General features: G+C 32.1%; 7 protein-coding genes and 1 long non-coding RNA gene across 12 annotated transcripts; 4 read left to right on the forward strand and 4 right to left on the reverse strand.

Annotated features, from left to right (window-relative positions):
• Nucleotides 1-7960: 7960 nt before the first annotated feature.
• Nucleotides 7961-10082, forward strand: LOC105791820 (protein OCTOPUS). Its single transcript, XM_012620064.2, has one exon. The coding sequence runs from the start codon at nt 8090-8092 to the stop codon at nt 9827-9829; it is 1740 nt and encodes a 579-aa protein (XP_012475518.1). The 5' UTR covers nt 7961-8089; the 3' UTR covers nt 9830-10082.
• Nucleotides 10083-10667: 585 nt separating this feature from the next.
• On the forward strand, nt 10668-14404 carry LOC105791828 (calmodulin-binding receptor-like cytoplasmic kinase 1). 3 transcript variants are annotated; one of them, XM_012620086.2, is made up of 6 exons: nt 10668-10971; nt 11082-11332; nt 11472-11640; nt 11764-11853; nt 12160-12407; nt 13912-14404. In XM_012620086.2, exons 1-6 carry the CDS (start codon nt 10764-10766, stop codon nt 14233-14235), a joined length of 1290 nt encoding a protein of 429 aa, XP_012475540.1. In that variant the 5' UTR covers nt 10668-10763; the 3' UTR covers nt 14236-14404. The 3 variants fall into 3 exon arrangements, with proteins under 3 accessions (XP_012475540.1, XP_012475533.1, XP_012475526.1); XM_012620079.2 differs by having other exon boundaries at nt 10669-10971; nt 11097-11332; nt 12109-12407; XM_012620072.2 differs by having other exon boundaries at nt 10671-10971; nt 12109-12407.
• A 4119-nt stretch (nt 14405-18523) lies between these two features.
• On the reverse strand, nt 18524-21107 carry LOC105791813 (probable ribonuclease P/MRP protein subunit POP5). The gene is made up of 3 exons (XM_012620053.2): nt 20304-21107; nt 20044-20181; nt 18524-19266 (listed from the first exon to the last, which is right to left on the reverse strand). The coding sequence occupies exons 1-3, from the start codon at nt 20479-20481 to the stop codon at nt 19118-19120; spliced, it is 465 nt and encodes a 154-aa protein (XP_012475507.1). The 5' UTR covers nt 20482-21107; the 3' UTR covers nt 18524-19117.
• Nucleotides 21108-23590: 2483 nt separating this feature from the next.
• On the reverse strand, nt 23591-28184 carry LOC105791796 (mitochondrial uncoupling protein 2). Of its 3 annotated transcripts, none has more exons than XR_001133103.2 (10): nt 27815-28169; nt 26873-27088; nt 26709-26787; nt 26398-26531; nt 26217-26315; nt 25994-26098; nt 25419-25493; nt 24977-25063; nt 24273-24399; nt 23591-23752 (listed from the first exon to the last, which is right to left on the reverse strand). XR_001133103.2 is itself a non-coding variant. In XM_012620032.2 (10 exons), exons 2-10 carry the CDS (start codon nt 27881-27883, stop codon nt 24361-24363), a joined length of 903 nt encoding a protein of 300 aa, XP_012475486.1. In that variant the 5' UTR covers nt 27884-27917; nt 28045-28184; the 3' UTR covers nt 24050-24360. The 3 variants fall into 3 exon arrangements, 2 of the variants coding, with proteins under 2 accessions (XP_012475486.1, XP_012475494.1); XM_012620032.2 differs by lacking the exon at nt 23591-23752 and having other exon boundaries at nt 24050-24399; nt 27815-27917; nt 28045-28184; XM_012620040.2 differs by lacking the exon at nt 23591-23752 and having other exon boundaries at nt 24050-24399; nt 27798-28169.
• Nucleotides 28185-39738: 11554 nt separating this feature from the next.
• On the forward strand, nt 39739-40547 carry LOC105791789 (uncharacterized). Its single transcript, XR_001133101.2, has 2 exons — nt 39739-39839; nt 40101-40547. It is a non-coding gene; the product is annotated as an uncharacterized LOC105791789 (long non-coding RNA).
• A 3241-nt stretch (nt 40548-43788) lies between these two features.
• Nucleotides 43789-46037, forward strand: LOC105791783 (uncharacterized). The gene is made up of 3 exons (XM_012620017.2): nt 43789-44151; nt 44461-44503; nt 45624-46037. The coding sequence occupies exons 1-3, from the start codon at nt 43882-43884 to the stop codon at nt 45773-45775; spliced, it is 465 nt and encodes a 154-aa protein (XP_012475471.1). The 5' UTR covers nt 43789-43881; the 3' UTR covers nt 45776-46037.
• A 352-nt stretch (nt 46038-46389) lies between these two features.
• On the reverse strand, nt 46390-49772 carry LOC105791772 (serine/threonine-protein kinase BSK5). Its single transcript, XM_052633794.1, is given in 10 exon segments — nt 46390-46820; nt 46929-47042; nt 47371-47532; nt 47871-48059; nt 48193-48278; nt 48460-48565; nt 48650-48783; nt 48907-49042; nt 49139-49350; nt 49450-49772. Coding segments are annotated over 10 exon segments (1458 nt in total). The 5' UTR covers nt 49532-49772; the 3' UTR covers nt 46390-46583.
• Nucleotides 49773-63076: 13304 nt separating this feature from the next.
• On the reverse strand, nt 63077-63571 carry LOC128042551 (uncharacterized). The gene has a single exon (XM_052633932.1). The coding sequence runs from the start codon at nt 63569-63571 to the stop codon at nt 63077-63079; it is 495 nt and encodes a 164-aa protein (XP_052489892.1).
• Nucleotides 63572-72089: the final 8518 nt, after the last annotated feature.

Below are 72089 nucleotides of genomic sequence, written 5' to 3' on the forward strand. Positions count from 1 at the left end.
TCTCAAAGTATCCCATGTAATACAACAAAGGTCATGCAATTTTCTATAAATTTAGAATTTATTATTTTATTTTTATTTTAAGAATTTAATCTTATATTTTAGATTTTAAAATTCAAGTCCAATTGTAAGTATGAAATTTTAAAATAAAAAAATACTCACTTGACAACAATGTACCTAAAAAATAACGTTGTAATGAAACTCAATTTAATAAAATAATTTGAAAAGTATTAAAAGTTAGACCTGAATTTTGAAATCTAAAAATAAAGAGACTAAATTCTTAAAAATAAAAAAATACAAAAACTAAATTTTATTTTACAAAAATGCAAGAAGTTACAGCATAGAACAAATCTCCTATGTTCCTCCAATAAAATTAATAATTAATACACTAAATTATTGCACACTCCAATTACTAGGTTATTCACTCAATTTTAAAAATTTTCGAGTTAACCACTTCTATGTTAAATTATTAAAAGAATGTTAAAAGTGAATTCTTTTTATTAACATAATAATAAAATTGACCCACTATTGTTTATAGGTTCTATTATTTAGTCCTAATTTTCTTTTAAAATTTAATAAATTTAACCTCAACTTTACACATTCTGTCTATTCTAAAAAAAAATTAAAATGAAAAAATACATAAAAAAATTATAAGAAATAAGAAATATATATAATTTAAAATTTGCGCAAATCATCAAACAGGCCAAAAATATTTGTTATTTTATTAAGAAGAAAGAAAAAGCAACCAAATTACATAAAAACTGGCCTAGCTGAAGCTAAATCATCAAATCATCATCATGTAGGAAACCAAAACACGGAGGAGTAAAGTCAGTGGCAATAGTTTCCAATCTATCACCATCTCTATTTCAACCTCCCAACATGGGCATAACAATTTCCAAAGAGCTCCAAGGACAGTGTTGGCTGGCATCAAGACGGTCTAAGCTCAAGGATTATTTGTCGGCCACCCACCTTCGAAGCTTGATCCAATCCATTACAAAACCCAATATTTCTTGCAAAATCCCATTCGAGTCCCTAATGACACCAGCTGAAGTTGTTGTTGCAATTCCAACAGTCATTTTCCATGTTTTCAAAAACACCTTAGTTTCTCATTATTAGTTATCAAATTTGTTTGTGAGATCTAATAAGTTTTTGCAATTGGGTTTTCCAAGGTACGGAAAACCCCCATTAAGGAATCAGGGTTTAAATAGAGAAGGAATAGAATGGCAAGTAATACTAATAGCCATAATGTAGTTTAGTTGGTAGAAATGTAATAAATTAGTAATTGATTGGAATATGTTAAAGAACAAATAAGGAATAATTGAAAATGTCAAATTTACCCTTGTTTTATAAAATAACAATTTAATTTATAAATTATTAAAACTTTATACTAATTCTAAAATATTATTAAAATGTTATTTTAAATAATAATATATTAAAATTATATTAAAATTTCATATTAAAATGATATAATAATAACATATAATATATTTAATAGTATAGTAAAGTATAATAATATTTATGGGTTAGAAATAGGCTATGGATAATTTTAGGCATTAAATTAAAAGAACAAATATAATCAAAATCTATATTGAGATTGTTTAAAAAAAGAAGCCAAGCAATTAATAAAAAAGAAACATAATTTAATTTTTTTATAAAGGTATTAACAAAAATCATGTAAGAGTGTTATAGAAAATTTCATAACCCGAAATTCAACTGGCCTTGTGACCCAGAATTCGACCCATAACTGACATTCTTGCAATCTCACAAGGTGAACACAATGAAATACCTCGCGAGGTAGACATGCAAGTACTCCTCACAATGGAATGCTTCGCAAGGGAGACATGTGAATACTCTTCGCAACTTTGTGAGGCGAGACACACAAACACTTATGATGATAATTTGGTGTGAATCTTGTCAGAAAGACACATATAGGATATGTGTCGAACATAAAGGAGGGTCGTGTCGTCTTGAATTATATGCATGACATCTAATTATCCCTTAACATGTCACAGAAAGAAAATCGTGCCTTATAAATAAAGAAGAACCGCTTCCTAAAGGAGGTAGAAAAACAAACCTTAACCAGAGTAAAAGACATCTCATCCTTCTACTACTAATGAGACCAATCATTTTAATTTCCTTCTTTTTCTTGGTGTCCTCCATTGCCCCAACTTCTGGCCATCTCCAAAAACTCTTTTTTTTTTTTTTTTCTGTTTCAGTTCTATTTTTGCTTTAGGTTTTGGTTACAGTTGAATAATGCTGAACATTTGTTCGGAAATTAGTGAAATCTTGAAGGGTATTTTAAGAATATATCATCTTTGTCTATTCTTTGATAGCATTGAATGGCTATTCTTTGAGTGGGGGTCGAAATAAAAATGGTTGAGTAGAGCCTGGATTCTATTCAATTGAATAGCAGATCCCATGAACCAAATGGAGGAATAAGGAATACTGCCAAATCATGTACTATTCGGCTCGCAACCAAACACACCGGAAGTCAATTGGCCAAGATAAGCAATCTATGCTTCTCAGTGTTTGTGTTCTCGATGCTTATATTTACATCATTGCCATCACTTACCAACCCTCAAATCCTAGTTTAGAGCCAGTTCCATCGTTAACCAAGCTCTTCACTCAAACTTAAAATGCCACTTTCAAAATCGACTGTAACACCTTACACTTGGTGTAAAAGACAAGTAGATGCAAAGCGCCTCACTCATTGCTAAAACAATGCAAACAAACCATCATACAAACATAACTCAAGAAATTTCAAATTTAAAATTTGGTAAAGGATGTTTCATATGCATAAAGGTCAGTATGGATGAAAATCGAACTCAAAATGATCTAAACATGATGTTTCAAGGTCAAAGATAGTTGATAGGAGACCAAGTTGCAAATTATGGGCTAAAATATTAAAATGTAATGTCATGGATATATCCCCTCTTTTCAAATTTATCTTTGAAGTTTTAGGTCTCGAGATTTTAAAACCATGTCGCGAGATATGAGAATGCATGTTCAGACAACTTTTGTTCTTCTTATCTTGAGACTTATTCGTCTTGTCTCAAGACATCAACTCAAAAATACCAAAAAAAAAACCAATTTAAGTCATGCAATCATGCTTCAATAATCCCTAAACAATGTAGACATAAAACCAAAAATATACTAGCAAATTTGACATATAAAAACAAGTCCAAAGCATACAAATCCTTCACCATCGGCGTACTAAATCAAAACTTGACTATATAAGTAAATTCATTAAAAACTAAGCATCCAAATCAAGATCATAAGAGCATCATAGGTGCCAAAAGTACCAAATAAACTGCAATTAAGGCAACATGTCCCAAAACAACAAAAAGAATCATATGACAGTACATGCCCAAAACCCAAAGAGTAGTCCAAAACGACATTACAAAAGAAAAAATTGGCTGAGAGTTTAGAGAGTGATATTGCTCAACTCCGGGAAAATGTTCACAAACCTCTTGAACTTGTATAAAGAACACAAATCCGACTTAGTGGTGCATAACAAATTTCCCATATACCAAATGTTTAAGCTAAAATAAAAGTATGCTAAACAAGGAACATTATATAATCTCATAGCATTATTAAGCAAGAGCTTAAGGTACACTTATAACATAATAACACATATTGCATTAATTAAGATCACTACTTTCCACATTCCATTTCATAGCACCATCGTGTACATAATTGTATTACAATATTGAATCAAGCATCAACATTAAGAACACTTTTCATATCAAGAAGTTCACTAACATTCTTATCAAAGCATTGCTTCAAATAACCGAATTTAAAATTATAAATGAATATACAAATATACAATCAAATCCTCGAGAAATGGTGCATAAGTACTGTAATAAGGTATACTATAACGAAATCTTTGATGCATGTATAATACAACTTATCGAACTTAATCTCCAAGAATGCATAAAGCACTACAAAACAAATCTCTTAAGTGCATTAAATTATAATTAAAATCACTCCTAAATCCATTGAAATGATGCAATTTGATAATGCGAAAAACTATTTTCGCTTCTCATAAACCACACAAAAGCACTCAACCTTTTAATCCAAACTTTCCAACTCTGAAATCTAATGTTTCACCTAAGATTTAAAAAGTTAAAAACATCTTAAATCTCTCTTAAAAACAACTAATTTAGATATAAAACTTCTTAACTCTAGAAATCACTCTAACATCATCAACTTAAATATTAACCAAAAATATTAAACGCAAATTTTAATATTTTATGTTGAACCTAATAAAAAATCCAATATTCAAAATAAATAAATACAAGCTTAAATAATAAGTTAATAAAATTTACTATATCCCCGACTATTAAAGCAATATGATTCTCTTCCTCAAGTTCAAAAACAAATGAAGACACCCATAAGATTTGAGTTCATATATGGGTGTTAGACTTTCATGAAAAGCATATATTAAGATTAGGTTTTCCATATGATTCAAATTTTATTTAAAAGAATTTGGCATTCATGGATGTTGACGTCTTTCTGTATTTATAGAATTAAATTCTTTATGATTCCACTTTATTACTTTTCACTCATTAATATTCCATACTTGTTTAATCATCATTCACAAGTTGATTTTTACATTTAATAGATGGATCTTATATGAGTCATATACATTTAAATGATGATAATTATATATAAATATTAATAAATAAATAAAAAGTAACGAAGCGAATCTTAACCCAACCTTTTTGGTCAAATTTTAATGCATTAAACTAAGAGTTACTTAACACCCATATTTAGTAGGTTAAACTCCTGGTAGATACATTTGTTTCTTTTACAAAGAACTTGAGACCCTAAATTTGAACTCAATGCATTTTTTTTTGTACTTATCAGTAATCTAGGGCTTAAAAAAATGGCAATTGAACTTTGGGAAACATTTTTGAAGATACACATTTTCATAATATCTATATAATTATATATCAGATGCTGCCACGTATCAATGTTTTCTTTCATTCTTTTACATTGTAAAAATGGTTAAATTGTAGTTTAGATCCCTCTATAATGTTTAAATTTATCATTTAATTTCTAACATAAATTTGGTCTCTATATTTTTATAATGTTACTAATTCATCCAAATTAATGGTTAACATTTCGATTAAAATATTACCTGGGCATGTATAATTTGAATGTTTTTGAGAGCCTTAGAAATTGACATGTGGCTTTCCTTCTTGTTTAAGTTTGCGTTGCATTTTTTACATTATAAAGCAATGATCAAATTTCAATTTTAGCTCTTAAACTTTGCTCAACTTGAGATTTAATTTATACAAATTAGTTTCTAACATAGTTTGGTCCCTCTACATATATAATATCATTACTTAGTCTAAATAGTTAATATTGATAGCTATTTCAATCAAAATGTTGACGCTTATTTTTTCTTAAAAGCACTATTTCAAGTTCGAATGGTGTTTTTAAGGAAAAGAATCTAATAAGTATTTACAACGTTTTTTATATTGTTACGTGATTGTCGGTGATTTTTTTTTGTAAATTTCAAAATGTCACACCATATAATTTAATAGAAGAATTTTAATGATGATAACAATTGGATCCGAATTTTAAATCCAAGAAATAGATAGACTAATTTTTAAAAATACAAGTAGGTAACTATATTTTAAATGTACGAGATGTATAGAGACTTAAACATATTTATTTAGATACAAAATAAAAATTAGAAAATTTTAAGTACTAACAATAAATATTGAATATATCGTATTCTCGAAGAAATAACGTGAATTTAAATCTTAAAATTATTTAAGTATAATAAAAACTTAAAAATATATTTAAATAAAATAATAATGCTATTTAAAAAATTAATGTAGCCAATCTATTTAATAAGCTATTTTAGGGTATTAAACACTTTATTGTGAAAAGAGGAGAAAGGTCCCTAGTGAGGGGTTGGGTTTAGATGACTTATAAAAATTTAATGTTATCTTTTGCATTATTTGTTTGATTTCTTTACAATAGATCCATTATTTTGTCCCTGAATTTTGATTTTATGTGATTATTCAGCACATAAATTTAGTGTACTAAAACAAATTGCCATCATTTCATTAGATTACAACTAATATTTTAAGGCCCATTCTTGATTTTTTTTTTATGTATAATCCCAACATCATCATATGATTCCGTCGATAAAAATAAAAAATTTACAATTATTTCATAATTTATATAAAAGAAAAAGAATTGATATAATTTAATCAAATAATTTTATAAAAAACAATTTAACCAAATAATAATCTATGTATAACAAAATAATTTGATATAATTGAATCAAGTAAAAGCTTCTTTATATATAGGGTGGGTTGCATTTCGATAATTTGGTCACCTAATTATATTTTTCGTTTTATTTTAATCGATTAATTTTTTGATTTAATTACTAAACTTTGTAAAATTAAATATTTTAGTCACTCTAAGTGATGTGAATTTTTTTATTAGTTTAGTAACAAAATTCGACTCTAATATTTACATATTCTATCAATTTGATTCTAAATATAAAAATTCAACAAATTTAGCCTTCAATATTTACAAAATTTGTCATTTTAATTTTAATTTAAATAAATAAATAAACTTGGCTCTCAATATTTACAAAATCATCAATTTAATCCGACTCTAAAAATATTTACAAAATTATTTTTTTTAAATCGTCAAATTTGGAACTTATCCGAACTAATTGGTTGCATTACTACCCAAACATATAACGTTTTTAATGTTTTTATTTTCTTTTGGATCTTAATTTTTTTTTAGTGTGTTTTATCCCAACTTTTTAGAGTTATTTTGCAAGTGACTTAAAAGAGGGTACTATTTTTCTTATTTTAATATCTCACTTGGGTTAGTTATAAGAATGGAAAAAAAAACTCAAATTTGGTGGGTTTCGAGCTGATTCGACCCTATAGTGTTGGGTTTTTTTATTGAATTTGGGGGTTGGGACAGGTTATTTTTAAAAATAGTTGAGTTGGGGTCGAATTTAGAATGAAACCACCCCGCCCCATCCCAATATATTTATGAAATTACCTTTACTACATATTTAATATTAATTAAATTAAAAAATCCTCAAAATTTATCACTATTAGTCTCATTCTACCGCCTCCATACTAATCCCCTTTCACCCATACAAGGTTATTTCTCTCATTTTCTATTTTCTTAATTTAATAATTTATTAAAAGAACCTTTGTTCCTTCTTTTTTCTTCTGTGCAGCATGTATGTAAATATGCATTAGTACACAACTCCATAGATAAATCATTAGACAAATCTAATAAGAAATCGTGCTAAACTTTTCATCTTTTAAAAGAAATTAATTAATAATAATTTTACAAGAAAATTAAAAATAAAAAATAAACGGGTTGGAATGTATTGGAGCCAGGTATACTATTAATTTTTGGGTCAAAGTTCGGGTTCAGAGCAGGTCAAATTTTTTTAAAGTCAAGATTGAGTCGGAGTGGGCAAAAACCACCCCACCCGTTACCATCACTAGTTAGTCGATAGGTTATAAAGGGCTAAAAATATTTTTTAAAAAATTTTAGAATTAGGACTAAATTGACAGAATGTGTAAATGTAGAGAGTCTGAATTTATTGAATTTTTTAGAATTAGAACTAAAATGACAAAATTTGAAAACATTGAGGGCTAAATTTGTTGAATTTTTATATTTAAGATCAACTTGATAGAATGTATAAACATTAGAGGCTAATTTTGTTACTAGACCAATAAAAAACCCACATCAACTTGGAGTGACTAAAATGTTTAAATTTGAAAAGTTTAGTGACTAAATTGAAAAATCAATAATTGGATGACCATTCATAAAAATAATTTCCAGCATATAAGAGAAAAATTTAACAATAGAGGGACCGAAATGCAAATTTAATCAACTTGGTAATTAATAATAGTAATTAGAAAATAATGGAAGGCAAAATAGAAGGGCTTAACCAGGGCTTTTCATTTTTCTTCTGAAACTCGTATGTTTTTTTAGTATACTTTCTCTCACATATTAATAATATTGAGTGTAGTAATATTTCGTTTTTGGTGTCTGAGCATCATCAGGCTCATTTGCCTCTCGTCTACCCATGACTTCCCAGCCCCACCCTCATCGGCGTCAGAGCCGCCGTCTGTCTTCCTGTCACCGCCACCCTGCCACCGCGCCCGTCACGGGCTTCTGCGCAGCATGTCTCCGGGAACGCCTCGCGGGAATCCAAAACGACTCTCCTACCAGAACCCCAACTTCCTCAACCACCTCCTCCACCTCCCAGTTCCGCCGCTCTAAATCCTGCTCCGGCGGCCCTGACCCATCCTCCTCTGCCGCCTCCGAACCCCGCCGTAAATCTTGCGACGTTAGGGCTCACAGTACTCTGCACGATCTTTTCGCCGTCGACGACAAAATGAAAACCCTCAATGTCGACCTCGCTTGTTCGAAAGTTGAAGTTTTTCAAAGCTTTGAAGGAGGAGAAGAAGAAGAAGAGGAAGGGGAGTTAAAAACGATGAAGGAATTCATAGATCTTGAATGTGGAAGCAAAAAAACTTCGGGGAAATCTTTATGGGAAGCGGCTTCGGTTTTTAGCAAGAAATTGAGGAAATGGAGAAAAAAACAGAGCAAAAAGGAGAAAAGCGAGGGTTTGGTTCTTGAGAAGGCAAACAGAAGGGGATTAAGAGATACCCAATCGGAGATCGGGGAATATGGGTTGTTTGGAAGAAGATCCTGTGATACTGATCCTAGATTATCAGTTGATTTTGGCCGTTTATCCGTCGATGAGCCAAGGTTTTCCATGGATGAGCCAAGGGCTTCTTGGGATAGTTATTTGATTGGAAAACAGAACCCTAGGGTCAACGAGGAACCAAGTGTTGGGGAAGAAAGATTGAGTGTTGTAAAAGAGGAAGAAAGGATTAGCCCTGGTGGGTCAGCTCAAACGAGAGACTATTACGCGGATTCTTTGACTAGAAGGAGAAGAAGTTTTGACCGTTCTTCTTCCAACAGGAGGATAAGTTTCGGGGAAGCTGAGGAATTTAAGTCTTCCATTTCTAATGCTAAAGTGTCACCCGAGACTGTTGGGCTGTTTCATGGGGCGAAACTGTTGGTTACTGAGAAGGAATTGAGGGATTCCAATTGGTATTCTAATATGGAATCTGCTTCTAAGGATGTTGAGCTTGTCGCTAATGGAGGGGTTGCTCAAAAAGTGTTTAACATGAAGAAGGCAAGGGGCTGGAAAAATGTGTGGAGTATGTGGGGTTTGATATATAGGCGAAAACAAAGTGATTTCGGAGATGAGGATAGGAGTATTGGACGAGATGTGGGTAATGGGAGGCTAACTGAGTCGTTGCACAAGCTTAGAAGGGTGACTAATGGAGATGAATGTAAAGGTGTTAGAGGAAATGTGGGTGAAGGAACACTTGCAGACTCTTTGGAAAAGCTGACTAGGTTTGCCAATGGAGATGAAAGTAAAGCTATACGAGGAAATGTGGCCGCTGGGACATTGGCAGAGTCCTTGCACAAGTTAAGAAGGGTGGCTGACAGAGTCGAAAATGGGAATGCTGTAAGGGAGAAGCTTCTGCGGAGCTATAGTGTTAGTGCTCGCCATTCGGTTGACGGATCATCTTTCTATGGAGGGAGTGTGATCGATCCTAAAGGCGATGGTCCAAAGAGAAGGGATAATCATATGTTGCACAAGAATAGGAGTGTCAGGTATTCTCCTAACAACCTTGACAATGGTCTATTGCGGTTCTACTTGACGCCATTGAGGAGTTATCGGAGAAGCAAATCTGGAAGAAGTAGGCTAAGAAACTCAAACTCTGTAGGTGGTAGTATACTGTAATGGAGCTTACCAATAAGATAACTACGTTGTAAAAACATTTATGAATGTGTTTCTCCATGTTCTATAGATATATAACAAAAAAAAAAAAAAGCACCGCATCATATGGTTTTCTTTGTTGTGCTAGGCATATGTTCTAATAACGCAGCAATGGAAAAAAATGGTACAATATCTTGATATTGTTAATATAGCAAAAATTGTTGCAGAATTGTAGCTTAGCACTCACAAGAAATGAAATCGCTTTGTTTTTCTCTTATTTGATCATTGCACGTCTTCTGCTTGTAATTATACAAGTTTATGCATCTTGACTTCTTCATGCTTCATTGGACCTATATTGGAACTGGTTTGTCTTAGTGGAGCTGTCATATTCAACAGTTGCAATAAGTGGAGTTACTGTAGGATATTCAACATGTTGTTACGGCTTTTGCTAATAGTGTCTTGCATGTATAATTTGTGATCACTAGTTTCATGAACAAGTTTAATAGATCCCGTAAAAAGAAATAATTATCTTGTTAATTGTATCACTCAAATCCTATACTTATTTTTAGATATTAGTCAACATTGCCCATTAATGATGTTATTACAGTTATAAGGACTGGTGACCTTTCATTACAATAAAAGCAACATCTGTACCAGCTAAGCCGACATCACCATCCAATTGGGCTTGGGTTGTTTTTCAAACAGAGCATTGTATTTAAGCCATGGTCTTTGTAGACTATAGCTATTAATTTATTAGTGTCAAGATATTTATATTAAAGTTAATCGATTTGCTGGCCGGTTCAACAAGAAACCGAGTTTTTTATCTGCTTGAATTGGTCCCCGTTGGCATTAAACAAGGTCAATATCCTGTAGAGAACAGGAAGGCCGAAAAGGATCCTTTATAGCTGTTCCTTTTTGGCAACTGACAAAATTAAACTGAGGCATATAAGCTCCCCAAATGAAGAAAGCATTGCATCCAACTATGATCCGACAAGATTCCAGTTCTCTCCATGATCAGCATAAACCTCGTGCTAAGAACTACTTCAAAGTTGTATCAAGGAAACTAGCTGGAGTTTTCACAGCATTATTGTCTGGGAAAAGAAAAAAGGGTAGAATTGATGTCAACAAGATGCAAAAAAATAACACCCGAGTCGAAAGAATTTCCTGTAAGTTTTTTTATTCTTTTTCCTGGTTTGGTTTGTCGTGAGTAACCAATGAGCTCTCTCAGCTGTTAATTCAATGGCTGTATCCTAAGTTTTCTAATGAAAATTTGCAGTCTCTACTTCAACAGATCAATCGACAGCGAGCGATGTAAGGAGCTCAGCTGGATTCAAGTCTTTTGGTTCTTATGGTTCTTCCAGTTCTATGAGTGGACGTATCACAACACCCAGTTTCTCCTTCGAAGATATCTGTAAGGCAACTGCAAATTTTTCTCCCGAAAATAAAATTGGGGAAGGTGGGTTTGGAACAGTTTATAAAGGGAGGCTCAAGGATGGATCTCTTGTTGCTGTAAAGCGTGCGAAAAAGGTACACAAATATGCATATGTAGGCATTAATCTTAAGAATATGCGGGGATCCCTTCAAAAACTAGATGCTAATAGCATTGGAAAAGTAGATGCTCAATTATATAGTACATATGCACTTTAATTATTTCAGTTTGTGACAGGACAAGTATGACCAGGGCTTACCACAACAGTTCAAGAATGAAATACTTACATTATCGAAGATCGAACATCTGAATTTAGTAAGGTTATTTGGATATCTGGAGCACAAAGACGAGCAAATTATCGTGGTTGAATATGTTGGAAATGGGAATCTCCGAGAACATCTTGATGGTAAGGAACAAGTTTCAAACTCTGAAAGAAAGTATGACTGCTTTTAGATTAAAAACTTCAATAGCTCAGATAACAGCAGATAGTGGAGGTGCTCAATATAGCTTTAATATTCTCTTAATGCAGCTGTAAGGGGAAATGGGCTTGAAATTGCCGAACGTCTGGACATTGCGATCGATGTCGCCCATGCAATTACCTATCTTCATACGTACACAGGTATTACTTATATATATGCCTTTCCAACTCATCTTATTTATAGGCATTTTCTTGTCTGTGAAATGATTGAAAGAGACCTGCTGCTTAACTCGAATTGCATCAATGTGAAAATGTTATGGATCCCTCTTGTTATAATCTGGAAATAGTTTATTGTTGTTGCTAGGTTAGGTAACTAGTTTCAACACTTTTGCACCTCAAATAAAGATTTGATTACATAACTTTTTGTGACGATGTATCTGGATGATAAAATGACAGATCCTCCTATAATACATAGAGACATAAAAGCATCAAATATCCTTATCACAGAGAAACTCCGGGCGAAAGTGGCGGACTTTGGATTCGCACGACTTGCTACAGAGGATCCCACTGCAACCCACATCTCGACTCAAGTCAAAGGAACTGCAGGCTATGTGGATCCTGAATACACCAGAACTTATCAGCTCACTGACAAAAGCGATGTATACTCCTTTGGTGTATTGCTCGTGGAGTTGATGACCGGAAGATATCCAATTGAATCAAAGAAACCGGTCAAGGAGCGAGTAACCGTACGATGGGTGAGTATTTCTTCCTCCTATTAAATACAAGCAAAAATATCGGTTATTCAGAGAGATGCTCTAGGTTGGCAGTTTATCGAGTTATATTTTCTATCACAATATAGGCTTGAACATCAAAAACATCAACCATGCATTTTAATAAGCTAGCCAATACAGCAATTTAACTTCTCATTTGAATATCACATATTATGAAAATTGATTCCATGATGCATAATCTAGGATAGCAGTTTTTCCATTACACCCATAAAGGTCCTATTGATTGTTCTACCTCCTGTATTTAGCACTTGCTCAGATATGGGTATGGAGATATCACTCTAAGAACCTTTAAATGTTAAAGACACATACTCGTATCCAACATTTTCAATCGAGTTCGGGGGAGTAACATGGCTGCCTCCCATGGATGATTGTAAAAAATAAAAGAAATTTATGTAAAAATATTATATAATTGGTGAATTGACACCATAAAATTTTGAAAATAACCATCGAAATATTTTTAAAAAAAATTATTTTATATAAAAATAAATGAATCTCTAATGCTTTTATTTTCTTTTAACACTCGTTCCTTTTCTCTTAAATTTATCTTATTCTCTCATACACTCTCTAGTATTTTTATAAGAAAGGTGATAAATCTTTCAATACTTTTAAGTGGATCTCTCTAATTGGTAACAATTCTTCTTTTCTTTTCAAGCTTTATTGATTAATCTATAGAAAATTAGGATTGTTGCTTTTCTAGTGATAGATTAAGATTTAGTTTTTTATTGATTGAATGATTTTGGGATATTGATTTTGTACGAGATTCTTAACATTTTGATTGGGTAATAATTTTAGAGGTTAACTAATACAAAACCTTAAATAAATTAAGATTGATTGTATTTATAAGCTTGAATTTTTTTAATATTAATTAGAAATTTTATAATTATTAGTGTGATTATTGTGAATCTTGAATGTTAGCTTCGTGATAAATTTTGTGTTTAAGGTTTAAATTTATTTTTCTAAAGACTACTAGTGAAGTAGAAGAAGAACAACAAGAAAGAGTGAATAGCCAAAATAAAATACAGATCAATATGAAAAAAAAAATGTCAAACAAGTCAAGTTTAACCTTTAAAGCCTTCTGGCCGTTCAAATATTGAGAACTAAAATTACAAACTATCATCCAAATAATAGAGATAATATAAGAAGAGTATTTGCAAAAAGTAACTTGTCAACCTCACAACCACAACTTCCTTCAAAAAATTGTGAGTGTGGATTGAAAATTTCCAACTTCTTTGTATATACAAAGGCTATGTAAAAGTCTTACGTCTAATCATATTATACATTGTTTTATCAAGGATTAATATTTTACATTAATTTCTATGATTTTTATAAACATTTTAATTTTTCAAAATTTCCTGGCTACGCCCTGCCTCCTATCTTACTCCTGGAATTAGGTTTAAAGTAGCATATGCATAGTAAATGCTTGCCAACGCCCGATAAATGCTGACGGAGAATTGTGTTGCTGCTGCAGGCAATGAAGAGATTAAAGGAAGGAGAATTTGTGATAGCGATGGACCCAAAGCTAAGGAGAAGTCCAGCATCAAACATGGTGGTTGAGAATGTCCTGAAACTGGCACACCAATGCCTTGCACCAGTGAGACAATCCAGGCCAACCATGAAGAAATGTGTGGAGGTCTTGTGGGGAATTCGTAAAGATTACAAAGATAGAGTGTCTTCTACTACTGCTGCTTCTACCTCTCACTGTTCTGCAAATTTTCCTTATAGAAATGCTAAGTCTGACAGGCACTTGTTTGGAATACAAGAGGGTGACAGCTATGGTTTTATTTCTGCATAAAAATAGTGACTAGTGAGTGATTTTTTACTTTCTTTTTTGGAATGGTCAGTCAATTATTTCCCATTCTTTTCCCTTTTGTGAACCTCATCAAATTCCCAACGTCGAATGAAATTGAAATATGATGCAAAAATGTAAACAAAAGATTAGTGAATGATTTTATGTTCGTACATAGCTTTGCTCTATTTCCCTGTTGATGGAGGAATCTAACAAGGGTGGTGATGAGGCGCTGATCAGTGATTCACCTGACTTAAGGTGAAGAGCTGCTGCAAGTGGTGGTCGGAGAGGAGAGGATATTGTGAAGGAGGTGAATGTAAGGTGGAGAGTGAGGAAGTAGAGAGAGAGGGACTCAGTCCCATATTATGGGATCCGACGTGGGCTTATATATGAGAGGTTATAATGTTGAGGTGTCACGTGTCATCTAGTCATTGGTGATCGGGGGTGATTATGTCAACTGTCTTGTCACAATAGGCCTAAATGTGGCTATTAGGGCAATGATTGGACAGACTGTCAATCATGTTAAACGGGATTGGTATTTGGTGACTGGTGTCATAAATGGCGGTTAAATGAGATCCTTTCATGGTTTATGTATGAATGTGTCCGATTCAAGGAATTCTTATGAAGTATTCCAATGAGGAGTTTTGGCGAAGAATTTGTGTATTTAATGTTTCGAAGGGTGATGTCTTAGGGGTCCTCTCGAGATATGTTGTCCCTCCGAGAGGTGGGTCCCAATTCTTGAGGAATGGTATTCGAGGGGCTTTATCGAGGTGTTGGTCTTGATTCTTGAGAGGTTATGTCTAAAGGGTGAAGGGTATAACAATTCTGAATATTTTTAGCTTAAGTCCTATGTCCCTAATGAAGTAATGCACTTACATTTTCCAAAAATCCATTTTATTAGTAGTTAGATTATGATAAGCCATGATGTGGATGAAAGACTTAATTATGTAATAAATATTTATAAAAATTAATATAAATAATAAATAAGGTTTTGATTGAACAAATTTTAAAAATTACAAAGGCATAAGTTAAAATTCTATTAGAGTATTTATATTTTTATTTTATTATATAAAAAACATAAAATGACAAAAATATTCTCAAAATATTATAATTTATTTTGTAAAATAAAAATATTTTCGTTATTACCCAACTAAATTAGTCCCAGCTAACATTTATCTCGTAAAAGAGTTAATATTAGTAGAGATTTGCATGTAATAATCTCAAATGATATGCTACTAATGGCAAAGCCTTTTTTTCTCTGCGCCTTCTCACTCGGACAATCAATGGCCAAATTTGAGAGACATTTAGTAGAGTGAAGAATAAACCATGAACTGTCAAGAGCCGTGAATGTGATTCACATATCAATTGTATGTTAGAGTTGTGTTTATATTATAACTTATGGGGTGTCTTTCATGACAATGTATTAAAATAATTAATGTGAAATGTAATGATTCGATTTTTGTTAGTGTCAGTTTGAGGTTGAATTTATTAAGTCGAATTGCTTGGAAAGTTCACACGCCGAATAGAGAATTGAGAAATAGAATTAATCAAGCATTTAAATAAATAGTGTGAAAGTGAACCAAATTAGGGAGAATTGATTGAGATGTTGAGCAAGCCCTTGGTGTGTAATTATACCAAGGACTTGTGATTAATTTTTCCCTTAATTAAGATTGTATTAGTGACGTTTGTTAATGGGAGAGAGAAAGAGTATGACAATTTTACTTAGCTTCTTCTCCAACGATTTCTTAAAGAAAGAAAGGAGAGAAAAATTGTAGGCATCCAAGCCAATTACGCAAGTTTTCTTTTAAATTTTTGTTAAGCCAAGAGCACTTGATGGAAATTGGAATGGTTAAGTGAGTTGAAGAGAGAGAAAAGATGAGAACCATGCTTAGATTATCTAATATGCTTAGTGGGAGGTGTTGATTAATTTTATGTCATTATGAACTAGATTGAATTGAATGAAAGTAGTTGGAAATTTATGTTATAAATTGATAGTTTGAGATCTCTAGAGTGTAAATACGAAGTTAAATTTTAATTTGATTGAGTAAATAGCGAGATATGAACATTTCGGATATTAAGGTTGAAAAATAACTTATTTATAAAGTATGCAATTATATTTGATTGTTGGCTATACCTTTATTGAATGTAAACTAATACTATTCTGTAATCATATTATCAAATGTAGCTAACTATGATGTCAAGACAGCGGGGGACAAAGGCAAAACAGGCGACGAATAACGATTTCGATTTATGTTAGCATGATTTACTTTCTTTACATATATTTATTAAGTAATTAAGTTATAAGATTATTAATAATAAAAATAGTTACGTTTTGATGAATTTAAACATGAAGGATGGAGTAGTAATGATTGAATTAATAATAGATTGATGAGGAAACTATAGTTATTTTCATGTGATCATACTTGGGAAATTAATAATTAAGTGTCTTTGTTGATATATATATATATATATAAAAGGTAAGTTGGTGATTAAGCTTAGATAAATTTATATCATATTAATTTAATTGATTACGGTAACATTTGTTATAAAGTAAAAGAAAAAGTTAATGTCAAAATCATAATACTTGATTTTATGGAAAGTAAAATAATTTTGGTGAATTAAAATATCTATATATTTACTTGTGACTTGGTGACTTATTGAGTTAAAATGTACATGTATATTTCTCATAATTTGATTTCAACGCTAAAAATAATAAAATAATAATAATGTTAGATATAATTTTGGCTACTTGATTTCGGTTGAAATATGTCAAAATGTGTATATTGTGAAAATCTTATATTATCTGATTTATAATATGTTATGAAAATCGTATTATAATATGCTTTGGTTATAAAGTTTCTTTTGTTGAGCTTTAATACTTGAGTTATGAATGAGTATGCATGGTTATAAGTATTAAGCCACTTAATCAACTACACAGTTGACTTGATTGCTAAGTTGTTCGGATATTTGATTATATAATTGTTTGTTAAATTGATGCATATGAAATTAGTATAAAGTTTGCTTAAATTAGGTATAAATTGGCTGGTGTTTGAATGCACTTAAATGTTCATTTTAGTTCATATCACATTAGTGTCTCAAGACATAATGATTATGTCTCGAGATCTCAAGAACAAAAATGATCAAATCGTGCATTTCAGGGTACAAGTCTCAAGACTTACCAAACAAGTCTTGAGACACAATGGTTTATGTCTCAAGACGGTAAAACATCGAAAGTAAAATTATTTTTGCCATGTTTTATATTTTAGTTATTGAGACATCTAAGCATTGAAACTAGAGGTTTGAAATAGGGGAGTTGTGTCTCGAGATACTAGGGCCCAAGTCTTGAGACATATGTCCTTAATTATCTAGACACATCACGTCTCAAGATTCCTATGTAGAATTTGGATTTGAAGCCTAACTTCGTTTTTAATTCCACACAACTCCTGAATATGTTAAACGAGATCAATTAGCATTCATTGAGTACGTACATGTTATTTAATTGAAATTATACCAGATTATTTGTTTAAATGTATCTTTCTTAGTAAATGATATCGATTTAATTTGATGTATTCCAACAATGTAATGTAATGTTACGCATTCGAACCCAATGATTGAATCGGTTGTGAATGGGTCAAGTGAAATGTGACATTTAGTATCAAAGTTGACTAAGAAAATCTTCTTAACGAAGTTTTGTTGAAATAATGTTTATAGATAAAATTAAATCATTTCAAATTTCTTTAACTTTAGAGTTTCAAATATATATATTTTAATAAATAAAGGATTAAAATGCATAAAAAGATTAAATGGGTGGAAAGTATAATAATGAGACATTTCAATGAAATTGAGTAGAAAATCTTTCTTTTTTTTTTTGTTTTAGTAAAATTACTAGACAGTTTTCGGACAATGCACATTTAAAAATAACAAAATGAAAAATACAATATTAATAACCATAAAGAATACCAAAATGATTTACTAAATCATCGTTACAAAGGCTAAAATAACAATATATGTCAATTTTATATTCAAAATTAATCTATTTTTCTAAATTTGACAATATTTTTCCCTCTTCTTCTCTTTCAGCACAAAATTTCTCTAATATATCTTCATCCTTACCATTTATCTAATATATTTTGTATATAATTACAAAAAAGTCATATATTGTATAATATAAATTACATTAATATGATTATATAATTTCTTAAGACATAATATTTATTATCTATTACGTAACAAGAATTACAAATTACAATACATATTACCACCTATATATTAATATATCTTATAATACCAAAAATTCTCCTAAGGTTTTAGGCTTATTACAAAAATCATAAATCATTACAGCTGTGTAACACAAATCCTAATATCTTTAATGTATTACGAATTACAAAATATCTTAAAACTCTTTTCATGTTTAAAAAAAAAAAAGAAAACCAACTTAAGGTAAGATACAGGAGATTAGTGTAAGATAGTAAGATTACATTTTTACTTGCAAACTACTCTAGTTTTGTTCAAAAAAGTAATATATGCCAGTCATTGTCTCAAGCAAGACAAATTTGAGCATCCTAATTGAGTGGCTACTAAACTTGTTCAAGTATTGAAATTGAGCTCGAAAATAAAAGTAATCATGGAAATTGGACTCAGGTTTTACTTAATAAAAGCTTAATGAGGCCTAAGCTTTAAAGGTAAAAGTCAATTGAGCTCAAGGTCGAGCTTTTTACAACTTAAGCTCAACTCGGTTCCAACCCTAGGTAAGATGATACTCCAAATATTGTGAAAAATGAATGCCTAATTTGCCTATCCAAAATTTGAACAATTTGATCTCAGTTCATAAGTGCATAGTGGCATACCAGCATCCCAGGGCAATCAGCTACTGCCTGTGGATCACTTTTTAGTGTTCTAAAATTCTGATCTTCTCAAGACAGTTCTGCATGTGCTGGGTAACATCAGCCAAGAGCCGTGCTCCAACCATAAGCTTGTACTGCTCGAATTTTAATTCATCACACTTCAAGGCAGCAGTTTTACATGCCTTTATATTACCTAGAAGAAAGAAAGAAGCTAGAGGTTAACAAATCTGAACTTTTTTAAACATTTCAATTTTATACCAAACCATGCAGTTGTTCAAGTCTTAAGCTTTGCTTAGAATTACACAAAGTTTCAACATCCAAATCATGTAAAAAGATGAGTTGCAAACTGTTAATGAGAACAGGGCAGAGTTTGTGCCCATCTCGCCTTCAAAACATTTTCACCTTATACCTGCCCTAAATCCGGACTTGAGTTCTAGCAGACAAACTCGACCACTTAACCCAAACACTTACACTTGAGCTCCATTTCCAAATATCTACCAACTATCCAAATACATCTAATAAAGTCTAGTAAAACCTAAAATACATGAAAAAGTAGTTATAAAATTTGAAGAGAGGAATTTTAGAAAAAGTTCCCAGATTGGGGTAGGTTAAAATCCATCCTAACCCAACCATGAAACTTTCCAATAAAAATGACCAACCTCTGAACCCAATTAGCATAAGAAAAAGGCCCTATAGGGTCAGGTTGAGTCCGAACATGATGGGTTTTGGTTATTTTGCCAATCCTAAGTTACATCACAGGCTAAGAGGTAGAATTGATGTTTAATCATTCTTAATATTCCAAAGCTAGTGCTCAGTAAAAAACTTGTCATGCTAAAATATTCTTCAGATTTCTTAAACACCAGCCCTATAATTTAGTAAAAATGATTCTTCAAGCTTGAATTCTATTGACAAATGAACCAACTAAAATATTACCAACATGCCGATTTGGCTTCATATTTAAAGAACTTACCACTAAGATCCAGCAAATTAAATAGCACAGGACAATTCCCAATTCTCCTAACCATGCTTATTGAAGTCCAAATTTTTTGGTATTCATCTCTTGAAACTCTGATAACACACAGCTTTGTAATCGGATTGACGTATTTAACTGCATGTGAAATTTTAAAAAATGAGTCTAAAGAAAATTCGAAAAAAAAAAATCATTCAAACAGCAATCAATGGAAAAGAAAAACAAACGAACAAGAACAAGCACCATTGTTTATATTATACCTTGGAAAGATCCGAGCGAAGAAGCTAGACCACATTCACCGAAGTTGACAAGAATGCTATCTTTGATTGCTTTTGAGATGTTAAATTGGGTAACTACAATGGGGTCATCCCCTGAAATTTCTTTATTTGGATCCAACAATACCTCCATAACCATGTATCTGTTCTTAAATCCTACCATTGTATTGTTAGGGTTTCAAAAGTAAAAATAAAAAGAGAGAGAACGTGTATGAGATGAGACAATAAGAAGCAGTAGGATCTAAAATAGCCCTTGCATAGTTTACGAATTCTGCTTAGTAGGGACCTAAACACAGGAATGGTTTTTCTCAGAGTCAGACCACGCCTTATGACGAAAGGGGGAGAAAGGACGGGTCACCTGCCGATCTATGATCAAACAAAACTATACCTGAAGAATGGGATACAGATTGACCAGCACAAAAGCCATCTCTATCAATCTACGCTCATTGATGAGACGGCGACATAGAGAAGAAAGTATACCGTTCCCCCCTTGTCACTTAAAAGTAAAGAAGAGATACAAACTTTGGAATAATAATTTTGTGGGATCGAGGATGGAATCGAATAGCGAATGCACTTGCGGTTAAGCCAAAAAATAGAAACAGAAAATCAAATATAACTCCAAATCAATCTTCGAAAACTAAAAACCCAATATAGGAGAGAGAAGATAAGACAAGCCGAACCCTAACTCAGAATCTCATGACTCAATTAGAAACCAATATTTAAGTTAAGTTTAGGGTTTCAAAAGTTTGTCCTATCAGACACTGTTGGAGGAGGCAGATAAAGATGACGCTTCTTTGACAGGTTAACTGATTAATTAGTTTTAGTGTTATATATAAGGTATACTAACAAATTTAGTCTTTAACCTTTACGTTTTTATTCAATTTGATCCTTACTCTTTTATTGGAAATAAATTAAAAAATTTTGAAATTAATAAGATTAAAAGGTCAAAGAAATCTTAGTAGCAAATTAAAAAAATCGATTAAACTCTTTTAAAATTTATTAAAAAAACCATGAAAATTATAAATAAAATTTATTAAAAAAAGTGACAAAAAAAGACTCATCAATTGACGTGGAGAGTTTGTTGTAGATGTGTGATCCAACGGACATATGTTACTACTAGAGGTGCTCATGGGCCGGGCCCATAAAAAATTTGGCCCGGCCCGAAATATTGGCCTGAAATTTTGCCCAGGCCCGGCCGGGAAAAAATCATAAGCTCGAGCCCGGCTCGGCCCGGCCTATTTTTTTAATAAATATCAAAAATTTATTTTAAAAATTAAAAAAATATTTTAAAATATTTTAAAATTAAAAAAATTTTAAAATATTTTAAAATTAAAAAATAAAAAAAAAATATTTTAAAATATTTTAAAATTAAAAAATTTTAAAAAATAAATATATTTATTATATCGGGCCGGACTGGGCCGGGCCCGGGCCAAAAAAGTAGTGCCCGAGGCCCGGCTCGTTTTCTAAACGGGCCTCATTTTTTTGCCCAAGCCCATATTTCGGGCCTATATTTTTACCCAAACCCTCCCATATTTTGGGCGGGCCGCCCGACCCATGAGCACCTCTAGTTACCACTAGATTATGAAAAGGAAACAAAAATATTTTCATTTTCGCTTTTTAAGGGATATAAATCACATTTTAGTCTTTCAAAAATTTATAATCAAATTGAATTCGTCCGATCCAGTTGGAATTTATATTAAATAATTTTAAAAATATTTTCAATGAAATTTAATTATAAAAATAAATAAATATTTATGTACAAATATATTTTATCATTTTTAAATAATATGAGTTTTTTTAGTGACTTAAACTAAGTCAATTTCGTGAGCCTAGAGTTTTTTTTTAATCTAGCTCGGCTCTACCCAACGTGATCCGTGGACACCACTATTTGAATCCCTATAATAAGTGTAAATATTTTTTCAGTATGCACTATCGTGCATAATTCCCATCCACTATTGGTAAAATAATCACAGGACTCCTCGTCATTAAATAAAAAAATAGTGGATGTATAAATAAATACTAATACTTTTATTTAAACATAATTAAATAATAATTAATTATAAATAAATCTAAAACCCTAAACTTGAGACCATAAACCTTAGACTCAAGACCCTAAACACTAAACCTTTAAACTCAAGATTCTAAACCCAAAGGTTATTAATATTTATTTATAATAGTTACATTTAAATAAAATTATTAGTAGTTATTTACAAGTCCTTCATATTTTTTGTTTAATTTAATGATGATGTGTCATGTTATTATTTATTAATGGTGCATGAGACTTATGCAAGTGCATCAAATATTATTCATTTTATTTTATTTCTCATGTTTTTATTTTCCTTATTCTTATTATCGAAATGTCTTTTTTGGTAACAAGACCTCTCTAGACCCTCTCAATTTTGAAATTTAGCAAATTGGTCCGTTTAAAAAAATCAAAGCAATTTAACCCCTATTAATTTTGAAAGTGAGCAACTAAGGACAATTAATCACGATGTTGATGTTTTCCATCAACTCTACATGATTTTGATTGGTTTAATAATAAATTTAGCCTCAAAGTTTACACATTCTAGCAATTTGGTCCTAGTATAACAAATTTATCTTGTAACATTTGCGTAAATGCTGAGGCTGAATTTGTTGAATTTTTTAGAATTAAGGCCAAAATGACAAAATATATATACATTGAAGACTGAATTTGTAACTATACCAATCAAAATTATGTACAATTGACGAAAGAAACATCATGATTTATTGTCCTTAGTTGCATAGGTTTGAAATTAATAGGAATTAAATTGCTCCAATTTATTTGAAAAGGCCAATATGCTCAATTTCAACATGGAGGGGACTGGAAAGATCTTTTTACCATTTTTTTCAACGTCCAAAAAAACAGGTTGGGGCGTGGAGGTGGTATTCCCTGTCGGAAGGTCACCCACGAAAAGGGGGGTCTGATCTCTTTAAGATATGAAGTGGAATACCCAGAATCAAATTCGATATTAGACAAATTCATTTCCACTGTTTCTGCGTATTTCTGAGCTCCGATTCTATATTCTTATTCATGATTACAGGACTTCCCTTAATGCTTTTCACCAATATCAACAGAGGCAGTGAAGCACATACTTTGAGAGGATAATCAATGCGCAAATATGCAGTTTATAAATCCCTTTAATGCAAATCATTTTATTTTTTTTAGCTTATTGCCAACAATCATGGGACGATTTCATCTATTGATAGAAAAATATTCATGATTTAAGTTTATAATTGTAAATAGACGTGTGTTTAGAATGGTAAAGATTAAATGTTTGGCTGAGAATTTTGAACACGACATTGTACATGTTATATAAATATATAATCCAAAAAATAATTCCAATATAACATTGATTGCCATATAACAATGTTGAACCTTTACTGTTGGAATGACCCAAGTCTACCAAAGCTACCTGCCAAAGGTCAATCATACTGATTGAGTAAAGAAACTCTAGTATAGTTTTCCACCTTACACTAAAAAACCAAGGTAATGCACCACTCCATACAACTTAAATTTAACTAATAATAAGCAAATATTTCTTGAACCTCCCACAAATGTTAAGATATTACATGATTCCAAAAACAATGTGGCAAATATTTGCCAATTTTCAGTTTGTTTGGTAGGACACCAGATGACAAGATAGGCGTAATAACACCTAAAACATATCTAATTACTGACTCTTAAAACTTCACTCAATAGTTCATCTATGTTATCCAAACTCTTCATTTTTTTTCTTAAAATATTTGTGTTTGACATGTATTCTAACATGGATATAAGAGTATGATCCTCCAAATATATGAAAAAATAAATACTTGGAAAAAATTGAAAACACTTTCTCCCAAGTCCAGATAACATTGATTGTTACAGTAATACTATTTTGTCTAAGAAAAATGGTAAGTTATACGAAAAAGAGATTTGGGCAATGCTCCTACCTTATTTCTTTGATCAAAAAATATTCTCCTTGAGATCGAAGACACAATAAGCAAGTAAAAGGTGTGTCTTCCTGATTGCAAACTAAAATCAATCATAATATAATTCCCCCCGGAAAGCTTTCTTCACCTGTCATCGATGTACCAAAGGAGGTTAACATATTCATCAGTGGTAGCAATACAAGTGCTTTTTAAGGTACATAAATGCTAAGTTTCCACGACTCTTCATTTTCCAACTATTCATATCTGATGCATATCTGAACATGATTATAAGGATATGCTCTAAATACATGAAAAATTTTAGACGAAGTTTAACATGTTCACGCTAGACACGTACCGGTATCCAACACTAGTACTTGAATCCAAGCGGCATAGTATAAATGAAATCTGTACTAATTACAGGTGAAATTTTGGCAAAGGTCATATTGAATTCTAGATGAATGAAGTTCTATTTTTTAAAAAATTCAGTAAGGTACCAAGCATCTCTAATGATTTAGACATAATATTGCACTATTAAGGTTGAGCCAATAAACATGGAACTTTTCCAAATCCAGATGTTATAGTGTGTTTAACCTAAAGGAGGAGATGGAACTGGAAATCTTATTGAAAATAGGGAAAAGGAGATTGTTAAGCACATGCATACATATATTTTATGAACAGATGAAAAAAAAAAAAAGACAAGATCAAATCTAAACTGCAGATCTTACTTGCTCAAGAGTCAAGAACATAACCACGTTCCAAGATCCCAGCCGAGTAAAATTAGGAACAAATCCCTTATAAAAGGCAAGGAATCCCTGTAATGCATCAATTATCAAAACTTACTACTCATTATAACAATGCTTTTCTAGTCAAAAGTTGGTTTCCTTCAAATTAACTGGCACAAGTTGACTCTTTGAGAAAGGGTTTGTAATAAACAAGTAATGAACTGCAAAAGCCAGCTTTTTTCGGAAGCTTTAAGTTAACATAAAAGATGGAAGAAAAACTAATGACAGAGGTAAACTTTCTAGCTCAGAAACATGCAAAAATCTATAGTTCAGGTACCAATTGGCACTCCGGTAGTATTAACCACCAAGAACGCAGAGTGTAAGAGAAGAAGACATTTATAGATTCTGGAGAAATCTAAATAAAACAATCAGAAAACCAACATACCTCATTCCTCAAAGTTCTAATGAAACAATCAAGAGTGTTTTTGTAGCCAGAGTCTCCCATCATTCTTGATTTTACCTGGAACATAACAAGCAGATCCATCCATCCAACATAAGTTTTGTCAAATTGGTTTATATGGTATAGAGATCCACAATCTTCTTTAAGCAAAGCCTTGTGAGTTCCTGTAATGCTTAGAAGACAGACTGAAATTGAAGTATCAACATGAAAAAGGATTTGCAATTTAAACTGTATTGAGCGTGACCATGGCACATCATTTTCTTTAACAACTCCAACTCAGAGACCTTTGCACTTCAGCCCAAAATGGCACAATGGTTCCGTGTATCCACTGTTGCTTATCTCTTATATAAGGGTTAACCAATCAAAACAATCTTTCAGAAAATGCCAGTTCTGAAGCAAAACATTGACAGATGTAATTCTAGTTTTGAACCAAACACTAAAATAAGAGCTCAAAGTGATAGGGAAAAATTTTATGATAGAAACAACAAATAATAATAAATTACCAATCTTATAATTCTTCACAAGTATTGTAGATGATGAAGACAAGATCAAATGCCTACCACATCAATTGGAGAACCAATACAGACTGCAAAGAAACCTGCACCAAGACCTGCTAGAAGATGTGTTAGGACATTGTCTGAGAATCCGGGAATCTTCAAAATTGTCTGCATGATATAAAGATATTAGATGTTAGAACATCGTTGTAACAACCATACTAGCAAGCAGCATAATACCAACTTTATCAAAATGACTAACTTTGTTGACTTAAAATTGAAATTTTACCTGTTTCACTTGATCATAACTGGCTAGTTCAGCAGCATTTACAATGGCATTTCGTGCAATGTTGGGACCAAGCCCAGTCCACAGTGCTGCTAGTCCTTCCTGATTATTGAGAACTTTATATGATAAGGAAATTAATTTCTCAAAAAAAGGAAAAGAATAGTAACATTCTAAGAAAACTGACTTCTCTAACTATGGTGTAGTATGCATCCAAAGTCCCATAATAACGCCTGGCAATCCCGGCTGGAAATTTTCCTTCAGCTTGCAGCCGAACTTTGACAAGATCAGTTGGATTAGCGACTGTAATAGCTAGAGCACCTGGTTGATGTAAGAGGCTTTTATATGAGTTTATAGCAAAAGAAAATATCTTTTTTTATAACAAATAAGAAAGATTAGTTATAAGCGTGGCACCTATAAATGGACAAAACGAAGCATAAAGCTAAAAATGGAAGATGTACAAAGTTTAGTGTGGCAAAATAGTTACCACTGACTCACCAGTCAATAGAGCTGCTATAATTTTTTGGTACAACGGAATATCACCAACATAATCAGCACCAACTAATAGCGTTTTGACCTGTCAATTCATTTTACACATAAATATCAGACTATTACCGAAAACAATCAGAAACAAGCCAATTTGAGCCACATCATAGCCTTACAGGTTCATATAACCCGATCCTTAGACCTCCATAAATGCATTGGCGATGTAAACCAGCAACTATTCCTTTCCAAAGTGCTGATAATCTTTCTTCCTTAGCAATGGTAGCCATAGTACCCAACAAGCCCCTATATTTTGGTAAATTAACTTCATCACCAACTGCTTTCTTTTGGAGCTGGAGTCTGACTTTGGCAGTGTCCAAAGGAATGGTACAGAACTGCAAAACAATAAGCGCAATGTTTAAGTAAAACAAGACAATTAAGCATAAAAGGAAACAAAAGGAAGTATGGGAAACGCCTCTCTAAATACCGAGCGAACCAGCACATTGAACAATAGTAGTTCAATTTATACTCAAAGCATTTATGATGCTACACTCTCAATTATATGACAACAAGTATTCCATATAAAAAGTTCTGATACTACCAAGGAATGCTTCCTGTGACATTGATAAATCAATGACTGTTGGGAAAAAAAAGGGTATCAAAAGCTGATTTACTATATATATCCATGGATAAATCAGCACACAAATTCCTACCAATTGTATCCTCAACCTATGGAGATTTAAAATTGAATTAGTAACAATTAAGCAAACATTCCTTACAAAATGAGCAAGCATCTAAAATCTTGCTAAGCTAGTACCACGTGATCTCCTAATTCCCACCAATCTTGATGAATTATCATAAGCCCAAAACTTTTAAATTTCATTCAAAACTCTAACATTGTATAAGAAATGATAAAATATCACATACCCAGAAACAAGTAGCTAAAGCTAAAGGGGTTAAAAAGCAGATACATGCATATACCTACAGACTAAAAGAAAAGAAAAAGTCAACCTTCCTCCCACCAAAATAGCAATCAAGATGCAAAGAATCACAAATAGCAAACAAAATAAAAAGAAAAGAAAGAAGCACATGTAAAATTAATACCCAGGGATCATGAATACCTCAGCAAAACAAGCAGCAAAAGCACTACAAAGAAAAGTTTCAGCGAAAGAAAACTTAAGATCTGCCATTAGGAACTGAAGATGAGAAATGGGTAGCTGAGATCTGGGCCAATAAAAAAAGGGGGAAAAAAAGAAGTTGGTTGAGTAACAGTGAAAGAAGAAAAGAAAATGAAAAGCAAGATATATATATGTATGAAACAGGGTAATTAAAAAATGGCTTCATTCGCAACCATTGAAGGTTGTGCAACTGGGTTTTTCACTCCCTTTCATCTTCTTTCCTGTTATTTTCAGTATTTTTTTTGGTGCTAAAACATTAACAAAATCGTTTTATTTCACATGTATAAGGTTGTTGGGTTCGTCTCTGTCGTATAATATCTTATCATCATTGTTTTTGTTTCTTTTATGCATTATTATATATTTCTAGGAGGGGAGAGCATTCGATCGAATCGAATCGAAAATTTTCGAGTTAATCGAGTTTTCGAATCTCATTTTATCATCCTAACTTTATTTGAAGTTTTCTCGAATCGAGTCGAGTGAGATGGAATTCGAATTGAATCGAATCGAATCGAATATATTTGTTCGAGTTAAATTTTAAAAAATAATTTTAGGTCCTTGTAACCATTGTCACCCATCGTAATAAAATTTTTCCACCTTAATCAAAATTTTTATTAACTTTCATCACTTCATAATTTATTTATTAATTTTTTATATCTTGGTTAGCTTCTTTGCTTGCTTAGTTGTTTCAATTATCTTGATTCTTGTCACTATGTATTTTAGAATTAAAAATATATTAAATGTAAAAATATGATTTTTAATAAAAGTTATTTTAAAAATAAAATGTGAAATTGATACCAATATAAAATTTTAACACGAATATTTTATGGCATAATTAATAATTCAATTTTAATATAAATATTCAATATGACTGAACAATTCAATAATATAAATAATATAAAATGTGAAATTTAATTTAATAATATAAATAGTAGATATAAATAAAATTATTACTATTTATGTTTAGTGATTTTTATTTGGATATTTTGATTTTTATTTGGGAGTAAAGGGTGAGAAGTAAAAGTTTAGGGAAAAATAAAAGTTTTGGGGAATAAAAGTTTGAGGAAAGTAAATAGGGGAATAAAATTTTGAAGGAAAATATTAAAAAAATTGGAGGGGGGAGGGTTTGGGATAGATGGGAGGTGAGATGGGAAGAGAATAAAAGTTTTAGGGGAAAAGTGGGAGGGAGTAAAAATTTTGGGGGAAAATAAAAGGTTTTAATGGTTTTTGGGAGTAAAATTTTGAGAAAAAATAAATGGGAAAGTAAAATTTTGGTGGGAAATGGATTTTGGGTAGATTGGGGGGTTGGGAGGGGAGAGGAGTAAAAGTTTTCGGGAGAAAGTGGGAAGGAGTAAAAGTTTTGAGGAAAAAGTAAAAAGGTTTGGGAGTTTGGGGTAAAAATGTAAAATATTATAGTTTGATATTCGAATTATTCGAATTATTCGAGTTATTCGAATTCAAAAATTTAACTCGATTCGAACTCGAAATTCGAAAAAAAATTCGAGTTGATTCGAATAACTCAAACAACTCGATTCGTTTAACTCGAAATTCGAATTTTTTTCGATTTTTTCGAGTCGAATCGAGTTTTGCTCACTCCTAATTTCTAGTTTTAAATGAAACTATTATTTTGTAAGCATTTTAATCATATTATATGTTGCCCAAAATTATAAATTTTGTTTTATAACGGCCTTCATTGTTAGTTATCCAAACAATTTACTGTTAAATAAAAATGGTTAATTCCACCGCGAAAAGATCTTGTACTTAGTTCATATATGCCGTTTGTTGACAACAAGTCTAAATTTGAAAACTTTTACAATCCGTATTTACATTATTTGATTTATTCTCACTCGTTCAATTTTAATTTATTCTTTTATTGTCATTTAATTTTCTAAATTTACAAAACAAAAATCAATTTATCCTTCATTAATTTTTCTATCTCTTTTAATTCTTTAATCTACGTCTTTTATCAAATCACTCAAAATGAATAGAAAATTTTAACCTTTTCCTCAGTTAAAAGTACTTTTGCTGCTATTTACATTTTTCACCTCAGTTTATTTTCTCCAAAAGACTCGTTAGAATACCCATTTCTTTTTTATTTTTTCTTTCAAAGTTCTTTTCTCTTGTTCTCTTCTCTTTTGTTCCTCTTTTAATTCCTCCACCGGTGAGTTTTTTCCTTCTTCTTCTCTTCAAGTTGTTCATTTTTCTTCTCTTTTAGTTTAATTATTTTTATTGTTTAAATTTAATAAATAATTAATATTAAATACTTAGAAATATTTAAAATTAATATTATATATTAAAATATTAACAATAAGTTATAATAAATTATTTTTTATATTCTTATTAAAATATCATAATATTAACTAATTTAAACATTATTTAAATATATATTTGTTACTTTATAATATCATATCTAAAATGAACATTTTATTTCTCAAAAGTATTTTTTTACAGTAATACTAAACAATTAAATTTTAAACAAAACTTCCTAAAAACACTTTTTAAAAATAATACTAAACTAGCACTTAGTGTGGTAAACCCAGTCTTCCCAGCATATTTTCAAGCTGCTCGATGAAATAAACTGATCCCCATTCAACTCAAACACCGTCGCGAACGACCAATTCCTTCTCCTCTTTCTCGTCACCACCATATGCCGATGGGTTTGAGATGGATTCATAAAAGAACATGAATTGATAGGACTTATTATGCTGTATATAAAATTAATAAAAACATGCAGCAACATCCCCGCCGAAATCAATTTAACACTTCATCCAAAAGGAATGTTAGGATTTTGTGTCATTGTTGTATTTGTGAAAATCAAGGTGATCGAGAATCTATCGAGTTTTAGTACGCAAACACAGAGAAAGCAAGCATTCGGTACGAAAATGTGGGCATAAAACAATCCTTGCTTAAACTAAAATGAAAATAATGGGACAGCCACCAACTCCGTCGATCACTTGTTCCAATGCTGCAAATACATTGGGACTAACATCACCGCTACTTGTTTGCAAGTTTAATGGCTATGGCTATAGGGTAAAATTAGAGTTTAGCCTTCCAAAATCATAAATTTTCTCAAAAGAATTCCTAGAATCAGCATCCAAGAGACGCATTGGATCCTTTAGGCTCTAAACCACCTTGAAGTTTCGCCATGGAATCTGATTTATGCGGCCATGCCATCCTCTCCCGCACATTTCTTTAATGCTGTGGACAAACTAATTGAGATTTGCTACTTCTCCTTCATCCTTTACCTTATATCCTGGTTACTCATCTCCAATGCCATCTTAAATTCATGATAGTTTGAAGATCATAATAACATGTTTCCGTTTCACCAAATTTCAAACAACCTTCTCATTACATCATTGCAAGTTGATGGAATTTCAGTATCAGACCAATTTATAAAATCCCACATGTCAAACCAAATTATTCATCATGAAATCAGTCATAATTATTTTAAATTAATTAATAATTGAATAATACAAATTATATTATCACTAATTGATTTTATCTCTAGTTAATTAAATTAATATGATATAAATAATAAATAAATAAAGTTCAAATATTTGTGGATTACTTAAATAAAGAGTAAATTCCACAAGGAGTCCTGAACATCTCCCCTAAAAATAAGTCACCCTTAAACCATTCAACACATTAAGAAAATATCTGAAAAAAGATTTTGTATATTCAATCTCTTTCCAAAATCTTACTCAATTTTTTGAAGAAATTAAAGAAATCTTAAAAAGCAACATATCATTTTTGAAGAAAGCCAATTTTCAATCTTTCATCAACTAAAGAATGGAGGTCCAAACCCATTGTAAGAGCAAGTTACCAAGACACTTAAAGCAAACCACATCTTTCCAAGATCAAGTTTATACGACCTTTAGATCGAAACTCTATTAAAAAGAAAAATCAAAAGATTTTTCTTTGTAATAAGAACATATAGAGTTAGAAGTTTATAAATAAATTTTGTCATCAAATTTTCCAAGTTAATTTTCTGAATTGATATTTGAGTGTACAGATTTATGGCACATTTAGTGGGCTTATCTCTTCTCTCCAAAAGATCAAAGTTCAAAATTTCAATGACTTCCAAGAATATCATCGTAACAAACCAACTCTCAAGTTTGCTCAAGTTAATCCTTCAATCCATTTGACTTAATTGTTAAACATTAATGTTCATGCTCATCCTTACGAAACCAAGTTGAAGAGGAAAACTCTTTTAGAGTTATTTGATCAGACTTCTCCAATGCTTAGTGACAATCCATTTTGTAGAGCTTTTTCACCAAATCATAACTTAGAAGAAGTTTCTGCTTATTGATCAAGTTTATCTTGTTGATTATGATTCAAGGAAAAAGATAGTCCATCAAGTGATAACTCCCTCCCAACAACTCCCCCAAAATTAAATTATGGAGTGATGAATGTCATGAAAATTGGTGCCTCATCCTTGGAAGAACAAATGGCGTCTCTAGCATAAACTACGAAGAGTCTTGTTGTAAGTCTAAGGAGAAAGATGACCAAATTGCTTTTATAATGGGAAGGATTATCAATCTCATAGAGAAGAAATCAAAAAATGAAGAAGTCTAATATGAAAACTTACTGTAACACTCCTAAAACCACCATGTCATATTAGTGAAGTGTTATATCAGGGATATGCATGGTGGACCTCTCGCGTAAACGAAATGAGATATATCAGTGATAGTAGGGAAGGTTTATGGATATTGGAGAAAATTGAAATAAGCTCTATATTGTTAAGAGAAAGGATTGTATGAAACTGTGATTTCACGTCATTCGTATCCCTTTCCAATAAAAGAATGACAAATTAGATTTTTCCTCCTAATTTGAATTTTTTCAGGAGAAAAAGCTGAAAATCAGGAGGAAAAATCTGATTTATCGTTCTCCTATTGGAAAGGGATATGGATGCCATGGAATCAGAGTTTCATATAATCCCTTTTCATATTGTGAAATATTAATCTGGGGTATAGACTAAATAGTAAATTAGTGAAAAGTGAAGGGGTCAAATAATAAAAATTCAAAAGTTGAGGGGTTAAATTAAAAATTAGAAAAATTAAGGGACAAATTATAATTTACCAAAAGCAGAAAAGACTAAATTGTAAATATTAAAAATTTTCAGGAGCAAAATGATCATTTTGCAAGTGAGATAATTTTTGGTAAAATTACCAAAATGTCGTTGGACATGTGAATTGAATTTGAGCTATTGGATTTGCTTAATGATGAAGGATTTAATATGGACCATTGGATGAAAGATAAATATATTGATTATAATTATTAATTCAGAAAGTGTTGGCTAAATATGAGCCCTTGAATTTTTCCATACATCACACTTCCAAGCAAAGGGGAGGAAAATGAAACTTTCATTTTTGTTCAATTTGGTTCTTAGTGTAACAGCCCGATTTTGGGTCTAGTCGGAACAGTGGTTTTGGGACCACAAATCCGACGAGGAAAAATGTAATGGCCTGAATTTTCAGAGGTGTCGGAACGGTGATTCGATATCACTAAATTCGACAAATGGGTAGAAAATATTATTAATTTAGTGAGTATAAGTTAAATGTGAAGTTAGGAAAATTTTTGAAATAGTGAATAGTACACTAGAAATAAATATTAAAATAATTAGAATCGAAAATGAGGTATCAAGACCTCGGGGATTTTAAACCGAGCCATAAATATTTTTTATAAATATTTATGTAGTGTTAAAAAGTTAGTATTAAAGTTTCGTTAAGAAATTTTAAAGTTCCAATAATTAATTGAACAAAAAGGACTAAATTGTAACAAATGCAAAATTATGGGAAATGATTAAATAGATTAAATGATAAAAGGAAGAGGGCTTAAAAGGAAATAGACCCAAGGTCTATTGGGGCTGGACGGCAAAGGCATGAAATCAGCAACAAAGTAAGGAGAATTAAGGGCAAAATTGGAATATTGCAAAATTTACTTAATAAAGTTAGGACCAAAGTGGAATTATCTAGATTTCTCTTTATTTTTCTGCATTCTCATCAGAAAAAACACCATATAAGGGTTTCCTTAAGCTGATTCTTCCTATTTTTACTACAAGTAAGTTAATTCTTGATTATTTCTTGAAAATTTTGTGTTTTTGTGACTTTTACAACTAGGCCCACTTATTGTATTCATTAGTTTTTGATTCTATGAAAGAAGTTGAAAGTTGCTATGAATACATGCTGGAAGTATATGATGATTTAGCATGGAATTAGAGCTTTAAATTGTTCATATGCTGATTTTATTGAAAGAATTGAATAGAAAGTGAATGTTTGGGACCTAATAGTAAAAGAGTTTGAAGATAGAGTTATATGTGGAAATCCTGAATTTCAATAGTTGTGAAGCAACTTATAATGTCTAGGTAAAGTATTAATTGAGAAAATTAAATTAATTTAGGGGTTAATTGATAAAGGACCGAATTGTATAAACTGTGAAATTTGGGGCAAAAAGGAAATTAACATTTTGCACTAAAGCAGTTTTGGACAGCAGCAGTAGTATAACTTTGAAAAATCATCAAAAATTTTTGGAATTGAATTAGAGGGTGAATGAAATATGAAATTAAAGATCATTGAGTCTAGTTTCTCATAGAAGAAACGGTGTAAGCAATGGAATTGTAAATCATGAGATATAATAAATTTTGTGAGACAATGTCAGAATGATTTCGGGTTCCCCTGTTCTGACTTTGGAAAATCATCAAAAATTGAAGAAAAATAATTATAAGTTATAATTTATATTATTATAATCCTTAATTAGTCTATTTTCAAATGAAATAAACAGAAACATCATCCAAATTCTGTACAATTAGATAATTCATTTTTAGTGAAGAGTGGTCGGAACTGTCAGATAGCGAAACAGGGGAAACTTTAAAGAATAAACTGTACTATTTGGCTGAACCAAAAATTCTGAAAATTTATGGTAAGAAGGCATGTGAGTCTAGTTTCAGGGAAAATTAACGGATCTTAATTTTGATCTTAATTTTGAGCTCTGTAGCTCCAGATAAAAATAATTTAGTGACTCTGACTCGGATAAATAGCTTTGAATATACATGTGAGTGAATAGTGAAATTATAGCTAGTGTTGTTTAAGTGTGTTATACACATTAAGGATGTGGAATTGAGAGGAGGGGGAGGAAAAATTAGGAAATATATGAATGATTTGTGTATAATTGGTCATATGCTTAATTATAATTGATAAACGATGAAATAGAAATGATGCATATATTTGTGCAGTATTGGTCATGGTTTAAGCTCATGTGGGAAAATAAAGTTTATAGTACGTGTGTATTGTATTTTTGGTATATGATTTGGCATGAAGTAATGTCGTGATTGGGTATTGAATTAACACATGTTGGAAAGTTTGATATATGAATAAATATTGTGATCATGAAAGGGGTGGTAAGGTTTAAATTATGAAATCTTTAGTGAAATGGTTTATTATGTGATTATTTCCAAAAAGAATTATGTTTCAATGTACTAGTTTGCGACTATGGTTGAATGATATGTTTATATCTTGTGTGATGTGCATAGGAAACGAGTGTGGAAAGGTAATGAAATAGTAAGTTCATATGGCTGAAAATTAATGATTAAATGTTAATTTCATGAATTATATAATGTATGATGAGATATATTTATTGTTGAAATGAGAATAAAATAAAAATGCGAAAACTGAATAAATGATTAAATTGAGCAGAACGCCAGATTTAAGTATTTCTGATCAGTAACAAAGTGATAAGTGGTAGCTTTAGCTACACTTATCTGATCAAGTGACAAAGTGATAAGTGCTAGCTTTAGCTACACTTATCTGATCAAGTGACAAAGTGATAAGTGCTAGCTTTAGCTACACTTATCTGATCAAGTGACAAAGTTCTGATCAGGGACGAGTGATAAGTGATCATACGTAAGACCATAGTTATACTATGGCAAAGTGGAAGTGAAGTACTCAATTTTCTGTAACCGTTCCCTAATTTGATTAAGGATGGTAAGTGACAAATGGGCCTAAAAGAATTAAAGTAAATGGTTAAGTGGTAGTGTATTTATACCAGGATGATGTTGTTATTTTAAAGTGACATTTTCATTGCAAAATTGAGAATTTCATAAATGTGTTATTGAATGGTATAATCGATAAACGTTGAGTTAAATGGTAAATATGTATTAGTGTTGAACTTAATGTCATTGAGTTGTATGTGAATTAAATGGAAATTGCTAGTGATATGATTTAAATTGTGAGCATGAGAAATTGCAAATTGAATGGAATGGAAATGAAGCATTGAATTGCATGAGTATGTATCGGGTCTCGTAGGCCCTAATTATTATGATTATAATATTTTGAGGATATACTGTGAAAAATTATAGAAGCATGTTAATTATTTTGAAAGTTTTAATTTAGATGAAATTTTATAACTCGGTTAAATACGTTTACAAGTGTATGTGTTTTAGTAATGCCTCGTACCTTATTCCGGTGTTGGATACGGGTAAGGGGTGTTACACTTAGTCACCTAATTCCATCTTTTCAACCCAAAATTTTAGGAGTTTCCATAGCAACCAAAGAGGAAAAGTGATGTTGAGACCTTAGTGTCAACTAAGTCCAAAGAGGCGGCAAAAAGGCCACGAGCTTGAGAGAGTTTTCCTATTAAAATTATCAAGGGTTAAATTGTAATTAAAAATATTAAATATATCCCTAGAGAAGAAAATATTGAAGTCGATCATATTGCTAAGATGACATTTGGTGAAGGGGAAGGTTTTCAATTATTTGAAACTTCTCTTTTTGAGTCTCTCTAGTCTTTTATAGAGCTTTTCTCTTCTTTAACAAAAAAAAAATTAAAAGAAAGGTAACTTTGTAAATATTTCGAGGCGGGGTGTGGTGAATTTATCCTGAACCCGATCCAACTAGTTTTTAAAATTAACCCAACCTAACTCGAATTAAACCCGATTTTAGAAAGAAAAAAAAAACTTGACCCTATGGAGCTAGATCGGATTGGAGTTTGTCTGTTTCATGTTTTTTTTCATCCCTACTCATGACATGATTAGTGATACTCATGTGCTAATGTTTCCAGCACTTCAGTGCTCATGATTTCTTAGTACTTTTATGCTTGTGTTATTCCGCATATCCTTTATTGTTCTTCATTATTTACTAAGAGTTATGTGAAGAAAATGCTAAGCAAAATAAAAGAGTAAGTGAAGATGATTATTTAAGATATATTGTATTAACTAAAACTTGATATATTTATAAAGGTATAAACAAGATAAGTGAAATTTTAAATGAAATTTATATTGAATAGTTAGGATAGAATAGAATTAATGTGTGTACTTACTAAGCTTTTATGAAGCTTCTTTTAAACTCGTAGTGTGCAAGAAGTAATTGTGTGTGAAGAAGTTGAGGGGGCATATTGAATCAAATTTCATCAAATGAAGGTTTGTGAATTATGTATTTGAATTATGGACATTAGTATGGCATGTACTTATGTTGGGGATCGATCCGATTGAGCAACTAACAAGTAAAAAATAGCAGAAGAAATTGAGACACAAATTTAACGTTGAAAAACCCCTCCAAAGAAGATAAAAAACTACAGGCAAAGATAATTTTACTATAATGGCAAAAGAACGAAGAGTACAAAAGATGCAGATAAAACTAAACCCCGAAACCTGGAAACAAAGAACCCTCAACACATAAACACAAAATTCTTCAAAAGTGTTATGTGTTCTAATCTCTAATGGGTGTATTTTTTAAGGTTGTAGAACCTATTTGTAGACTAAATTCGTAGGTCAAATAAGTTATGTTAAAAATACTAAATATATTATACTAATAAATACTAAATCTTCTAAAAATAAAATATATTTTGTTTAACTTGACTTGCAAGTAATCTCTTGTTTGACTGAAATATGAGTCATACTCAACAACTTAAGTGTTCAATTGGTATGAAAGTGAAAGTTAATTAATACTTTAATTAACTAAGAGTTGAGTTTATGAGGAAATGTTTTGAGGGCTTTGTGATAAGTTAGGAAATGAACATGTGATTTTTTATGATATTTTGGTGCATTTTAAGGTTTGAATATGATTAACAATGATTGGGATTGAATGAAGAATGTCGAAACCATTTTTTGAAAACAAAAATTAGTTATCGACTTTAAAAACAAAAATTGGAGTCGCCACTGATATTTTATTGAGGTGTGATCAGCTCACCTTAAAAATGATTTTGGTCTGTGAAATTTGAGAAAGCAAGTTCGGGAGTCAGTTACGCACGAGGAAGGATTAGCACCCTCGTAACGCCCAAAATTGGTACCGAATTGATTGTTTAATGTCTAGGTGTCGAAAATTTGAAAAGATTTTAAAAGAAAACTTTTTAACTTGAATGAATTAAAATAATAAAACATTCTTATTTCAAAGAATTAAAACGTCACAACCAGTGAGTTAGGGCGCAACATTTTTTAATCTTCAAAATTAAGTTTGTCTCTTAATTTTAAAAAATCATGCATTTAAATTTGAAAAGGATATTCGGTTATTTGGGTCAAATGAAAAAATCAAAACCCAGTAAGTTAGGGTTCAATTTCTCGAAATTTCAAAACACCGAATATTACCTTTATTTTGAAAATCCTTAATTCGAGGTAGCAAAATTGTCAGATCCAGTGAGTTAGGGTCCAACATTTTGAAATCCCGAAGAACTTTATATAGAAATTGTATGGTTTTATTGTAAAATAAATACTTGGCTATCTAAATTCATCGTAAAGAATTGAAGCCCAGTAAATTAGGGTACAATCCTTCTCAAGAATCGTGAACGTTTGAAAACTTACGGAATAAAATGTCTTTGATGCTTTAATGAAACATAATCTTTAAAACAAATGTAGTGCGATTGAATGGTAATGTACAACACAAAAGGATAATTCAAAAATAAAATATACCCTAATGAATAATGAATAATCAACAAATAAATATAAACTAACATAGCAACTATAATCTCAATCCTACACTTTGCAAATATCAATATCAAGTTATAATCAATAAATCATGCATGCAAAGGTTTTAGAGTAAGCAGTATATAAGTTTGTGATAAATTGAAAACAAAATTAGAAATAAGCATCTCATAAACTATAGTATTTAAATAAATTTTTGAAGCAAATATTATACAAGAAAAAAACATATAAAATAATATACGTATATTAATTTAGGTAAATAGTGCATGTGAAGAAGGAAAAAAAACAAATCGATAATAATAATGATAATATACATACATAAAAATAATAAAAAATGAACTAAACAAAATATATAATATAGGGTTTTAAAAATATATATATATATTCAATCTACTTTTAGAATATGTTAATAATAAGTTAAAAATAACCAATATATTAAACGTTAAAATAACATTGATAACAAATTTTAAAAATATATTAAGCTTAAATATGAAATAATACTAAATATGAAATTAAACATATTTAAAAATAATAATAAATATTAAAATAAAATAAGGGAAAAATATTAAATAAGTAAGGATTAAATTAAATTAAAAACAGAATTTAAAGAAAGGAAAAAAAATGAAAATAAAATAGATCCAATGGGGGCAAAATGTAATGCGCGAATAACTTGGGGGACCAAGTAGGAAATAATTCCCATCCCTCCAAAACGCAACGTACAATCTGGGCCAGAATGAAACAAAAACAAAATGCGTGGCCAAATTTAAAGGAATAAAAGAAAATCTGATTTGAACATATTACAAAAGAGGAGGACCAATTGTGAAAATTTCCCTTTTATCAGGGACCGGATCGGGTCAATGCGCGGGTCTATGGAAACTAAACGGCGTCGTTTTGCTTATATTTTTAAAAGCAATATTTTCTTAAAAAACATTTCCATTTCATTTCTTTTTTTTTTTTAAAACAAAAGCAGAAAAAAGGGGGTGCTTCTCTGCTAGGGTTTCGACCCTAGCCCCTTCATGCCGCCGCCGCCGTGGAGCCATTGCACATGGTGCTCGAAACCAGGTAAGCGCCCTTTTCTTTCTTTATTATTTTCTTTAAAAAAATATGAAACAAAAATAGAAACAGTGAGAAGAAATCTCGAAGAGAAGAAAAACGAATCACCTTCCAAAATCCTTTTTGTAATTTCAATGGTTTTTTATACAATATTCCCCCCACAATCGGTTTACAATCGGCCTTTTATACCGAAAAATAATAATAAATAAATAAATAAATAGATAATCCTATATCTTGCTTGTTGTGCTGTGGTTCGTGGTTTGTTTGCAGGAAGAACGTGCGTGGTGCGCGGCGTGCACGGAGGCTGCTGAACGTGGGCGAAGTTGCGGCAGTTAGGGTGTACGGCGATTGAAATTGTTGCTGCTAGGGTTCTAATTTTTTGCTTCTATTTTGTGTTTTCGGCTACTGGGCTGAATTAGATTTTGGTTAGGGTTTGTTATTTGTATATTGGGTTTGGGTAGTTTAGGTTAAAAGGTTTGGGTATTTGGATTTTTATCATTGGTTTTTGGTTTTAATTTTTATTTATGCGGGCCCGGGCAAAAATTGGGCCTTACAAAGAACATTTAGGTAAGTTTTTGGATGTGTTTAAGCTTGATTTTGGCTCTCCAAAATCCAAACACTGATACTTGAAGTACTTCTATCTATACAACATTGAAAGAATGCAAAAGTGAATAGTATTAAGCAGAGGTATCAGTACCTTAGGAAGTTATGTCAATACATCTGCCTTGTTTTACCCTAATTTGATTGTTTTCTCATCGAAAGGGCCCAAAACGACCTTTAATTAAAGCCAGATCATAAAGTAAGCTTAGAAATTATTGAAAAAGTCTTAAAAGACCTTAAATAAGTTTAAAAGATAAGTGGAACTAGGATGACATGTTTGGTATTTGAGTGACGTGTTCGGCTTGAAATGTAGCATTCTTTGCTTGAGTTTTGGTTTGGACTCAAGTAAGGGGTGTTACACTTACAGGATGAGGCTGGTGAAAATTCCAATGCACAAGCTGCTAAGGATCCTCAACCAAATATTAAGTTATCACTATTGATTAACTCAAAGAGCTTATTAAATAACTTGTTAAAGGTCAAGTTGATTGTGTAATTCAACCTTTATACACTTACACAAAGTCATACTATTCCAGGATTGATAAGCTTTTGGAATGTTCACGGTTGTCAAAACCAACAAAAGTAAATTTCCTACTCAATAATACAAATATTTGTATAAATATAAATATGGTCGAACCCATAGAAATCGATGATAATTTTATTCCTTTAATGAAAACAAGTAAAATAAAATTAGGATAAACTCACTAATGGTAACCTAACTATGGTCAAAATTCTTTTTTATCACCCAATTATAAAAAAAATAAAATTAAATTGGTCATCCAACTTCTTAGGTTTATTTTTTGTCCTTTTCCATTAATTGCGATTACGGCGACGGAAGGATGATGAAGCAATTTTAAAATTGTTATAATAACATATTTAGCCCTCAACAATTACACATTCTATCAATTTGGTAATGGTTATAAAGAAATTAACCCCAACATTTATAAATTATCTCAATTTGGTCCTAATTCTAATAAAATTTAAAACATAAAAATACAATTATATCTAAAAATATTATTCTTTAAATACTATATATAATTTAAAATATTTATGTAAATATTTAAAATTATTAAATAAAATCAACAATTTCTTATGGCTCTCTCTCTTCCCCCACCACTTCTTTAATATTAAACGTTTTTTCTTGTTGAGGGTTAAATATGTTATTATACCAATTTTAAAACTAACACATCATCCTTCCGTTGGAGTCTTAACAATAATTAATGGAAAAGGAAAAAAAATGAATCCAATAAGTCGGGTGACTAATTTAAAACTTTTTATAGTTGAGTGAAAAAAAAAATTCTGACCACAGTTGAGTGACTTCTAGTGTAGTTTACCCATAAATATAAGAAGGGTGTCTTAATATTAAAGATTAAAGTTAAAATTAAAACTAGGAAATAGAAATTAAAAAAATAAATTTATGAAAATCAATATATTGAAAGCCTAGTCAAAGGTAAAACCCCAGTTTTGATTTATAGGTTTAATCATTGATGCAAAGGTGAATTTTAATATTCTATGATAAATTGGTTATAGTTATCGATGAACGCTTTGGCGATTAATCTCTTATTATCTTTTTGATAACCAAGGCAAACATCATTAATTATTTTCTTTATTGATAAATAACCTTATAAAGAGCACCTAGAATTTAAGTTATCAATAGCATATTAAGAATGATGGACACCCAATTTTACCCAACAAATACACAAACACGATTTATTTAGACTAGATCATATATACACAAAACATGTATTGCATAAATAGCTTATACCCAATCATGCTATTCATCACAAATATGAAATTGACAAAGCAAATATTGTAAGTCATCGAATCTGAGCTCTATGTTCAACAAACTTGAATATTTTTAATTAAAATAAAAAAAATATATAAATCCCAAAGAATGAGGAAAATATTAAGGACAAATTAGATCCATAAACTTGAAGAATCAAAGCTTCAAAAATATTTTAGTCACTAATTTAAACATTAAAATTTATCAATAACCAACATATGCAACATTCTTATTTATTAAGAATATTTTAAACTATATAAAATGGTATTTAACATATGGTTGAGATTTACTTGCACAAGTGAAGAAATTATACCAAACCAATTATTTTTAAAAGTAATAATAAACTTTATTAGAAAAATATTGACATATTTATAAGATGATTGTTATTTTTAATTATAATTGTTTTTCATAAATTAATTTCTCTTTCATATTACAATTCATAAAATTATTTTGGTTATCTTTATAATAAATTTTTATTGTTTTTGTTGATTATAAGTGTTTTTATAAATTAATTTATTTGTTAATACAGATTTTTATAATAAAATATTAACATATTTATTTACTATAATTATTTTAATGTAATATTTTTAAATTTAATAATAAAATATATATTTTATATATTACTATCGATTATAAATACTACTAGTATTGTTAATTTTTATATTAAGATTAAGATTAAGATTAAATTTAGATTTATTTTATTTTTTAAAATAATTATATTTATAAACACTATTAACTCGTGTATATATATATATATATAACAAAATAAAAGAAAAGGAGATTGGTGTATTAAAAACGAGATAAGGCATGTACATAATAAAAATTTAATATATTGATTATAATAATAACATGTTAAATGTTTAAAATTGAAGAAACTAAATTTATTAAAAAGGAAGAAGCAAATCCTATAATAAGTATTGCATGCTTTTAGGAGAAGTAATCTTATTGAAAAAAAATAGGATTTAAAGTAAATCACTTAATTTTGAAAAGTTTTAAAATAGTTATTGAATTATTCAAAATTTTTTATTCAAGTTATTAAACTGTTAAAATCGTTGTTATATGGTCTTCTCTGTTTGCACTACTTGTACTAATCGAAAACTCTCTTTCTACTTCTCTTTTACAGTTTAGTTTTTTTTTATGAAACAATTTTGAATATTACAAATCTGTAAACCAAAATCCAAATAGTTTTTTTTATTCAATCTTCGATACTGGTCGTTAGATTGACTTGAATTTAAGATATGTTCTACTTGTTGATGGGTATTGGTCCATTATATCTGTCATCGAATTGTTGCTTAGACCTCACTAACTAAATTAAAAAAAAAATTAATATCCCAATAAATTAAATAACAACTTTTAATATTTTAATAATTTAAATAAAAACTTTCAAATAATTTAATAATTATTTTATAACTTTTTAAAATTGAGTTACCAATATATAAATTTACTACTAGCTTAGTTGCCGGATGAAATTCACCCTTCAAAAAAGAAATCTTACATACCAATAAGCGAATGCCTCTTCTAACAGTAATAAAAACGACACCGTTTGAGAATGCTCTTCTCCAACTCATTTTTTTGTACTTGAGAAAACACGCCTCATCTCCTTTCTTTCCCTTCCCCAGTCGCCCTTTACTAATATAGAGTAAAGAACAGAAACCAAAGCAAAACCCAAAAATGGCGACGGCACTCGCAAACAGAGCTGCCCAAAATCAAACTACTGGGCTATTGAGACTCTCCTTCAACTTCTTCAGAAACCTCTCAACTGCGACTTCGACAGAAAGCCCTGGCGCCTCCTCTACAGCTTCCAAAAAGCCCAAGAGAAAAAAGAAGAAGAACCTCTTCGAGGTAGCTCAGTTCTTACCCAACTGGGGGCTTGGTTACCACATGGCCAAAACTCATTGGACTGATGTTTCATATCAGATCACCAAGATCAATCTTTATAAGGTCCTCTCTTTCTCACTCAATTACTCCTCCAAGGAAAAAAACAAGAAAGAAATTTCGGGTTGGTTTTCTAAAAGTGATTCATTTATATCTAAAAGGAATGATTTTTGAACCATTGGTGTTTTGTTTTTACTGAGATATGTGAAGAGCTGATGGGGTTAAATGGTTCTATCCGGTGTTCTGAGCACAATGTATTGGTTTTTTTAATAATAAAGTTGTTGACAAAAAAAAAACTATGGGTTTAGTTGATTATGCAATTCTTACTATTGTTGGTCTGTTCTTAGGGTTTATTTGGTTTGTGCTTGTTTGCAGGATGGAAGGCATGGCAAGGCATGGGGAGTGGTCCACAAAGACGGTTAGTAACTCATATAAATAGTTTATTTTGCTACATGGAGTAAGATATTGGTTTGAATTTTAGGACTTAAGCTTTTGGTATTGTTATGCTCATTATTGGTGTCACTTAATGTTGGTGATATTTTCCATTTCGATTAAAAAGATGCTTGGTATTTTATTGCCTATCTCAGTGCTCAGTGCATCCTTAACTATTGTTGAATAAGTTTATAATTTTCTCTTCGAGTCTCACTCCTGCTGTATTTTGATATTTACTTTTTTGGTAGTTTATGAATTTTAGTCCGTCTCACTTCTGATCCATGGCTGGAGAAACACTGATTTTGCACTGAATTAGGAGCAGCATAAATGAATACTGATTAGCTTGGGGAAGAGAGAGGCAGAACAGTGAGCTGAATAATGTTGAACATGTCGAAAAATGACTTAAGAGTGTTGCAGAAAGCAACAAAAAATTCTGTAGGTTGGGAGGTGCATCTGTGTACTTAGAAGACACTAATTCATTAAGAAAACAAAAAAGTTACTGAAACTTAAACATTGTGCCAAATATTGGCTAAGATCATTGACTGAAAGACAAGTGGAGTGGCAAAGGACATGTGTTCAAGTCTTTAGTTGACTCCAGTCTCGGGTTCGCTATTTGTACAACCCCCACCCCCCACCCCCTATCCCTTATCAATATATATATAATGGGCTAAGATCAGAAGAGGTCAATTATATGGTTCATTGCTGCTTTAAAGATCAAGATGATTGCTACAGCTAGGCAATCTTAATGTCAATGTAGAAGGTAGGAAATGGTATAGTTTGTGTAGAAGAGAGTTCAAAGGAGACTAGATTCTGATAGATGCTTCTTGTTTATGGTTAAAAACCACTGATGTTATTTGTCGAAATGGGTGTAACGAGATTGAATGGGCTATCATACAGTGTGTTGCTATACTTGATGACCATTTGCAATGTCCTAGACCCATGTTAGAAAAATGGTAATTCCTGGACTGATTTAACTACTGCGATGATAACTCTGGAAGAATAGATGTTATTTCTGCATTTGACGGTTTTTGCTATCTGATTAGATTTCTCTATCTGCAATTAACTGTTAAATGTGGTTTAGTTGATATTATTGATGCCTAATGCAGGTGCTGCAGCTGCAGATGCTCCCAAAAAAATAAGTGGAGTTCACAAACGCTGTTGGAGATACATTCCGCATCTGTCCAAACCTAGAGATACCGCACCAACCTTGATGAAACCAACAGAAAATGCCCCAAAGGCTGAATCTGAACTAGCTTGATGCATTGCCGTAAATTATAGATGCTGGTAACATGATTTTGCATTGTTGGCTCATCCTTTGCAGTCAGTAGGCATGTTGTTATTTTCAGATTTGGTAGGGCTTTACGGTTCATTTCTCAATCCACTTGATCTTTCACGCACCAACAACTTTGTGCTTTAAACCTACTCAACTTTTACTGGCACAAAGATAAATCCATAGTCAGACCTAAAAGTTTTGTGAACGAGTTGCATTTATTTAATAATTCTCTCCCTTGTTTGAAGCAGCATTCTGCTTAGTTTTCTGCTTTCATTTTGTGCATGACTTATTTTTTCGGTTTTCATGACTATTGGGTATTGACAGGCCATGAATGGTCGAATGGTCTTGAATATTGCCTGATTTCACAATATTACCAAGTTGGTTCCCATTCTTCGAAATGTATGGATCCTAGTAGGAACATTAATTGCAATAAAAGGTAGCCATAAGACCTGGAAATGAAAGGTAGTATCGTATTGAAAATTTTAGATAGACCATTCTTTTAAGTGGTATGCAATGTTAGTTGCAAAATAACAGTTTCATTCTGTTTTCTCCTCATAGAATAGGTTACTAGTTACTCAGTATGCAAAGACAATGCCTGCTATTTGAAAGTGAATAATCTCAATTCATCACAGTAATCTTTAATCGATCAGTGGATACATGGACGATTCTTCGATAATTGATATGCAGATCTCCTTGACATCAAGCTCAAATAAGAAAATTCCATTCTTGTTATTATCTTAAAATAAAATGGATAATATAAAAGTGAAAGGGAGTTAAAAAAACCCATACACTTTCAGCTATGCTTTCTGGCTTCCAAGTCAGTACCATCTTTGAGGGTTTCCAGGGCATCTTTGTCCATCCCAAGGCTAAACAAAGCAGCAGCTTGGAGATAAAATGCCGCTGGCCACTCAGGAGATATTACCTGCGCTTGCATGGCATCTCCAGGTGCTTCTTGTGGCATGTCAAAAAGCATATAGCATAAGCAGCGTCTGGCAAACACAGTTGGTGATACCATCATCCCTCCAATGAACTGTAGACAAGATCAATCACGTTTTAAGTGTTGAAACCATTGTCTGATTTTGATTGCAGATAACAAAATGGTTCTGAAGAATGCTTGATTTGAAAATAAAATACTTACATGGGTGTAGCATTCAATGGCTGTTTCAAACTCTTTTGCTCGAAAAGCTGTATCTCCACGTTTTTTCGAATTCAGAGTTTCCTGTATCTGATCCGTCCACATTTGGAAAGAAAGCTGCAAAGCAGAACAAACAAACGCCACTTAGCACAAAACAATTCAGGTTTATTTATAAAGGGTTGAATATGAGTACGTGTCTGGTACATGCATGTTTATTTATTTTTTAAGTTATGGAAGATTTTTGGATGTTATATCCTTATATAGCGAAGTTCAATATGTTTCGGGGTACTTAAAGAAAAATGAAGAGTAATAAAGACCAAGAACATGATACTTCTAGAGTTTATGTGTTATATCAATGCACCAATGAGCCATCAACTTGCTTTTTCTCTTCACTATTTTTACTCTGACTCAGATTTGAACAAAATAAAAAGTAAAGATTGCTAACCTCATTTGCAACCCCCTCATCATCTTTGTATCCATTCTTCTCCAACATTTCATGTATTGCTGTAAGATCCATTCTGGAACATGCTTCGCCCAGAGGTGTTAATATTTTTTGTTGCGAGGACAGCGTTCCATGTGGAATGCCCATCAAAACATGTGATGGGACCTGTTAAGTAATACAGGTAACAAAGGTAATTTAACTAATCATAATATACTTATGAACAGCAGAACAATGAAAGTAAGTTCAACACTCATTTTTCAGAACTTAAGGAAAAGTTACACTTCTTGATCCCTATCATAAAGCTTTAAGCTAGCAAGTAACTAATTTTCAATATCTGCCACAGCAACTCCATTGTTGGAAAAATGTAAGTGAAATCACTTTGCAGTAATAAGACATAGCTTTGTTTCTACTTAAAAGTATTAATACTTTTGGTATGGACTTATATAAAATAAAAGTTGGATACAAGAAATAGGTGAAGATAATGGGGAAAAATTTGAGCATACCTCAGTTTCCTTCTGAATTGGAGTTAGAGCAGTTACAAGAGACTTCACGTTTGGCCTCTCACGAGGTTCATACTGCAAACATCGTGAAGCTAACCGCACTAGTTCAGTTCCATCATCATTTGAAAAATGACCCTCCAGACATGAGTCCATTAGCATCAGAAAGTTCTTCCCACGTATCAGGTCAAGTGCCTGCATTATGATAAAGATCCAACACTCGAGCATTTTAAATTATCATGTTTGAATAATTTCTTAAGCTGCTAGGAGAAAAGGTTCCATACGAGACTTCCAGTTTAAAGAAGATTAAGGAGAGAATAAAACTCACATGGCTTGGTGGTATATGCTTGCCACTGAGAAGATCAAGCAATAAGGTGCCAAAACTGTAAACCACACTCTCTGGTATAACCCTTCCTGCCATGGGAAGGTGTCTAAATTAGCTCACCTAAACATATGTTGCATGAGAACCTCAAGTACCCCGAGCCAAATGCACCTATCATTTCCCCCAATACATGCGTGAATATATAATGTAACATAGACAGACAGTTGCCATTGTACATGAGTTCTAAAACTTTATCTGTTAGCACATTATTACCCGTCCTTAGGTACTCCGGAGGGGTGAAAGCCAAGTTTGTACTATAACTTTTTCCGTCTCTGCTGTTCTTCATAAGGCCATAACTAGATAATCTAGGATTACCCTCCTATCAGGAAGTTAACCATCATAAGATTTGAACATTTGAAGCAAGGTAATATGTTCAAATATGGAAGATAAAGATTAGAATTACCTGATCAAACAAGATTCTATATGCATTAAGGTCATGGTATAATGCCCTTCCTCTACTACTGCAGTGGTCAAGAGCTTGCGCTAGATATAGCGCCACTCTCAGCCTCATTGCCCATTTCATATGCTGATTCTCCCCTACACCATATAATTAGTAAGATATATTCATTACCTGAACATTCATTCTATATAGTAAAAGAAATTAAGATTAAAAAGTAGGGGGCGGGGGGATAAAGATCAGAGAGTCAGAGTGTTAATTACAGTGAAAAAGATGCTTAGAGAGAGTCTCATTAGGCATGAACTCAGCAACTAACAATCTCTCATTTCCTTCACAGCAACAACCAATCAAATTCGCCAATCGCTCGCTTCTTAACTGACCAACTGCTCTGGCTTCCTCCTAAAATAACCCAATAGAAAGATTAAAGGGAAAAAAAATACTAATTACAAATCAACTGAAAATGAAATAGCATTAAAACTAAGTAAATATATATACAAGGAACTGTCGAGGATCAGGCCAAGCTGATCTATTGAAGCGTTTAACGGCGATGAAACCATCCTCGTCGAGCTTCCCTCGGTAAACTACATTGGGAGCTTTCTCTCCATGCTCCGACACAACGTTGTCCGTACAGAACCCTGACGTGGCAGCTCTTAATTGGTCCAAGCTGTACTCGCGGAATCCAGCAGGTAACGCTGCCTTCTCATTCTCTAACGTTTACAAACCGAAATAAAATTTTGAAATAAATATAGAAATTTGAGTACAATTTTCTAGAGAAAGTAACGGAATATGTCAACTAACTAACTAACCGAGATCAGAAGAGCCATGGAGGTTTGACTAGAAATTTGACGGCCACCAGCAGAGTGATAGTTTGGAGCAACCAGCTCCCATTGGATTAAACCTCAAATTAACTTATACTAAAAAAAAGAAAAACTGTTTCCTTCTTTTTTTCTTTTATTTTTCTTTTCGTTGAGCTTTCTTCGTGGTAGGAATTTGAGTGAAAGAGAGGTACAGCTACAATGCTACTACTAAAAGAGGTAAGGGAATGTTTGGGAAGTGAGAATGTAAGAGAAAATAAAGGAAAAGTAAAAAAAAGCTGGTAACTTTTTTGGGATCCAAGGTTTCTTCCTCTCCTCTCATTCACATTTTTTCACCACCTCATCATCACTTTCTCATTTCCTTCAGTTATTTGAATACAATTGTTTTCTGTTTTCCCACCATTTTCTTTTTCTTTTATATTATTTTAGTTAGAATTAAGTGATCCGAATCCTTATTTAAATAAAATACATTGGTAAAATAAAATAAAATTAAAATCCATATAGAACTACACTTCTTTTATTTTATTTTAGAATAAGGTTTTTTAAACCTTATTAAGCACCATTTATTTGATATTAATTAGAATAATGTGTTTCAATCTTACTACACTCCTATTAGAATATGGTTTTACAAGTCTATAAATAGACATAGCCTACTCCTCTTGTAATCATTCGAATTAGACATAGTGAATTATCTTCTTCTCTGCCTATGGTTTTTTTCTCGAAAGGGCTTCCACGTAAAATCTGTGTGTTCTTTATTTTTTTCTCTTTTTCTTTGCGATACATTGTCATTACCGACGTTCTATTTTTAACAAATTGGTATCAGAGTTTTCGGGTTGTTTATCTCAATCACGGTAATGGCGTATTTGAAGTATGAAATTCCTTATTGGATCGCAACACCAGATTCGCGTTGTGGTGGATAAAGATGCAGACAGTTCTTGCATAGATGGACTTAGAGGAATCTCTGCTAGGGGTAGATAAGATGCCTTCAACATTGACGGAAGAAGAGAAGAAGTGCAAGGATCGAAAGGCGTTAACACAATTACATCTGCATTTGTCTAACGAAATTTTACAGGATGTGATGAAGGAGAAGATCGCCGCTGGATTACGGAAGAGGTTGGAACAAATATGTATGCTGAAAACACTAACTAGCAAGCTGTATATGAAGCAGCATCTTTATGCTTATCGTTTGGAGGAAGTTGCGTCTGTGCACGAACACTTAACAGTGTTTAAAGAAATTCTCTCAAACTTGGAGGCCATGAAGGTTCAGTATGATAAGGAAGATCTAGGGTTGATCCTACTTTGTTCGTTTCCCCCGTCTTATTCAACCTTTAGAGATACGATTTTATATATCCGTGAGTTTCTCACAGTTGATGAGATTTATGATTCTTTAACCTCGTATGATAAGATGAAGCATCTTGTGGTTAAAACTGACTCTTAGGGAGAGGGTCCCATTGTTCGTGGGAGACAAGATCAAAATGCTGATGATAATCGTGGAAGAACACAAGAATAGAATCCTCATGATAAATCTAAGGGTAGATCAAAATCTTCAAACAGAGGTAAAACTTGTAACTTCTGCAAGAAGAAAGGACACATTAAATCTAAGTGCTATAAGCTACAGAATAAGATCAAAAGAGAGACTGCGAATTAAAATGGAAAACAACCAGAAGATTTCGGTAAAACTAATGTTGTAGAAGGCTACAGCGATGGTGAACTTTTAGTCGCTTCTGTCAATAATTCTAAAGTGAGCGAGGAGTGAATCCTTGATTCGCGCTGCACCTTTCACATGAGTCCCAATCGGGATTGGTTTACAACTTACAAAATAGTGTCTGAAGGTGTTGTTTTGATGGGAAATAATGCTTCATGTAGAATCGAAGGTGTTGAAACAATTAAAGTTAAGATGTTTGATGGAGTTTTAAGAACACTTAGTGACGTATGACATGTTCCAAAATTGAAGAGAAATTTAATTTCGTTGAGTACTTTTGATTTAAAAGGGTACAAATACACAGCTGAAAGTGGGGTTTTGAAGATTTCCAAAGGTTCCCTCATTGTGATGAAAGGGCAGAGAAAGATTGCCAAGTTATATGTTTTGCAGGGTTCTACTATTACTAGTGATGCAGTTGTCGCATCCTCTTCCTTGTCAGATGGTGATATTACTAAACTTTGGCATATGCGCCTAGGGCATATGAGTGAGAATGACATGACAGAATTGAGCAAAAGAGGACTTCTTGACGGGCAAGGAATTTACAAACTGAAGACTGCGTTTTTGGGAAGCAAAAGAGAGTTCAATTCATTAGAGGAATCCATAACACGAAGGGAATGTTGGAGTATATTCATTCTGATTTGTGGGGGCCATCTAGAGTGCCTTCGAGAGGTGAAGCTAATTATATGCTAACTTTTATTGATGATTTTTCCAGAAAATTTTGGGCGTTCTCCCTGAAGTAGAAAAGCGATGTGTTTTTCGCATTTAAGTCTTGGAAAACTATAATTGAAAAACAAACAGGAAAATAAATAAAATACCTCCACACAGACAATGACTTAAAGTTCTGTTCTGATGAGTTTAATAAACTGTACAAGTCAGAAGGGATCGTGAGACACTTGACTGTTCGTCATACTCCACAGTAAAATGGCGTTGCAGAACGAATGAACAGAATGATCATGGAGAAGGTTCGATGTATGTTATCAAATGCCAACTTACCAAAGTTGTTTTGGGCCAAAGCAACCTCTACTGCATGTTTTTTGATCAATCGATCTCCATCTGTTGCCATTAAGAAAAAGACTCCACAAGAGGTATGGTCTGATAATCCTACTGACTATTCTGATTTAAAGATCTTTGGGTGTCTTGCGTATGCTCATGTTGATAATGGAAAATTGGAACCGAGATCCATTAAATGTGTTTTTCTTGGTTATAAAGCTTGTGCAAAAGAGTATAAGTTATGGTGTCCTGAAAATAGAAAAGTTGTGATTAGTAGAGATGTTATTTTTGATGAAACTGATATGCTACCTAACTTATCTCTTAAAGACTCTTCCAATAAAGAAAATCAAAAGCAGGTGGAGCATCAGATTAATCCACAATCTACAACAGAGTCGACTCCTTAAGCTAGTACAAAAATTCAAAATAGATTTCCTTCTTCACCACAATACTCTATCACCAAAAATAGAACTAGAAGAGAAATTAAACCTCCAAAGAAATATACCAAGGCTGATCTAATTGTTTATGCTTTAAATGTGGCTGAAGATATAAATGCAAACCAAGAGCCATCTAATTATTCTGATGCAATTAGCTGTGAAGACTCAGAAAAGTGGATGTTTGCTATGCAAGAGGAGATGGAATCACTCCATAAAAACAAAACATGGGATATTGTAAAACTTTCTAAAGGTAAAAAAGTTTTTCGTTGTAAATGGGTGTTTAAAAAGAAAGAAGAGACTTCAGGAGTTAAAAAACCCAGGTATAAAGCAAGACTTGTTGCAAAGGGTTACAGTCAAATTCTAGGAGTGGACTTCACAGATGTGTTCTCCCCAGTTGTGAAGCATAGTTCGATTCGAGCTTTGCTTGGTATTATGGCCATACATGATTTAGAGCTTGAGAAATTAGATGTAAAAACTATATTTTTGCATGAAGAACTTGAGGAGGATATTTACATGTAACTACCAGAGGGTTTTACAGTCTCAGAAAAAGAGGACTATATTTTCTTACTGAAAAAGTCCCTTTACGGTTTGAAACATTCACCAAGACAGTGGTACAAGAGGTTTGATTCCTTTATGACTTCTCATGATTTCAAAAGAACTAGCTTTGACAGTTGTGTTTACTTTAAGAAAAATAGTGATGTTTCTTTTGTGTATCTACTCCTTTATGTTGATGATATGTTGATAGCAGCGAAAGATAAATGAGAGATAAGAAAGGTCAAAGCCCAACTAAGTGAAGAATTTGAGATGAAAGATTTGGGACCAGCAAAGAAGATACTTAGTATGGAGATTCTCAGAGATAGAAAAGCAAGTAAATTGTACCTAAGTCAGAAGGGGTACATTGAGAAATTTCTTTGTAGATTCAATATGCAAAATGCTAAGCCTGTTAGTACTCCTTTATCAGCCCATTTCAAACTTTCATCGGCTTTGTCTCCACAATTAGATGGTGAGATTGAGTACATGTCACATGTTTCATACTCTAGTGCAGTGGGATCTCTCATGTATGCTATGGTTTGTTCACGTCTAGATTTATCATATGCAATCAGTACAGTTAGTAGATACATTGCGGATCCCGGTAAAGAATATTGGAAAGTAGTTCAGTGGATTTTAAGATACTTACGAGGTACTACTGATGTTTGCTTATAGTTTGGAAGAACTAAAGATGAAGCCATTGGGTATGTTGATTCTGATTTTGCTGAAGACCTTGATAGAAAAAGATCTCTCACATGTTATGTCTTTACAATCGGAGGTTGTGCAATCAGTTAGAAAGCCACTTTGCAAACTACAATTGTTTTGTCTACCACTGAAGTTGAATACATGACGATTATTGAGGCTTGTAAAGAAGTCATTTGGTTGAAGGGACTCTTTAGTGAACTCAATGAAGACCTTTAAATCAGTACATTATTTTATGACAGTCAGGGTGCCATCTTTCTTACAAAATATCAAATGTTTCATGAGAGAACAAAACACGTTGATGTTCGGTATCATTTTGTTCGTGATATTATTGCTCGTGGTGATATTGTTGTGAGCGAAATTAGTAATCATGAAAATCCTGTAGATATGATGACTAAGTCACTTCCTATAACCAAGTTTGAGCATTGCTTAGACTTGGTTAGTGTTCATTGTTGAAATTAAACCCTTAAGGGGTTTTATGGAAGAGGTGAAGAACTTGTTCACTGAGAGTTCGCGATGAAAAACTTGTTTATTGAGAATTCATGTCAAGGTGGAGATTGTTAGAATTAAGTGACCCGAATCCTTATTTAAATAAAATACATTGGTAAAATAAAATAAAAGTAAAATCCATATAGAACTACACTTGTTTTATTTTATTTTAGAATAAGGTTTTTTAAACCTTATTAAGCTCCATCTATTTGATATTGATTAGAATAAGGTGTTTCAATCTTACTACACTCCTATTAGAATATGGCTTTACAAGCCTATAAATAGACATAGTCTACTCCTCTTGTAATCATTCGAATTCGACATAGTGAATTATCTTCTCCTCTGTCCGTGATTTTTCCCCCGAAAGGGTTTCCATGTAAAATCTGTGCGTTCTTTATTTTTCTCTCTCTTTTTCTTTGCGATACATTGTCATTACCGATGTTCTATTTTTAATAATTTTTAAGTACTTTATATTGTAAACCCAATCTTTACTTCATCCCGTGGAATATACGACCCAATGACACTGGAATCATTAACTGCGTGGTCGAATCGTAAGAGAAAGGGAGAGTGGGAGAATAGATTCATAAGAAGAGTCAAAGTCAAAGAGTAAAATTTCAGATTAGATTATTAGATGTATCACACAATGTAAGTTTCTTTCTATACAATATTCGGGTCGGATGGCTAACTCGGTTTCAACGCGTTAGTGTTAATCACTCTTTTTATACAAAGTTAAAATATATTATTCTTAAAGATAATTACATTTGGATTTATTTTCTAAATTTAGTACTTTTTTTCATTTTGGTTTTTAAAATTTTTTTATTCATATTAGTTTTAGAAATTGACAGTTTTTTCAAATTGATTTACGAACTTGGATTCTATTAAAATATAATGACACAATATTTTGAGATTATATCATATCATTACTTAAATTTTTATCAAATTTAAAAAATATAAAATTTTTAATAATTTTGGTTTTATATAATTTTTTAAAAAAAATTTCAAGTAATGATGTAACACAATCTCATAGTGCAATAGCATCACACATAGAAGAAATTCAAGTTAAAGGACCAAATTGGGAAGAGTTGCCAAATTCCAAAATTAATGTGGACCCAAAAAAGTTCAAAGACCAAGTTGAGAAATGTTGACAAGTTCAAAGATTAAATGTTGTTGGGATAAATCTCAAAACTATACATGAACTTTGGTCAAATTTGCAATGTTATACATGAAGTATAATTCTATACAATTTTATACGTTTGAGTTTTTCAGTTTTCATGTATACATGAACTATATATGAAGTATAGTTCAAAGATTCAGTTTTCAACGGTCAATAACACAATTATAAAAATATAGCACAATTTTACGTTTACATGATTGCTTACATAAATAATTTTATTTATCTAATATAAGAATAAAGTTGTGTATTTAATTATTTAAATGTGTACATTTGAGTGAAAATTAAAGTTTCATATATATAATAACACTAAATCAAAGTTTATGTAACAAATTACACAAAAGATCAAAATTTATGCGTAACTTTGTGAGAATATTGAGTCTAGTGTATATATGTTAAAAATGGTACAAAAATAGTGGAATAAATACTTTCATATTTAATGATATAGCAGAAGCGATTATTTTGTGTTAAACATTGCAAGAAAATGGTCCCTTCACATGGTATCCCAACTTTGATTGGCCAGATTTATCTTGTAGCAAGATTAGCTTGGCAGAGGGCACAGCACAAGTATTAGTTATTAGTTTATTGTGTTAAAACTTGGAGCAAAGACACAAAAGATCCTCTCCAGGATTTGTTGGGCAACTTCCAACAGTGCTAAACAGGATGTGTTTTGGAGGAGTTGGGAAGCATAAAAGCAAAAGATGAGCTACTTTTTTAACCTAAAACCCACGTTGATTGATAGGGCCACTTTTGTGAATAATGAATATAACATGCTCAACTGGAAAAATATGTGGAGAAGCATTATTCAATTGAATCATTGGCTCATGCCACCTTCCTATTGTCGATAACAAAACAAAGAAAAGCCATCACATGCTTCCTAATTATCTTCTCACTTTACTCTTAAAAAGGTCACAACTATGCCTCCTGTAAAAGCTCAAGGTGTTGCAGCAAAGATGAGAAATTCAATGCTTTTTTCTACATTATCTTGCTTTTGTTTTGAACCTTCTGATTCATTTCTAACCCATTTCTGCATAATTGCAGCCAGCATGGATATAACCTTAAATCTTTGCTAACATTTTCCTCCTCACCATGAAGTTGCCAAATAATCGGTAATTTCAGGTGTAGAATTCCTTGAATAGTATGTGCGCAGAATTTATTATCCAATCATTCCATTCCATGGTGATGACAAGACAAACTTGACACATGTTGGTAATATCTTTTGAAGAATTGACAAGATTGGACATGAATTTTGACTCTCGTATAGAATAGCAATTTCAAATTACGGTTTCATATTTGTTACAAAATAATTGCTTCTAACAAGGTTTTAACCCAAGACTCTTAATCATAAAAGTGTACTTTAACCATAGTACTTGTCTTAAAAATTATTATAATTTACAAAAAATAATAAATAACATATAAAAACATAAGAAAAATATTTTTAAAATCAAATATAATAATTAATAAAAATTAAATATAATAATTTTTATTAGAATAAGATATCTTCTTTGACATATTATTCTCTTAAATTTCATTTAGCTTCTCTTAAATGATATTCGATTGTATCCACAAACATAATTGATCAATGAGATAGTATCATTAGAATCCCTAAATTTGCATTTATCCCTTTATTATTTGATAAACTTAATTAAATTACTTTAAACAAAAACTTAATTAAAATTATACAATTAAAATAATTTTATAATATAATTTTATTTTATAATGTGACTTATTTATGTTTAGTACATACCATATTATAAAAAATTATATATGTTGAGGCAAGTTTTTGGAGTAGTCTACTAAGTGCCAATTGAAAGTGGCCACTTCCATTGTAACACCCTCCAAATTTTTCGGTACGATAAGCGGCACTGTTTCAGAGATCATAGCAATGAATTTGAGAAAATTAAAATATGCGACCAATAAAGAGAATATAATTTTAAGAATTATAGAGAATTATTGCTAGAAATTGATAAAGTAAATTTTGGAATGCGAAATTGTGGAAAAGAAAGGAATTAAACTGTTAAATATGAAAAGTACGAGGGCTAGAGGGTTGAAGTGAAAAATAGGAGAAATTATGGTTTTATAATTATTTATTGATATTAAGATTTCATGTGATAGGTACATGTATCAAGAAAAGTAGTTTTGGGCTAAATTGAATAAGATGAAAGTTTAGGGGTTAAATTATAAAATTTCCATTATTTTTGGGAAATGGATATAAAAGGTAATTTCAAAATTATGAACTTATATTAGGGATATATTTGAATTATGATGTTTATAAAGGTTAAGTGTTTATTATTGTGAAGAAATTGTACTAAGAGACAAAATAGACAAATTGACAATTCCGCTATAGAAGGGTATTTTGGTCATTTCGAAGTATTTCATTATGGAAGTATTATTTTGATGATAAAATTGCTGTATGGAATTTATTATGGACCTCCATAATGTTATATGAAGATTAAATGTGCTAAGTGTTATGTTTGGATTAAATTAAAAAAAGTGATGAGAGAAAGGAACTAAAGGTGCAATTTCTCCATTAAAGGATGTGTTAGGGCTTGTAAATAATATTTTAATGAAATATTTAGAATTTATGCATATATGTTTTTTAAAGGGAAAGTTCATGGCGATAAGATTTGAATTTTTTTCATGTATGAAAAATTGTGGACTATACATTCAAAATTGGCTTGACTTTAACTAGGTTTATGCATAAAATAAAGAAAGAAAATATGAAAAGCTTCATCTTTCTCTTCTTTGTCGCCCTTCTATTAGAGAAGAGAGAAACCTTTCTCTTCTCACATTTATCATCTTTTCTCAAATTTCATTGAAAGTTTCCACTACTCAAGTTATTTTCTTGCTAAAATCTTGTAGAAAACTCATTTCTAACCATAATTTCATTATCTTCTACACCATTGAAATCATGGGTTTTCATGAGCTAAAGAGGGAAAGCTTGAGTTAGAGCGAGAAAGTGGAGAATAGGATAAGAGAATATATTCTTATTATCTCTAATATGATTATTTAAGGTTATTTTGTTCAAACTCTTCATGAACATGATTATTGACATTTTTGTTATATGTGTTGTTGGAGAAGAAATAATTGACTAGTGGGTGTTGAAGCTTTGACCAAGAAAATGAGAGTCTTGAATTAGAAAAGTAAAGGATTTTGGTGTAACACCTCCACCCGATTTGATCGTCGAATCTAGGTATGGAATGTCACAGATGGACCCGTTTTGAATCGAGGACCAAATTATTAACTTAATAAATTTTAAGTGGATTTTATTAAATATATAGATATATATCCCTTACAATAGAATCTTTAAATGAAAGCTTACTATTATAAGTTTTCGGACTCTAAGGTAACTATTTAATTACAATACTTTCGTTCTCTAGGCGAAGTCTCTAATGATACCCCCTTCTTATGTGCATGCCACTATACTGATAATGATCCTTGATCTAACTCTATCTGACTTGGTCCATTCTCATGTTCCTCATTCTATGAACCCTGCAAAACTCAGACCAAACTTTAGTAAGTTCAATGAACTTAGTGAGTTTTTTTTTCATACATACATAAATCATAACCCAACCCCATTTTGCCAAAGTTTTAAACTGAAGGGGATAAATACGTTACTCCCTATTTAGCTTAGACGTTCATGTCACGTTCGGAGTGGCGAACCCTAAGACACTTCTATATTTCCTTCTTGCCAGATCAATTACTTACTATTTTTACTTGGTCAAGCTTACGGCCAGTCATCATGCTATGACGATCTACTAGATGATTCGTCATACTTGCAGATTCTCACTTTCCTTACATACTTCCTATTAGGAATATCCTTTTTAGTTTCATTCTAGCTTGCAAATTCCATAACTTCTGCAAATACACTGATTTTTTTACTCATAAGGCCTATTAGAAGAGGGCCACACCACATTGGCGGTCTTAATCTTGTTTCATTCTTTCTTTTTATACCTTACACTCGAGTTGAAATACTGTTTGGATCCCTCTTGGTAATCTGCCCTGCACACTATACCTTACCTTTATGGTGAAACATATCTGTAAGCAGAGAATCATTCTGGTCTACAGCTTCCATCAGACGGTTATCTCAACACCCATTTAGGGTTACGGTTCCTTTTATGTGAGAATTTCTTTTTTAGAACTAACTCTGTAGCAGTTGTACTTGCGATAGATCCTTTTCTAGGTGGAATATTAGTGACAGACTTGTCTGTAACTTGGTAACTTTTGTTGGTACCTTTCTCTCGCATATCTAATTTTATTAACACTTTGTAGTGGACCTTAATGGTAGACCCTCATCCGCGATCCTTAGATACATCTTCTCTCACTTGTCTTTACCCCAATTATTACTAGCACATCATTTCCCTTATCTAAATCTTGTTGGGTTATCGTCCACATGCCCTTCTGGCTCTCATGACTACTATTTTAACCGTTCTTTCCCATTTCTATTACATTTTCATTCATCAGCAGATTCCTCCTACTCGCTGGCTAACTAGTTCTTGTCTGAACTTTTTCTTTCCTTCTAACTGTTATTCATTATTTGTGGGATTTTCCGACGATTATTGTCTTGATTTCTAACTCCTGTTTATTCTCCCGACAGACTCTCTATGCTGCCATAGTTGAGCCATGTTCTTACACAGTATACCCCTTGTATAATGTCCTGACGGGCTTAATTGGTTGCCATAGCTGAGTTATGGTCTTACACATCGTAATCCCCATGTTTATTGTCCCAACGGACTACTCTGTGTTTACTGTTTCGACAGACTACCTCATGTTTACTATCTCGACGGGCTACTCTGTGTTTACTATCTCAGTGGACTACCCCGTGTTTATTGTCCCGGTGGACTCTACTGGTTTTCATAGCCCAACTATGGTCTTACACCTTAAACCTCATAGAGGTATCGCCCTGAAGGACCTTACAGTTGCCGCGGTGTCGCCCCATAAAGTATACTGACCTCCGTCACAGTGTTGCTCTATGGAACCTAATAACCGTCAATATCGTCTTATCATATATCCACCTTGATGCTCGAACACTAAAGTATCCCCAATCACAAGGCCTGGAGCTTCGCACATTACAGTTTGCTTCCAACAATCCCAGATGGTGGAATCGAAATAGAATTCTAATTTTCTTTTTTCCCTAATCCTCCGCCTATTCCTCCATTGACCGTCCTATACTTTGATGTTCGAATACCGCAGTGTCCTTTTGCAAGGCTCGGAGCTTCGTACATCACGGTTACACATAGCAACATCATATAACGGTATTTAACAGTCACCCTTTGTTCCCAATCCTAAGTTTATCTAACCTGACAATGATTCCCTTACATACTCCACTATTATAAACATGCAATATATGCATTTCATAGATGAAATACCATGGAACCATAGTTAATTCATGCACACTAAACTAAAATGGCGGATACCCATATATCCATATGATCATAAACATACTTAGCCTTTTCTATGGTAGAAGTGCAGAAACTCACTTAACACTTCTTTGTCTCCTCATCCTCTTAGCTTTCCCGAACGTTAGAGCTCCCACTCTTTTGATAGCTAAGCATGAAAAATCCAAAAACATTGAGTTAAACTTAGTACTCACAACTTAAAACTCAAATTTCCAAAATCATGCAAAACCCCTTAAAAGGTTTTTTTTTTTTTGAAATCTTTGTCTTCGTTTTCTTAATCTAACTGTTACAAAAGGCCTAAAAACCTTACCAGCTTACTGGATTTTCTACTTTTTTTATTTAAACCTCATGATCATCGTTCCATGTAGAGCTTCCCATAACCATTTCTTCTTTGAAGCAACCAAGGAAGAAGATAAATAAGAGAGAAAAATGAAACAGAATGGAGTTGAATCCTCCATAGGAAGTCATTTCCCATCTATAAATAGTCCTTCCCGCACGGTCTTCAACCATTTAGAAACCATCTATCGACAATTATTTTGCCCCCCACTAAGGGACCTGCTGGTTCTAATCTAACCAAACCAGATTTAAAACTCAACTATTTCCAAATCGGCCTCTGTATTTTTCAAAAATTTTAGTAGAAACCGCCAACTTACGGTCTCTTTCAATTAAATCCCTAACTGTTCCAACTTTTCAGGTTTAAAGGAAATCGAGTGTGACATTTGGTGTTTTCTCATTTATAGAAAGGTAAGTTCTCAAGGAACCATCCTTACCTTGTTAAATTAATATTGGTGAACCTTAGTGTTTAAATGGTTAAATGTTAATATGTGGTCAAATATTAGTATTCATAATAAAATGAATAGTTTAATGAAAATGAAAAAGGAGATAAGTGTGAATTTGCATAATCTTGGACTAAAATGTGATTGTGGAGCATAATATAACATAATAAGAAATGGAGACAAAGTTTGGTTAAATCATGATAGTTATTATTTAAATGAAATTTACTAAGTTATGAAGAAATGGATAAATTATGACATCTAATAGACTATTAGATGATTTTGTCTTCAAATGTGAAACTTTGGGACTAAATGCATAGACTCATGTAGAAAAAAATTAGCTAATGAGGATAATTTGGTAAATATATGTATATGAAATATTTCATAATGTGGCATCCTTTGTAATAAGAGAACATGTTGTGAAATAATGTGTAGATGTGGCTAAGGAAGCCTTGATGAAAATCTTATTAATAGGTGTTAAGCCTATGTGAAATTATGTAAAACAAATCATGATTAGTAATAGTGAAAATTTTCATATGGAAACGCTTATATATGAAAATGATATGTGAATGCTACTTTAAGATGCATTGTATGACTTTACATAGGTATAAGTGCCTTAATAAATAAGTGAGCATGTATGAAAAGAGATATGTATATGTGAATATGAAAGTGGTAAATGAAATTGAAATTGCTAATCAAACTTTGCCTTAGGAAACTTAGAGAAGTAGCTAGGATACAATCGGCATGCCAATAGAGATAAATATGTATATGAAGTTCCATGTCTGAAGTTCTTATTCCTTCGGGCTTTGCATTTTTATGCTTTCCGGTGTGGTGGAGGATTCTTGTGTCTTTAAGTATTCTTTTACTAGTGTTTACTAAGGGTTAAATGCTATAAAAAGAATGAAAATGTAAAGAATAAGAAAGATGAACTGAAACTAAATTGCGTAACAGATTATAATGGTCACATGTTATAAGAGAATAAACACATGATATATGAGAATATTGAGTCAAACGTGAAATATTAAATGAACTTTAAGGGTTAAGAAATGAGTCAAACATGTTAAATGTATTTTGCAAACCTTCATGTGGCTAAATTACTTGCAGGCTCTACATTGTATGTCTAGTCTGAACTAATAATACTTATCCAAATAAGTAGTCTTTTTGCAGTGAGAGCATTGTGTATATTTCTTCTTTCCACCTTTTCTCCTTGACTTCTTTGCCTTTTCTAACTAGCTTTTTTTGTTGTTGTTAGAGGAGCTCGAGCCTTCCTTGTTTCTTTCTTGAAAAGCTCCCTCAACATGCTCCTTTTGCCTTGCAGCTCTCCTTTTTTCTTGAACGTACATGGCATTTATCAGTTCTGATAGAGAGATTGCTGATAGGTCTCTTAAATATTCAGGAAAGGATATTTTTGACTCGTACTTCTTAATAAGTCAAGTGATCACCTTCTCGACTGCCCTGATATTAGGAAACTGATCTCCAAGTAACCTTATGTTGTTTACAACAACCATGATTATGTCAAAATATTGTTTGACAATATCAAACTCTTTCATCTTCAAGTTCTCAAAGTCCCTCCACAAATTGATAATTTGTTGATGCCTTGTCTTGCCTATACCGTGAAACTCTTCCTTCAACTTATCCCAAACTTGTTTTGGAGTCTCACAGGCTATGATTCTAGTGAAAATCACATTAGAAACACCATTCTGAAGACATGACATCACCTTGAATTTCTTAGCACGATTATCACTATGCTGTTTGATCTGTGCTATCGTTAGATTGGCTCTCAATGGTGGTGGTTCTACATCTGCATTCACAACCTCCCATAAGTCATAAGCTTGTAGGTAGGTCTTCATTTTGACTACCCAAATATGATAGTGTTCACCATTAAAAACTGGTGGTGGAGGATGTGTAAAACTAGTTGAAGACATTTTTATAGAAAATAACAAGAAATAGAGGCTGTTCTTTCTTTCTTAACAAATCAAAGGCTCTCAAAGATGACTAGCTTGAGATACCAATTGTTGGTTTTTTTAATACAAAGGAAGAAAACAGAGCAAAGATTAGCAATCGAATGTGACTTGCTACATTCAATTTGATTACACACTTAAAAATTACATACAATGTATAACTTTAAATAGAAAAGCGCCAACTGTAACTTGACAAGTTGGCAGATCTAAATACATGGAATCTACTCATTGGTTGATTTCTATCTAATCATGTAACAACCGTTTTCAATGAAATCGAAACAGTAGTTTCGGGACCACAAATCTGAGTTTGGAAGAAAAAAAATTATTTTAATATTATTGCATGGTCTACATAATGATAGCAATATCATATGAAAATTTTGTAAGAAAATTTTTATCAATTACATGTCTAATTAGATGGAAAGGACCAAATTGCATAGAATGCAAAAGTGGAGTTCTAATAGCTATAGTGATCAAATATCTATGAAATTCAAAATTGGAGGTCCTTATTAGGCAAATAGACCATTAAGAGGAGTTAATAGATAAGTATGATTAGTCATCAATGGAAAATTAAATAAAGAAAATGACTAAATTGGAAAGTAAAAGATAAAAAGATGATAAATAATAAAATAAAATAAAATATCATCATTTTATCATCTTTCCTAAAATTAAAGAAATGGAAACCCTATTTATGGATGAAGAGTTCAAGCAAACTATTTTGGCTTAATTAGGTATGAATTCTTGTCCCATTTTAATAATTTTCATGTTTTCGAGATAGTAATAACTTAATCTAGCTATCTAGGGATTAATTTATAAAGTTATCAAAGTATTAGGGTTTTTCCATAGATGAGTATGTATGAATTATGAAGTTTTATGGTAAAAAATGAAACGTTGTTGATAGATTAACAACTTTTGTAAAGGGAATTTTGATGAAATTATGGTTTAGGGACTAAATTGAAAAGATGTAAAATTCATGAAAAAATTTTGAATTTTGTGAGATACATGGGCTGTTATTGTTAAATGTAAAAATTAGCTAGGCTTGGAATAAGGATTAAATTGCATGAATTTCATTTTCCAAGCCTAGGGACAAAATCGTAATTAATTAAAAGTATAGGGGCAAAATAGTAATTTTGCCTAAGATATGAGCTGGATTGAATTGAGTATGAATTGTATCAAATCGATGTTAAATTCATTCATATAGGTCCTAATAGATCAAATGCGAAGTTAGATCGTGGAAAAGAAAAAGTGTCGAATTAGTAGATTTTGCGTAGACGAACATTTGTCAAGGTAAGTTCGTGTAACTAAATTGTATATTTATATGTTTGAATTGAATGTTTTGTATGTAAATTGTGTAGTTGTCATGCATATGAAATTGATCATATATCCGGCAATGATTGACAATTATTAAGTCCCATTTGGATAAATAAAATTAAATGGATATAGGGTTCCCGAATTGGTTGTGGTCCTGCATGTGTTGCAGACACACCACAACTCGAAAGAGAGTCCCATTATTAGTTCTCATGAGCTTCCCATTTTATGGTTCTTGCGAGCTTCTCGTTAATAGCTCTTCGGAGTATCCCAATTGGTTGTGATCCTGCATGTGTTGCGGACACACTACAACTCTTATGAGCTTCTCGATATATGGCTCTTCGGAGCTTCAATTTTAAAGGCTCCTCATGAGCTTCCCGATTAATGACTCTCCAAAGCTTCCCATTACATGACTCACATAAGCTTCCCGTTATAAGACTCAAAAGAGCTTCCCGTTTACATGTTTACATGAGCATTCATGTATATGAATTGACATATTACAGTTTTGTACACCTTGTGTGTACTACCTGTGTATCCATCGATATTTTCAATAATTCAACGGGCAAAGTCCTGACATGAGAAAATATGAGTTCGAAATTAATTATTACTTGTATATACCTGAAATGTATGGAATTGATATATGAATACAAGATGTGGAAAGTACATTTATATGGAATTTGATTATTATTTGAGCTCATATATGTTTCTTGATATTTATATGATATACATGACTAACATGATTTTGAGGATATGTGTTAGGCTTTTGGTCATGTTGTTTGGAATATGTTTTGTATGCTTACCTTAAATGTAAATGAATGGTAAGTTAATTTCCCGTTATACGAACTTACTAAGCTTAAAAGCTTACTCCGTTTCATTTTCCCTATTTTATAGTATTCGAAAGCTCGATTTGGTTAGCAGCTGGTCGAAGCAGCATCACATTATCCTTAAATTCATTTCGGTACAAATAGTAAATTACTTTTGGTTATAATGGCATGTATAGGTTAATGGACCAATGTTGGTAAGTAAATGTTTGGTTGAAAATAGCCATTGGTATGACTTGTAATTGGTATATTTTTTTATATATATAAGGCTTTAATATGTTTGATATGGATTGAAATGGATGAATGATGGAAATTCACATAGGCATATTGAAAAGTGATTTGAGATAACATGATTGATGAAATATGCATATATGTTTATATGAACAATTAGGTAAGATTGAATACTTGGACATGGGGTGTTATGACATGTATTAAACTTGGGTTTGGCTTGATTTGAGTGTTTGGTGTTCGCTTGTGAATATGTTAAAGTGTTAATGTAGGTGGAAGACAAATTGGGTGAGAAAATGGCTTGGAAAATGGCCTATTTTCGTCCACACAGGCAGAGACGTGGGCGTGTGTCTCAGTCGTGTGTGACACACGGCCTAGCACATGGGCGTGTGGTTTGGCGGTGTGTCCCCTGCATCTTAAAAATTTCAAAACAGAATGCTCAGAATTGTTTACACGGCCTAGCACACGGGTGTGTGGCTTGGCTGTGTGGCCCAAGTAGTGAGCACCCTAATTTGAACACGGGTTGGGACACGGCCATGTGCCCTTATTTCGAATACCCACACGGCCTGGCCATATGGGCGTGTGTCCCCTACACCTTGGAAAAATTTTGACATTTTGCAAAAAATTCTCTGAGTACCCGGTTTAGTCCTGAGTTGTTTCTAATGTATATTTTGGGCCTCGAGGGCTCATATAAGGGACAATATAATTGATTTATGATTTATTTCTGATATGAATGTGAAGTGATATGAAATGTATGTATTTAATTTGAAATTTTTTGTAATGTTTTGTAACCCTGTTCTGGCAACAGATAGGGGTTAAGGGTGTTACAAATCAGCACCGTTTACATTAACCTATCAAAATAAAGATAAATAAAATAATCTAGTAGCTTTACAGAACAAGTTGGCAACTTGTTAGCTTGTAACAAAAGCTTTAAGGCAATTGATGGTTAGACTCTCCGCCATTCTACCTTACATTTGGACTGTCCGCCACATTATTTGCCAAAGTCTATTTGCTTGATAATCCGCTAACTGATAGTTCACTATTCTTCTCACTTTTAATTTGTTCACCAAATGTGCGAGCTGTTGTATGAATGTCCATCTCGCAACAAAGATTAATAAAGTTATGAGTACTTATCGAGTCTATAAAAAAATTACCTTACAGTTTTTAAAATTTTTAAGCACTCGCATGGTTGGAGGCCCCTCCATACCAATTAAAGCATGCAAAGATATAACATCATGTTTTAAATTTTCAAAACCCATTATCTTAACACAATCCAAAAACTCATTTGGCTTAAAAAGCTATATCTTCTACCTCATCAACCAAAATTTGGTAAAGTTGTGGTCTAATACATTTATGTCCCACTCCATATTTAACTCCACACCACATGCATAAACCTTTCCTCCGTCCTTTGTACTATTCCTATTTTGTTGGGGTTTTATTTTTCTTTTTGTTTGTTTCAGATTTGTGTTTTACTAGTTTCGTTGAGTTTGTCATGGTAGGGTATTTAGGTTGAGCTAAATATGTAGGGAAAACATTACATGGGGTAGGTACTAGGTAACAAGGGCGGAAAGTCAACCTTTAGGGGTTGTTGAAGGATATTGTAGGGTTGATAGGTTGAATTAGTGTTCTTGTAAGGTATTTTTGGTTTTCTCGGAAGATTAAAGGTAATGAATTCAATTTGATTGGCTAGATGATAGGCATGTGTTAGGTTCTTAGGATAAAACAACTGAACATGCTTGAATATCTCGTTTTTAAAGTTACCGATAAAAATATTGAGAGCTTAATCATCTAGTAATTGTAATAAATTTAGCAAGGCCTCAAACTTCTCATAATATTCATCAGCAGAACCAATATGCCTTAAACTAACAATCTTAAACATAGGATTAGAAAATTCATTTTCACTAAACTGATCTCTCATTTTAGAAGAGTAATGACTCCAACGTACCTCTGAAACTCTACCTTCATTTTTCATAAACCTTTGATGCCATTGGAGACAGCGGCGGAGCCAAGTTATTAATCTTGCGGGACTAAGCTAAAATTAGAAGTGCTATGTAATAGTCAATTTAAACATATAAACAATCGATTCAAAAAAAGTAGTATTCCAACATGACAATCGATTTACACATATAAAAGATATACTCAAAAGAAGCAATATTCCAACAATTAAGACGAAATAGCTACCATTTGACTCAGTTAACCATTTTTTATTCTGTTTTCACATGAATGCTCACTGCTTCACAAGCTATCATTTGACATAATTTTGAACAAAGTGACCAAGGTTTTCTTCCTGCCCTTCACTTTGGCCGAAACTTACTATAACATTATCTAACTATTTTTGTTTCATTTTTACACTTCTAACAAGTTAGAAACCGTCTCCTAATCATTTTCCATCCGAAGACATACACATTTCACTTAATTTTATAAGCTTCCAAGTTCCATCAATATCCTTTAATGGTAACTTTTAATATACTTGATAAAAAAATATTGGTACATATATGTAAAACAAGTTTCAAAAATTCAAAATCTATGAAAAATTTGAAGAAAAACATACATTTTTGATAAGCTATAAAAGTAACATATTTTAATCTCATTCTTAATGTGTTTTTGGATGATTAACTATGCAAATTAGTTACTTTGATGCTCCTAATCATTTAAATTCATATTTCTATACTTAGGAGAACATTTGGGAGCGAAAGGAGTGAAAAAAATAAGCCAAAATCGGACAAATAGAGCTGTTTACAGGATCCACACGGCTTGGGCATTTCCACACAGGCTGGCCACACGCCCATGTGCCAGCCTGTGTCGATATCGCACCCTACTACCCAAATACGCTGAAAAACCCAATTTTTAGGGTTCCTGAGCATTCTAAAGTCTATAAATACCTATTAGAAGAAGACATAAAGGGGCAATCAGAGAAGATCGAAGAAAACACTCGAAGAACGCCATCGGAATGAACTCGGAAGCAGATCTCCCTCAAGATCAAATATCTCCATTTAATTTCTTTCGAAGTTTTATTGAGTTTCTTTATGTCTTGTGGTTATCCTAAGTTTTAGTTGTTTCTATTCAAGATTATGAATTAAATTCCCTAGATACCTGGGGAGGATGAAACCTATGATGAATCTTATTATTTAATTTCTATTTTTACGCGATAAATACTTGATTCTTGTTCTCAATTATGTATGCTTATTTCATGTTTTAATATTTTTGGGATTTTAATTAATGTTTAATTTGTTTATTCCAGTGGAGCAAAAGTCCCTGTTTAAAAGTAGATCTAGCGTAATTGAGTGGAGTTGCATGTAATACTAGAAATAGGACGACATAAATCTACTAGATTAGAGTCAAATCTAATAGGAGAATCCATAGATCGGGTTAATACGACGATAGGAGTTTTAATTGGAAAGAGATTTCAATTAATCAACCTAGAGTCAGTTATTCTTACTCTCGAAAGAGATATTAACATAATTTAGGAATTTTTACGGATCAAGACACAAGTGAATAAATCGTTTAATTCAGATTCATAATAATATGTGAATTCTAGGTGGATTCTTTCCTAGGTATTGTCTATCTCATTGGTTATCTTTAATTATTTTCCTATTTCATTCTCTGTTGCGTTATTAGATAAATTAGATTTGTAAATTTAGATTAAAAATAATCACTCTAATTTGTCTACTAAATAATAGAAAACGGTAATTACTAGTACTTTTAGTCTTCGTGGATACGATATTCCCTACTCACCATAGCTATACTATTGTTCGATAGGTACACTTGCCTTTGTCGTATTTATAATTAGTTTAGTGACCATCAATTGTACTTCAAATTTGGAGGAAAAGTAATAAAGAAATTTTCTTCTTCTTTTCTTGCTAAGCACCAATATGAAGAAGAAAGATGATAAAAGTCTCTTCATCTTCTTTTCTTTTTATATATATTATTATATTACTTATAAAATATTATTATGTTAAATAAACTATTAAATAAACATTAATTTATTATTATTTAACAAAATATCATTCAAAAGTCATCATGAGTAATTTAACTTCTTCAAGAAGATTTTCTTTTATTTTTACCAAAGAATAAATTTTTAATATTATTTTAATCCTATACAAATATTGGAGGGGCCTACATATATTTATAGGAGGGATATAATATATATACAAAGGGAAAAATTGTAAAAATCTTAAATTTTTGGAGGGCCATAGTGTAAATTTATAAAAGATTAAATTAAAAAAATTTAAACTTTGGGGGCCATAGCGCCCGGGCCTCAACGTGGCTCCCCCACTGATTCTAGAGCTTTACCCTCAAGATGCATCATTACTATGCGAACTTTATCAACTAATGGTGTTTCATCCGCTTCAAAGGACTGATTAATCTTGAATCACCATCCTCGAAAATCATTACCATCAAAATGAGGACATTTATGCTTTGACAACTTGGTTTGCAACCTATTAGTTTCAGAAGAACCAATAGCTCCCAAAAATTTTGGCGCATGTAAGATGGTTTCAGTAGACTTACCCAGTACTGATTTTTCCTTCATTACATTAGAACCGCCCTCTGTAGAACCATCGCCATCCACGCTCTTAGAAGATGAAAGGTAAAGCATCAATTGCGCAACCATATTGCGCATCTTGGACCCCATTGCTTCTAGCCCTGATTGCATCTCATCCCGTAACTACTCAGAAGTTGAGCACATTTCAGTTCCCATGGAGCACATTTCAACCCCCATCCTTTCAAACTCCTTTTGAAGAACCCCAGCTCTTTTTGGATCCTTGCCATAATACTATCCCTCGCCATAATTTCTGGCTCCGGATACCAAATGATAGCAACAGTAGTAAACGTGTGTAACAAAAATGAAGAATAAGAAATAAAGAGGAAGAAGGTAGAAGAGAAAAAGATGTGAGGGAGAAATTTCAGTAGAATGATTGTGTATATTCTTCAGAATACATTCACGCAATATTTTCGCAACAAAAAAAGAGGCAATATACTAAAAAAAGCTAATTTTTTTTAAATTTACCGAAATGGGCCCGGTATTTTATTATTTACCGGAATGGGCCCATTTCCCTTAAATCGCGTCCATGTCAGCGCGATGTCAGGGGATGTGTTAGCAAATCGAGTCCACGTCAGCGTGCTTTGCTGACGTGGCAACAAAATGTGACCTTTAAAGAGCGATTTGTTGCCACATCAGCATCGCGATCTGATGTGGACAAGATTTGCTGACGTGGCGCATCCAGGAGGACGCGATTTAGACCGCGTGTGAACAGTGCAACGGTAAAAAATTTGACCATTGCCCCCCAACGATAAAAAAAACCCTATAAATACCCCCACCCTTTTTTTTTCACAAACAAATCCTCTCTCAAATTTCCTCTCAATTTCCTTCCAAATTTCTCTCAAATTAATATTTAATCTCAATTAGCTCCCATTTTACTTTTAAATTTCTCTTAAATCCCTATTTTTAAATAATTTTAAAAAAATTCAATTTTTTTAAACCGAAAAAAATTTCTCTTAAATCCCTATTTTTTAAACCGAAAAAATTTGTACGATTTCAATAATAACCGGAGAATTGACTCGTCTTGATAAGCACCACATATCCATGGAACAAATGAAGATGGTAGGTGTTAAATTTAATTTTTAAATATTATTTAAGATTTTTTTATTTATGCATTTTTAGATAATTATTAATTTATTATTTGTTATAAAGGTCTGTAGATCGGGTATTAGAATGCAATATCCGGAATATGCATGCTCCTCCATCACCGTTGGTAGAGAACTATCTGCGGGAAGCGGGTTTTTGGCACGTGGCGATGGTAGGCCGGAGATGCAAGGTGGACCCGAAACTAATCAGTGCGTTGATCGAGAGGTGGAGACCCGATACACACATATTCCATCTTCCATGTGGAGAGTGCACTGTCACTTTGGAAGATATCAGCCTGCAATTGGGATTGCCGGTGGACGGGTACCTAGTCACTGGGTCTGCCCAGTCTAGCGATTGGCCAGCGGTGTGCTACGAGCTTCTGGGCGCTATTCCGGATAAAATGGACGGAGGTAAGATCGAGATGGGCTGGTTGCAAGACACATTCCCGGATCCAGATAAAGATTCAACCGAAATAGAAAGAATCCGATATGCTCGGGCATAC

Source organism: Gossypium raimondii, chromosome 7, assembly GCF_025698545.1.
Source record: "Gossypium raimondii isolate GPD5lz chromosome 7, ASM2569854v1, whole genome shotgun sequence".
NCBI classification, from domain to species: domain Eukaryota; kingdom Viridiplantae; phylum Streptophyta; class Magnoliopsida; order Malvales; family Malvaceae; genus Gossypium; species Gossypium raimondii.

Bases quoted from the DNA above. Each gene is read 5' to 3' on its own strand.
- LOC128042551 (XM_052633932.1), bottom strand. From the start codon at position 63,571: ATGTCTTCAACTAGTTTTACACATCCTCCACCACCAGTTTTTAATGGT.
- LOC105791783 (XM_012620017.2), top strand. From the start codon at position 43,882: ATGGCGACGGCACTCGCAAACAGAGCTGCCCAAAATCAAACTACTGGG. The intron at 44,152-44,460 runs GTCCTCTCTTTC...GCTTGTTTGCAG, and splicing joins CCAAGATCAATCTTTATAAG to GATGGAAGGCATGGCAAGGC. The intron at 44,504-45,623 runs GTTAGTAACTCA...TGCCTAATGCAG, and splicing joins GGGAGTGGTCCACAAAGACG to GTGCTGCAGCTGCAGATGCT.
- LOC105791796 (XM_012620032.2), bottom strand. From the start codon at position 27,883: ATGGCAGATCTTAAGTTTTCTTTCGCTGAAACTTTTCTTTGTAGTGCT. The intron at 25,494-25,993 runs GTAGGCATTTGA...GTTATGTTCCAG, and splicing joins TTGGTTCTCCAATTGATGTG to GTAAAATCAAGAATGATGGG. The intron at 25,064-25,418 runs GTATGTTGGTTT...GATGCATTACAG, and splicing joins TTAGAACTTTGAGGAATGAG to GGATTCCTTGCCTTTTATAA.
- LOC105791828 (XM_012620072.2), top strand. From the start codon at position 10,764: ATGAAGAAAGCATTGCATCCAACTATGATCCGACAAGATTCCAGTTCT. The intron at 10,972-11,081 runs GTAAGTTTTTTT...GAAAATTTGCAG, and splicing joins CCGAGTCGAAAGAATTTCCT to TCTCTACTTCAACAGATCAA. The intron at 11,854-12,108 runs GTATTACTTATA...ATAAAATGACAG, and splicing joins CTATCTTCATACGTACACAG to ATCCTCCTATAATACATAGA.
- LOC105791813 (XM_012620053.2), bottom strand. From the start codon at position 20,481: ATGGTAGGATTTAAGAACAGATACATGGTTATGGAGGTATTGTTGGAT. The intron at 20,182-20,303 runs GTATAATATAAA...TTTCACATGCAG, and splicing joins TTCGCTCGGATCTTTCCAAG to TTAAATACGTCAATCCGATT. The intron at 19,267-20,043 runs GTAAGTTCTTTA...TCTTTCTTCTAG, and splicing joins TAATTTGCTGGATCTTAGTG to GTAATATAAAGGCATGTAAA.
- LOC105791820 (XM_012620064.2), top strand. From the start codon at position 8,090: ATGACTTCCCAGCCCCACCCTCATCGGCGTCAGAGCCGCCGTCTGTCT.